This window comes from Blennius ocellaris (assembly GCF_963422515.1).
Source record: "Blennius ocellaris genome assembly, chromosome: 20".
NCBI lineage: Eukaryota > Metazoa > Chordata > Actinopteri > Blenniiformes > Blenniidae > Blennius > Blennius ocellaris.
In genome coordinates this window covers 17197167-17266159 of record NC_137669.1, presented here as the reverse complement: position 1 = coordinate 17266159, position 68993 = coordinate 17197167, and the positions used below count along the sequence as shown (strand labels likewise).

At 43.5% G+C, this 68993-nt stretch overlaps 8 protein-coding genes across 10 annotated transcripts in view; 2 read left to right on the top strand and 6 right to left on the bottom strand.

Annotated features, from left to right (window-relative positions):
- The window catches only part of ppt2b (palmitoyl-protein thioesterase 2b), a 7963-nt gene extending 6271 nt beyond the window's left edge, over window positions 1–1692 (bottom strand). Inside the window, exons 1-2 of the mRNA XM_080516473.1 lie at window positions 1219–1692; window positions 1–75 (exon numbers count right to left, since the gene is read on the bottom strand). The exon at window positions 1–75 is cut by the window's left edge and continues 79 nt beyond it. Of these exons, the coding sequence (XP_080372599.1) occupies window positions 1–75; window positions 1219–1395 (252 nt within the window). The 5' untranslated portion in view covers window positions 1396–1692. The remainder of the gene's footprint in view (window positions 76–1218) is intronic.
- Window positions 1693–2456: 764 nt separating this feature from the next.
- Window positions 2457–12173, bottom strand: cratb (carnitine O-acetyltransferase b). Its single transcript, XM_080516410.1, has 15 exons — window positions 11848–12173; window positions 11259–11483; window positions 10493–10611; window positions 10098–10151; window positions 8498–8663; window positions 7215–7389; window positions 6886–6976; window positions 6547–6634; window positions 6364–6464; window positions 6165–6284; window positions 4986–5108; window positions 4552–4687; window positions 4357–4419; window positions 4134–4271; window positions 2457–3097 (listed from the first exon to the last, which is right to left on the bottom strand). Exons 1-15 carry the CDS (start codon window positions 11884–11886, stop codon window positions 2894–2896), a joined length of 1842 nt encoding a protein of 613 aa, XP_080372536.1. The 5' UTR covers window positions 11887–12173; the 3' UTR covers window positions 2457–2893.
- Window positions 12174–23129: 10956 nt separating this feature from the next.
- Window positions 23130–28337, bottom strand: LOC308145105 (nurim-like). Of its 2 annotated transcripts, XM_080516444.1 has the most exons (8): window positions 28241–28337; window positions 27992–28093; window positions 27604–27671; window positions 27325–27387; window positions 27111–27241; window positions 26923–26974; window positions 26750–26847; window positions 24744–24870 (listed from the first exon to the last, which is right to left on the bottom strand). In XM_080516444.1, the coding sequence occupies exons 1-7, from the start codon at window positions 28263–28265 to the stop codon at window positions 26764–26766; spliced, it is 525 nt and encodes a 174-aa protein (XP_080372570.1). In that variant the 5' UTR covers window positions 28266–28337; the 3' UTR covers window positions 24744–24870; window positions 26750–26763. The 2 variants fall into 2 exon arrangements, with proteins under 2 accessions (XP_080372569.1, XP_080372570.1); XM_080516443.1 differs by lacking the exons at window positions 26750–26847; window positions 26923–26974; window positions 27111–27241; ... (2 more) ...; window positions 27992–28093; window positions 28241–28337 and adding exons at window positions 23130–24085; window positions 24424–24600; window positions 25904–26097 and having other exon boundaries at window positions 24677–24870.
- Window positions 28338–30598: 2261 nt separating this feature from the next.
- cdcp1b (CUB domain containing protein 1b) lies at window positions 30599–42247 on the top strand. The gene is made up of 13 exons (XM_080515625.1): window positions 30599–30722; window positions 33089–33310; window positions 34758–35099; window positions 35903–36121; window positions 36276–36626; window positions 36914–37129; window positions 37668–38027; window positions 38217–38579; window positions 38848–39045; window positions 39182–39538; window positions 39728–40081; window positions 40404–40485; window positions 41041–42247. Exons 1-13 carry the CDS (start codon window positions 30659–30661, stop codon window positions 41540–41542), a joined length of 3630 nt encoding a protein of 1209 aa, XP_080371751.1. The 5' UTR covers window positions 30599–30658; the 3' UTR covers window positions 41543–42247.
- A 983-nt stretch (window positions 42248–43230) lies between these two features.
- On the bottom strand, window positions 43231–45399 carry LOC308144557 (tetranectin-like). The gene is made up of 3 exons (XM_080515692.1): window positions 45256–45399; window positions 45050–45148; window positions 43231–44247 (listed from the first exon to the last, which is right to left on the bottom strand). Exons 1-3 carry the CDS (start codon window positions 45350–45352, stop codon window positions 43847–43849), a joined length of 597 nt encoding a protein of 198 aa, XP_080371818.1. The 5' UTR covers window positions 45353–45399; the 3' UTR covers window positions 43231–43846.
- Window positions 45400–46543: 1144 nt separating this feature from the next.
- exosc7 (exosome component 7) lies at window positions 46544–49641 on the bottom strand (the record flags this gene model as incomplete). Of its 2 annotated transcripts, none has more annotated exons than XM_080515585.1 (8): window positions 49502–49641; window positions 49252–49353; window positions 49034–49128; window positions 48107–48272; window positions 47382–47452; window positions 47162–47285; window positions 46904–47059; window positions 46544–46648 (listed from the first exon to the last, which is right to left on the bottom strand). In XM_080515585.1, the coding sequence occupies exons 1-8, from the start codon at window positions 49556–49558 to the stop codon at window positions 46544–46546; spliced, it is 876 nt and encodes a 291-aa protein (XP_080371711.1). In that variant the 5' UTR covers window positions 49559–49641. The 2 variants fall into 2 exon arrangements, with proteins under 2 accessions (XP_080371711.1, XP_080371712.1); XM_080515586.1 differs by having other exon boundaries at window positions 46548–46648; window positions 47167–47285.
- Window positions 49642–50171: 530 nt separating this feature from the next.
- zdhhc3b (zDHHC palmitoyltransferase 3b) lies at window positions 50172–60967 on the top strand. Its single transcript, XM_080516185.1, has 7 exons — window positions 50172–50523; window positions 54540–54871; window positions 55802–55926; window positions 56815–56911; window positions 57630–57711; window positions 57907–58037; window positions 58896–60967. The coding sequence occupies exons 2-7, from the start codon at window positions 54569–54571 to the stop codon at window positions 59052–59054; spliced, it is 897 nt and encodes a 298-aa protein (XP_080372311.1). The 5' UTR covers window positions 50172–50523; window positions 54540–54568; the 3' UTR covers window positions 59055–60967.
- Window positions 60968–65492: 4525 nt separating this feature from the next.
- Window positions 65493–67353, bottom strand: tmem42b (transmembrane protein 42b; the record flags this gene model as incomplete). Its single annotated transcript, XM_080515624.1, has 3 exons — window positions 65493–65639; window positions 65796–65942; window positions 67177–67353. The coding sequence occupies 3 exons, from the start codon at window positions 67351–67353 to the stop codon at window positions 65493–65495; spliced, it is 471 nt and encodes a 156-aa protein (XP_080371750.1).
- Window positions 67354–68993: the final 1640 nt, after the last annotated feature.

Genomic DNA, 68993 nt, shown 5'->3' with positions numbered 1-68993 from the left:
TTGCTTCCACATGGGCTCCAGGCTGGCACTGCGGTCAAACAAGTCGATGACCGTCACATTGGTTCCCGGGTGCGACTGAGGGAATAAAAGAGTCGCGACAGAAATCAGAGATCGGAGGATGTCTGACTTTCACTTGATTGTACCGGGCCTTAAAATATTGACGCTTCACCGCATCACAAGAAGCAACAAGTTCGCTGAAGCAGAAACGACGCGGTCTGAGCTTCCGCTTTCGTTTATCTTCTCTGCACAGGTCTCTCGTTTCGTCTGAAGTTTTTAGATCTTGTTGGAATACGGCGGTGTGAAAAAGAGGAACTTGAAGTTGCTTTGACCACATCAATGTCGTCTCAGTCCCCCACAAAGAACCTCCATTGTGTACACATCACCACATGTTCAGCTCAGGCAGTTGTTAACCATCCGCTGTTTCTGGTCTTTAAGGACGTGTGATTTAGTGGAAGACGAGCAGAAGAAGAGGCCTTTAATTTTCATTCATTGCAATGTGAGCCCTGTGATGTCGCAGCCGGCTTTAGGGGTCAAGATTTCCCGCAAGACGCCCGTTTCTTACAAAGTGAATGCACCAAACTGCATCCCCGTTTTCTCAGAGATGACAAGAAATCCACCGCTTGTAAACTGCACATCTATTCATACAAAAGTCTATAATAATAATAATAATAATAATAATATAATAAAGTATTTGATGCTTGAGAAATGTGTGATATATGGCTTATTTTCGGATCAAAATGAGACAATTTAAAAAGCACAATACAGGTTAAATACAACCAGAATTGCATTCGTATTACTTTACAATGAGAACTTTAATGAAGCAAGCCAACCTGAATATATCTTTTGTTTGTCCTATTTCATTTATTGAAATTTCACAGGTGAAATTGTATGTACAGTATTACTGGTCATCTTTAATGGTCTGTGGTAATTTCTTCTTTTTTTTAGATGATAAAAATATGAATAGATCTGTGCAAATGATGTAATAAGAACTTTAACTTCATGATAATCTATCTCTCAAAGCCCACGTGAAGTCAAACCTCTTTTAGCACCGTAGTAGTGTTTTGTAATCTAAATTAAACCTGCAGGAATAACAGAGGTTATAACAACGATCAGTCATTACTGATCGTTGTATAAGCGGAGCGGCTCTGTACACGTTGTCCTCGTCACGTTACGGTGATAAACATTGGAGATGACGGGACGTTGAGACTTTCTGCTCACCTGGTTGATGAACTGCTGGAGGTGTTTGAAATCTCCGGAGCTGTCGAACAAGCCGTGGACGATCACCACCGGCTTGTAGGCGACCGCCGCAGCCCAGAGACACGCACCGAGGAGCGGACACAGCAGCCCGGCCGCCCCGCCGCAGCGGCTCCGGCGGCCGGTGCGGAGGCTCTTCATCGGGACTCCCGTTCGGATCACGAAAACAGACACCGGGGGACACTCGAAGACATTAAGACGGAGGAGTTCGGTTAGTGTCGAGCTCCCATCTTCAGCTCAGCTGTTGTGCAGATGAGTTGATCTATATTAACTGTTAAACACACGGCGCGCGCTAAGAGTGTTTACTCGGTAAAAACGGATTTTAAAAAAATATACCGCGTCTCTATTTTGAATTTGTTAGACATACACACAGAGACTGCGCTCTGAGGCTGTTTACTGAGTGAAAATTGATAAAAACACCGGACAGCAGCTGAAGTCTCTCTCTTTTGTTTGTTCCGGTTTGAAATTAAAGCCGAAGTGACCGCTGTGACTCAACTTCCTCCGGAGGCTCGTCCAATCAGAGCGAAGCTGCAGGATGACGTCACAGCTATTTAAACGTGGATAAACATGAAGCTGCGGGTTTACAAACCCGATTATAAGAGTTTTAGGAGCAATGAAGCCAACCATGTAATGTAACAGATCATATCCATATAATTGATAAAGCTACATAGAACAGATCTTCAAATAAATTACTATTCCATCCAGTTAATGTTTTTGATAAGTTTTAATTCAGGGTCTGCACACCCTTTTTGCTTAAGGTGAGGCTTAAAATCTTACAATAAAATAAAGGTTGTCATAACTCTTTTAAACCAGTAGTTTCTATTGTAGAACTGTCTGAAAGTTCACCACTTGAGTAAAGGACAGCTTTTCACTCTATATATGATCATTTTGTTCAATCTTCTTAAACATTGGCAAGTGAAGAAGCCAATACTTAAACTGGATGTAGCTTAGGCTCTTTCCAAATATGAAAATTACACAAGATTGAGTTCGAACAAGAAAAAGGAAAGTACAAGCGCTATGGAAATTCCTGCCACGTTCCCTCTGACTGTTGCAGAAATCACCCTAAACATGCAGTCTCATCGTTTACTGCAGATTCCTGCAACTGAAACCATCAATGAAAATCTCATCTTTACAACACAAATGCTACCGTCTTTCTTTTCTCTCAGTTGCATAAATGAGGAATCGTGTCATTACAGGCTTTATTCAACAGAATCAAAACCCCCTCAGTCGCATTGCATTCTGGGATGGAGCCCAGAAACTCATTGGTCGAATTCACTCAACTCGTAACCAAGAAAAGTCAAAGGCATCCCTGTGTATGTGAAAATACGAAGCATTTATTCTCTGAGGAAGGTTACAAGAAGGCTCCCGGTCACCAGGATGTGTAAAAGGAGTGCAGTCAATGCTGGAGTGTTGACTTTTAACTCTGCTTTTACTCTGATTCACTGAAGCAAATATAATACAACTCCATTTTGCAGAACAGAGATGTATGACTTCTAAGTGTTATAAAGCACATCAGTCTTCAGCCTCCTCAGAAAATCTGCTCAGGTGAGGCGTGAAAAAAAGAGCCCCTTCGAGTCTGGTACAAAACATTTACAAATAATAAAGAGTGGGTGCGTCCGGTTGGACGCCGTGGGCAGCTCTACACGGCAGGCTGCAGCAGCTCCTGCAACTCGCACAGAGCGTCCTTCAGGGTGTTGGCCAACGTTTCCGCGTGCGTCTCCTCGCAGCAGTTGAAGGCGGTGATGGAGAAGTGGACGTGGTCGGCCTGGGGGTTGTAGCACACGGCGTAGCCGTCGGGGACGAGGGGCCCGAAACACATCACGCTGTCCGTGTTCGTCGGCATCTGAAGAGACGAAAGAGAAGGACATGAAGGTCAAAACGGTCGAATACAACTACCGGTAAATGATCGACTCAGGTGAGCGTCGCTTTTAGTTCAGTTCTAAATCTTTATTCTCACGAGGACACAAAACAGTTGCTAGTTTTTAAACAAATTAACGAAAGTCTGCACATCCTTTGACTGACGCCGACTCAACACTGTGTTCGCAGTTGAGCAATCATGTTACGAGTTAAAATAAAAGCCAATATAAGAGTAACGAGGACAAAATGTGTTCTAAGAGCCTGTAAGAGGATTGTTGTCAAACATTGAAGTGTGTCGTTGTTAAAGAGCTTAAACTCGTCTATTCGCCGAACAGTTCGCTTTTTCCTAATTACTTGTATGAAATGTAAAATAAAAAAAAATAAATTGTTAATCATAAGAATTCAAGCATTTTGTTTATATGAAACACAGATGAAGATTAATGTTTCTCCCACACCTCTGAACTGTCAGAAGCTTTTTGACCGAGTTATTTCATCATAAAGGAAAAACAACCTGTCAAAGCCTGTTGAAGCAGGTTCAACAGGGTCATTTTAAACTAGATAACTTATTGGCGCCGGACTCCTTCCTCCACAAAATAGGTCATCACCTTGTGATTGTATCGATTACACTGTGGGGTAATCTTCAAAGTTTGATGTGTGTGATGACTGAGGAAGTGAAACCGAAACTTTATCAGCAGACAAAACTTTGTTCACTCGTCAATTACATTGTAAAAGTGTTTGGAAACGGTATGTGGGCTGTAAAGAAGTGACAGCAGGTGGTATAAACCACGTGCTGTCAGGAGGTGAAGGGAAATCTTCATGCGTCATGTGGCAGCACTTAAACACCGAGTGGCGAGAAATCCCCTGAATGGAGAAGGTGGGGAAGGTGGCACAGTGCCAAACACATCTGATCATTAATCCTGTTCATGTGTCCACTTTACCTAGAAGAGAAAAGTCTACTTGGTATCTTTCTCCATCAGTCTGCACCATGAAGTCAGTGTGGTGTAAAACATCATGCACATCACCTGTCCTGTGCGCAGCTTCCAATGTGTTGCCAGGCCGTACGCCGTGTCCATGAAGACTTTGGGGATACTCAGTCCCTCGTTGATGGCCTGCATCTTGAGCCCCAGCATGTGACGGTCGATCCCATGTCCCTTGAGCACCTGAAAAGGAAAGGCAAGAGAAAATGTGTTTATTGCATTGACAACCGTCAATAAAGGCAGTTTTTTTTTTTCCCTTTCTTTTTACCGCGTTAGTCAGAGATGAGTAGGCTTCAACAGCTTCCCTGAACAGCTCGAGCTTCGCTTCCCTCTGAAAATAAAAACACAGACTCAAAGATACTGAACATAGTCAATCACCTGAACACATAATGTATCCTCATTACTTCGGGGGGGGGGGGGGGGGGGGGACAACAATCTAACGACGTGGTCCCGAGTTTCTCACAGAGACAGACGGATCATCGAAGGCGAGGATGAACCTGAGCGACTGATTGGTGGGCGAGCGGATGACGTCCGTCCTCCCGCCTTTAAACATCCTCTGCGAGACGATGTCACAGGTTGGACAGAGCTCATTATGAACTCTGGAAAGATTAAGAAAAGAAAAAGAAATTGTGCAAATAAGTTCAATTGAATCTTAATTATGGGTCAACGATTGAGAACAAACAGCATCTTCAATAAAAGCAGCTTCAGCATTTCCAGAAAGAATTTGTATAAGATCTAGCAGATGTACGAAACAGTTAACGTGAAGACACAAGACAAGTTTCATGTCCCTTCAGCCTGAACAAAGGCCGACTATAGTACATTAAAAAAAGCTGATGGAGGATTTCTGTCACAAAGTGTGTCGCTTGATTTTGTGATTCTGCCGAGTCAGGCACTGACCTGTAGTAAGCGAGCTGCAGGGCGACCTGGATGAAGGAGTTCGGGCTCAGCTTGTGCGCCTTCAGAAGGTCTTTGCCAAACCTCTTGAAGTTGAACACGTTGACGTCGAGGTCGTTGATCAATCTGTAGGGACGTTTCAAACAAACGCACGGGATTTGCTTTGGGCCCGACATTGACAAATGTGAAAAGCACTTGAAACGTTAAAGGTCACGGACGACCAAACAGGCACTGCATGGAAGTGCTGCCCTTATTCTCAGTCACAGGTTAGAGGCTGGATTGAGCTCGGGAGGCATTTCTGTGTGCAGTTTGAATATTCTTCCTGTGTGACATTTGTCTCTGAAAAATCTGCGACCTGTTCATGGTGCATCAGGGCTCCAATCTGATTGAACCAATTACGTTAATAAATACCACTGCTGAGAATTTATGGCTGTGAATAAGTTACATAGTAATCCATTTGTAACTTGCTGAAGGCAAAACACTGCTGCTCATTGAGTGAATGTCTTGACTAGAGTACATGCGCTCCCTCTGCAGGGTTATTCTTGCTATTGGCAAAATGTACCCATAGAGAATAGTGCTGCTTCCTCACCAGACCAACAAAAAAAATAAAAAATGGCTTTTTGCTTTCCACTCACTGAACCTCAGAAATGAGGCCACTTGATTTCTTAAATAAAACAATGCCCAAAAGTCTATTTTAACTGACTACAGCGAGTTAACCAAATATTTTTTCTAAATGTAGCTCATCTGCTAGTCTGTGAAATACTCGCTGCAAAATAAACACGGTACAACTTCCCCACCCTGCATCAGCCAAATCATATAAATTATGTGAAAATGTGCCTTTTAATTCGACAGTGCACATGAGAAAATGGTTTATTCTGTACTTTAACATTAGTCTGTTGAGTGCCTTAAGAATAAATCACCCAGCATGTGAGGGTTTTGTGGTCATAAACAGAGCGAGTAAAGAAAAACATCAGACAGAGTCATAAAAACAGTTGAACCCAGGGCAGCATTGTTTCCCCTCAAGGTTACACAAACATAAAGATAAATGTGTTTACATTTCTGTGGCGTCTGGCCGGGCCGAGGTCTTTCCAGCTTTGATGGATTTTATAAAGCAAACACGGCGCCGAGGCGGTGCGGGCCGGCCAGAGCTCTGAGCGAGGATTCAAAGCTCCAGTCACTTACATGTCCAGGTTCTGCTTGGCCCGTTCGATGTCCCACTTGATTTCTCGGCCTATGTTGAAGTAGAGCTTCTTGGGAGTCGGCAGCGGGACGAGCGGCGCCCTCTTCGGCTCCGGTTTTTCACTGCAGATAAAAACCCAGCCACTCAACCAGTGATCCAACCAGACGTTTCCATGTTGGTGCATCTTTCTTCATCTCTCACCAGTACTCCAGGATATGATGCAGCAGTGATGCAATGGGCGGGCCCTCCGCCGTGGCTTGTTCATACAAGAGTCCCCAAGAGCCATCCTCTCCCACCACAAACTGCCCAACAGAACAAAAGACTCAAGTCCTGAAATCAGATCATTCATACTAACCGGCACTCATCACTTGAAGCCTCTCCCACCTGCAGCGTTTTGTCAAACCAGCGGTTTCCACTGTTGGAATACGTCCCGCCTCCGTGCAGCACCTGTGCTGCTTTACGGCTGGCGTACCTGTCAATCACACAGACACAACATAGAGGGGGGAAAAACAAAACAAAAACAACATACATGCAAGTGGTTAAAAAGTGATGCCTAAAGATGGAAATGTTTCAGTCTAATGACGCAAATATGCAGACAGGCTAAACAGAGGAAGTTCAAACTGCACATTGTTTCCCAACATCAACAATCGTATCGGCACAGAAATGATTACTCAACACATTTAGCAAACACAGAAATACCTGAGTGAGTGTGTTCATACGTACTTCTCATCCGATATCCTCATGACCGGAGAATCCAGACATAAGTTGAACAGTCCAGTTTCTATCGCCCGCACCGAATCCTGGTTTAGTTTATCTGAGTCCCACGGAAAGATGACAGGAATGAGATCAAATTGAACTTAATCAGTAATTTATGTTCCACTGCACAAGGACACAACCTCCATTAAAACATACCAATGCCTTTTGAAATAAAGACTTCATATGTTAAAGCTGCGATTCATTTGTTTGGATTTGCAGTCACAAACAAAAACGGAGCAACTTTGGTATTTTATTGTTCCTTCCACATTTTTTAGGTTCAGAAGACGCAGATGTACCTTTCAGCAGGCGGTTGTACGCCTCCCCCCAGGTGTGGCGGTGCTCGCTGGTCAAGATGCCCATCGGCTCCTTGTCCGTCTTCCAGGACTGAGATCGGATCCTGAGCAGCTGCGAGTGGATCTGACCCTCCGTCATCCGCGAGCCGTCGCTGTTGTAAACCTCCAGCTGGAAGAACTGGCAGCAGGAGACACACGGACGGAGTTAAAGCGAAGAGGAAGCTGCCCAACAGCCTCAATGAGTACCCATGGTTTAGGTGACGGGACAAATCCCAACATTCCCAGTGGAGATCATCAAGCGAATATAACACAATTTGCTTATTCACCAACAAGATGATGAATGTTGGCACATGAAACATTTAAACTTTGCAAAGATCTTTGGATTGATAAAAATCTACTGTTGCATTTCTCTTGTTATCATTTGATATCTTTCCAACACATCAGTATTATTTAAGTGGTTATAATCAAACAGAACTTGGAGGGTCAGGATCCGTTGAAGGTCAAAGAAGCTGGATGCTGTGGTCATAATCTCACCTTGGAGGACTGCAAACAACTCAAAGAAAGGAAGCACAAGGCAAAAATCCTCATTTGTGAAGGAAAAAGGGGGTTTGCTCTGCATGTCTGAACTTTGGTCACATGAGCCGTGACTGCAAAAGGCGCTTGACAAGCAGGGTTTGTGGCCAAACTCCACCCATTGAAAGGCAACCACCAGCTACAGAGCATTGAGCCAGAGGGACATCCGTACGCCAACCGTCTTCACCCCAGACATGATCTCAATGAAACGGCTGTGACGAAAAAGGAAAATGCCGCAGCATAGCAAACGAACACAAAGAGCAGAAACTGGTGAGGAACCAGAAAAGACTGCAGACGCTGCAGAGCGGAAGGCTGGGATTCATGGCTGGTCCTGGGCCAGTTTGGTGAATGAGGAGGTCGAGAGCTGAGCTCCAAACATGAAAAGGGTCATGAAAACATACCCAAAACCAAGAATGCGTGCTTGTTTGGGTTATGAGCTGTAAATACTTGAACTGATGAGTTTCTTTTTGGCGCCTTTATTTGTCGTTTTTAATCATTTTGTCTACACGACATCAACACCGGAAACAAGTCTAAATGGCTTCTAGTAGGCGTTACCGTGCTGAATCTAATTGGCTTCGCTCTGGGAAGAAAAACCACCAAACGAGAGCCAAGTTTAACAACAAACCAACGCCTCCGGTGCGACGGGACCCGACATGCCCGCCGAGTTTCACAACAGGAGAGTTCTTGTACCGGTAAGTAAAACAATGAGTAACCTGGTAGTTTCTGACGACCGTGATGTGTGTCGGCGAGCGCCGGAAGCGGCCGTAGTGGGCGATGTAGTCGTGTTTGGGTCCAGGGATCCTGCAGGACGAGAAGAGGAGCGGGTACAGCTCCTTGCACAGAGGCTTCCCTCGCATGAACTCCACCGGCAGCTGCCCACTGACAAAGATTAAACACAATGAGGTGAATCTATTGCATGCCAGTGAACGAGTTGTGTTAAAGCCTTTTGAAATGGAGCGCTTTTTTTTTTCTTCTTTCTTTTAAACTGAATGTACATTAATGTGAATAAAGATTAAAATGCTTCAAAGTCAACAGCCAAGTCTGCTCTATCACAGTGACGGGGGGGAAAATGGATTGGTCCCAAGATCAATCCCTGAGGGACACCTTTATCAAATGTCAAGTTGCTGCCAATGGTAATATTTACAATCTAAACTTATCAGAAAGATTCGACTTGAGTCAGCTATAAAAGACCATAAATGAGGGCAGCTTCACTCAAAGACAATGAGATCAACAGTATTAATGTCATTTGAAGGCTCAATGGAAAAATGCAGTCTGCAGCCTTTTACAGAAAGTTAATAAGTGTTTACCAGCAGCTTGAGGTCACTGAAGAGACGAGTGAGACAACTTCTACTCAGAGCAGCTTTTATTTTCAACTTGGGAAAAAAAGCCAACAATCTTTTAACGGAAAGTTTGTCATTTGTTTGACTGAGAAAGAAAATCTTGACGCACCGAAATCATTAAAACATTCACCGATCAGCCATGTCATTAAAGCTGAATGTATATGAATACATAGACATTTTGTCTGTATATATGTGATAAATATGTATATGCGTGAGTATTGTACATTTGTATACATGTATTTATGTCTTTAATGTTGGATAACTTTCTTACCTTTCTATTTACATATTTAATACGTAAAGATAATTATAATATGTAACTATTAAATTTTGAAGGGGTAGGAATTGATCAATTTAGTTCCTCCTTTTCAGGCATGTCAATTAGATATGAGATATGTATGCGTGTATGTGTGGGTCTAATTAAACATAGATCATCTATTTTTTGAATGGTTCTATATTTAAACAAGGTAAATTAATTAACATCAAATGGTGTACATATTTTTGGATGTGTGTGTGTATGAATATTGAACTGTATTAAATGTCACATGCCTGAAACTTAATAAACAAAAAACTTCCTGTGTCAAAGAAGTGGGAACATGTTAAAAGGATCCGGAACAAAAACAAAAGTGAGATTAAAAAGTATCTGGAGGATTAGTGACAAACGGTTAAAAAAAAAAAGAATGTGATACTTTACAGTTGACAACCAGCTCTTATTGTGTCAGACAATCATTACAAGCTGGTTCAGCTCAAGTGCAAAATAACTTGTGAAAGTATTTATTCAAACAAGATGGGATCTCTTTAGTTTATATACAACATTTTTTATTTAGTCATTTCAGTATTTTTCCTGTAAAAGGCAATTAAAAAGAACTTGTGCAGTTAGTTAGTTTAGTTTCAGACCAAAATTACTTCAGTTTTTTTTTTAACAACAACAATAATGAAAAGCAATGAAAATACAGTTTGTTATAAATGGACTTACGAGTTGACGATGGCCTTGAAGTCCAGCACTGCTGCAATCAGTTTCGATGCAAACCTGCGAAGGAATACAAATTTATATTATGGCAGAAGTCAGATTCCATTGATTAACGATCCAGAACTCAGATATAACGTGTTTTTATGTGGCAACGTTGAAGAATGTGTTTGTTTTTTTTTAAGTTGTCACAGGGTTAATGGCTACAGAGGGGGGGGTCATGAGTTTCACGTGAACATTTACAGAATAAACAATGATTTTCTCTACATACAAGTAGTGTCAAAAGTCCATACCTGAAATAAGTTATCTTTTGTTTTCATTGCTTAAAACATATGGAAATGTGTTTTTGTGCAGCTTTAGTTCAAAACATATTTAATCTCTCTTAGAGGTATGCGTGGACTCACAGCAGCTGGCTCCTCCAGTCATTATAATCCCTCCGGGGCAGAGAGATGGCCGGGTTCCAGTGCACGGGCAGCGGCTGTCGGCTCTCCAGGTACGCCCACTGCACCCACCAGTCCGCGATCTGCACCGGGAGAGTTAAAAAGGTCTGAACTTCAACGTTTAACAAAAGGTGAGCAAGAGAACTTCATTTTTCCCAGGCTGAGGTCAGATTGGAGTTTCTCACTTTCAACGAGCAAATTCGACTGAAACTCAAGAGGCAGCTGGAGGAAATCGGAGCCTCAGAGATGAATAGCCAGGATTTATTTTTAGTCAACCAGGAAGATGGAATTCTTCTTTATTAAAACTTTGTTCCAGTCTGGGTTTACATTATCATCTGTATCTTAAGATTTTTCAATGCAACTTTTGTTCCATTTTTAAATATCAGATGACCTTTCCTTTGACAAATTACTAATCAGGTCCAACAACAAATATGCAGGAATTTGGTCCTTCACTGTCAGAATGACACATGTATTCTTTTTTTTTTGAAGATATATGTTCTTTTTGCAGCACAAACCAAAGATTATGGGTTGTGTGCAAAAACACTGAACTACTATATTTCATCAGATTATAAAGGTATCGGTTTGCACGTTGTTGAGGAGGAACTCAATGCTGCTACGACTAGTAAATCTTTGTTATGTCCACTCATAGTGGCTCCAAACCTGTTTACTACACATCCATATCTTCCTCCAACATCTGCCTTGTTCCCACCCAGACAGCACAAACACACACCCAGTTTTTGGTGTGTCTGGCCCTCTTCTCCAGCCCCTCCTGCAGCTTTGGCCCCAGACCACCTCGCCGGCCGAACTCCTGCACCATCTTCCGGGTGTGGTTGATCTCTTCGGGGGGCAACAGGGGCTCCAGGGCCTTCAGATACCCCTGCAGGGTGTGGGCCAGAGGGGGCACCGGCTGGGAGGGCACAGTGGAGAAGAAGCACAGCTCCTGCCTCCAAGAAGCCTGCAGGAAGGAGTGACAAACGACAGAGTTCTGCAGAATTGAGCGAGATATAGCTGTATTACAGGCATGCAAATATTCAATAAGGTGTTTGAGTAGGTTGAGGTGCAGCTACAGTCAATCTGCATGGACTTGCATCAGAGCTGAACCAATGCCAATGCTTTTTTTTTGTTTTTTTTTCCCTAAACAGGGCGTACGAAATAGGAAGTGAGTGGGAAACGACGGTGGAAACAAGCGCTGCAGCTTCTTACTCGTCCTGCAACAATAAACAACAGTATGTGCACTTTGTGTGTACAAAGGCCAGCGTGTCAACAGTGGAGCTCTCAATCATGGCTGCAACTACAAACTACAAAACCGAACCACTCACCCGAGGCAGCCATGCTCTGTGGGGAAGTTTCCTCCACATCGCCGTAGTTTGCAGGGACAGACCCGATTAGAGGGGGAGGAGGAAAAAAAAAAAAAAAACGTTTTGTTTTTTTTAAGATCCGAGAAGTTTAGTGAGAGTCCGCTGCACAGCTCGGGTCAGTCAAGCCAGGTCCGGACCTCCTCCGACGGCTCCGTGATGGAGGCGCGGCTGCGTCCTCATCGCTGGACGGAGACGCACGTTGACGTTTCCAAAAGAAATCCAAATAAATAAAAGAAGAGGAAAGTCCCCTTTCCGACGCTGCGGAGACGCGCCCCTTCACACCTGCAAATACTCACGTACTTAAGCCACGAGCCGCGAGCCTCGAACAACACGCGCTGACGTGAACGCGTTTCCGTCAACAGCTACGTGACCGCGTGCAGTACCGGGGACGATCGCGGAGTGTCGCTGTTTCAACCTAATCCAGAGTTCAGGAAAGTGGTTTATAATACAGCAAATGAGGTATTTCAATAAAAAAAAACTCTTGTCCCACTCACTTGTTCTTATGCTAGTGAACTTCCTATGTCATTTGGATCCAGAAACGCCTCAAATTAACAGCATATGGCGACTGCATGCCTCTTTAAGAAGAAAATATAGTATATAAAGCATGGCAAGCAGGAGGAAAAAGAGGAACCGTTCTGAAATTGAGGTACTTGTCAGTTTACTGCAGACCAGAAAATATTGTTTTGGAACATTGATTGTTGAGACAAGCAACCAGCACTTTGAGATTATTCAAAATAAAAGTGTTTTTAAAGATAGAATGTATCATCAATGAAGCAATGCTGCATGGGATCAGATAACTACCGCATTTAATACTGTGTCTGGGACAAAAAAAAGAAGGTGATTTTACTTGAAACTCAGACCCATCATAGCCCATAAAAGAAATGCAAGTGAAGTACAAAAGTGAGACTCATGGATCTGCGAATTGCCAGCAGCACCGGTGATGTAGAACCATTGACCTCTTACCTCCAGGTCACAGAAACCAACTGCAGCAGTGGTGGCTACATTTTTTTTTTTTTTGAGGCAGGATAATTAATGGAAATTAATATAAATGTGTTTCTCATTTAACCCAGAAAGTCCAGCGCAGAATGTCCAGCATGAGGCCCCATCTCAGTAATACTGAGGCGGCGCTGCGGAATCAAGAAGGCAAAGCCATCAGTGAAATGAAGGATGAGCAGAAAACCATTGTCAGCACACAGGAAATCAACGAATAATGGATTGCTGCATGCGTGTCTAGGTTAATAAACCTGAAATGTTACCGGATATAACTTTTCTTCTCCCACATGTTGCAAAACAATTATTAGATTAAATGAATGCAACACATTTCAAAGCTCACATTAGCTAAAACTCCTTTATGATTCTCTCTCGTCTTTGAAGATCACCTCCAGCACCTCACAACCCTGTACTGGATGGATCAAGACTTGCATTACATGGGGTTGTTACTAACTGAAAAGTTTACATGTAGAAGTTGACCTTGATTGACAAATGATGTTAAAGGTGAAGGAGATGAGGAAGACTTCAGAAGATTCATGGATGTCATCAAGAGGAACATGACCAAAGACATAAAAACTTAAGACATAAGAAAGACATAAAAAACAAAAGACATAAAATATATAATAATGAGGCAATTTTGCTTTCACAAAAATTTATTTGATCTTTGTTCTTTTGAAGCCAGCTTCTTCAACTGTCATAGAAAAAAAAAAAGGTTGTTACAGGGTTTGTATTTCATTTAGTTATCAATTCAAGTGCTCATTCATAAACAAGAAATGTTCTGCTCAGGTAACACGAAGAATGTAGCACAGCCAAATGTGTAAATGAACTTTACATTCTTTTGGGGATTTCCACTCACTCTCCACATTCAACATGTCAAACATTACAAAATAAAACCTTTATTCAAGTCCATCCCCATCAGCTGAACCAGAGTTTGCCCCACACTCTGCACCAAACCCGAAACCTGCGACACAACGTCTGCTGGCAGGAGGGTTTTTTTTCCCCCCTGAAAAGGCTTCAGATAAGAGAAACAAACATCCCACTTAGACTTTATCATCTATATGAGCAAATCCAGCAGGCACATGAGTCCAGATGATATAAACATCACCAAGTCTTTCTTTGTGCTGATTTTACTTTACAATAGAAGAAACTACCAAATATATTAACTAGAAAATAAAATCTTATCCCTTTGATCATATTGCATAGACAAGTGATCCTTCATTTCCCTGCAGTGCACAGCTGAGGGTTAATTCTGACCGTACGTACCGTCCCTATACATTCACATCTGCCTTCCTGGGTCTCCTGATGTTAAACGGGGAGTTGATTTACCTCCAACCCCCTAGTCTTTTTTAATTAACTGCATGAACCAAAGTTAACTGTACATTGTGTGGAGCTCCATGAAACCAAAATGTTTCAATAAAAAAAAAAAAACACACACACAATAAAAGTCACATTAGTACAATGCTGGTGACCTCATCACATGGGCAATTTTGGTGAAGGCGACTGGCTCCTATCGAGGACAAGACTCATCTGTAAGACAGAGAGATGGAGGTGGGACGTCAATATGATGGATTTAGCCCATTTATACTCTTTTACTTTGGCTTTTGCCATCTTCTCATTGACCAGCAGCCCCAGTTTTAGATCTGTGATTGTAATTGTCTGTAATTGTATAAAAAGGGAGCTATTATTATGTTGTTGTATTTTGATTTTCAAGACCGAATAGGTTTTAGTTCTATCAACAATTAAATTCAGGATTTTTAAGTCATTTTTGTATCATTGATTTTTGAAGAAAGATAATTTCCGACATAAAGTATGTCATGTAAAGGGGTATATCTGACTTCGTTGTTTGGGGGGCGTATTGAGAGATATTTTTATTCAATTGAATTTCATAACCACGCAGATTATATATATTATGAATTGACGATGATTGCTATGCTGGAAGCAATTTCAAAAGTTCTAATAACTTATTGGAGAAAAAGAGCTCAAATCCTGACAATACAAGAATAGGGTAGAATAACTACTATTAAGAAGGTATTCAGTTTTCAATTCTTTCTACATGTCTGTTGCCAACCATAAATGTCACCAGGTTTCATAGATTTTAATTTAAAGATTTATTTTTTGAACGTCTGTATTATTGTCGTTTTGCCAATGTTTCCAGAAATGATATGTGAAGTTGATGTGTGTATAAGTGGCATTGAAAACTACAATGTGTGACCCTCTTAATAAGGAAACATGTCTTCTGGTGGCTCAGGTGTGTTCCTGTGTGGTTTTTAGTACAGCAGTAACGATACGTCTGTGTTATAGTCATTGCCTCCGTTCTTTGTCGTAAGGATCAATTCATTATTGCAAAAATAAGGAAAAAAGAATGATGTCACCAGCTTCCTCCAGAGAAACTTTCAGACATTCAGCCCTCTATAGAGTGACAGAATGCAAAAAGACAAAACAAAACCTTGATACCCTGAGTGAGATCCAAAGCTACCGAACGGCACGCTACACTTTATGTCTTTTGAGAAGGGGGTGACACTGACCCACTCGTAGACGCGGCGCCGTTGCGATACTATTCGGGCTCTTGAACACAACTGTTCCTCCCTCCGCTTCAGCCTCGTCCTCCGGCGCCGCGTCGCTCCCCTGCAGCCGCTCCATCCTCAGCAACTCGTGAGGGTGGGGGCCGAACGCCAGCATGAAGGTCTCGGACGGGTACTCGCACACCTGCTCCAGCTGGTCCTCGTCGAAACACACTTTTCCCTAGAAAGTTTAATAAGTAATGTCAATTGGACAAAAACAAAAAAAAAGGCCATGTCAGATGGAGTGGATGATAAAGGCTGTGGAATATTTATTTCATTTATATGGGGAAAATGTAAAATGGCGGGATTACATGGTCAGCAGGTAAACACATGTCTCCGTCTCCGTGAGGTGTTTGCACCCCGTCAGTATAATGTTAACTGACAGCATGAAGCTTAAGACATCTCAAATGCCCCCTCTGGATTGTTTTTCACTGACTGAGCACTTCATGTACACTGATTGGTGGTTGTAAAGCATTTCCGGCAGCAGAAGCAGAAACAAAACACAAGCTCTGGTTTTCCAACTTCTCCTTAAACACACACACACACACACACACAAAAAGGAGAATGAGACCATCTGGTGTTTTCAGTTTGTCTTCTCCTCGGCTGACGGGTGCTTGAGCACGTTTGCTCTCTATTCAGTATGGTGTAAACAGATACCCTCAATCTGACAGGAAACAGCGGCACACGTAGAGCACGTCTTATAAAAACAGCACCCAGACCTCAGACAAGTTGTAAACACACCCGGAGGTGCAGTCACTCTGCAGCGAGCTGCTTCGCCCTGAACGTGGCCGTCTGCAGGAGGAGCGCAGATAAATAGCTCTGCATTAGAGAGACTGGGCCGAATCGCTGTGAGGCACAGAAGGCTAATCCTCCCTCGCTGAACCTGATTAACCCAGCAGGACGGCAGAAGCATCGAACAGGAAGAGAAACATGGGGGGGGGGGGCAACTTCACCAGCCAACATATGACCCCGTGTCTTCAAAATGGCCATGCTGCGTTTTCCCACGCTGGGAGGAAAAGTCGAGGGGAATTTTAAGGTCTGATCTAACATCAACAATCTCGTACTGTTGACATAAATGTCCAACAGAACCATAAATTTCACGAGAAAGAAGAAAAAAAATGACACAGAATTTGGTTTCAAGAGTCTGAAATGAGCCTATATCAAACATAAATGTCTTATATATGAAGAAAATTAAAGAGAGGGCGAGGAGGGCGAAGAGGAGGAGGCACAAGGAGGTCACCCCCCTCTGAGAACCGATGGCGTGGTTCAGAGGGGGGAGGGAAGGAGGCCTGACGTCAAGCGTCTGAAGGGCATCAACGTGAGAGCAGCAGGTGGTCAGAGAATCACTCAGTGGTCACTTAGTGCGCTTACAGACGGAGCAAAAAACACAGTTGCAGCACTGTAATCCCAGACGGGAGAAAAGGGATTACTCAAGAGATACGCATTTAAAGATATTATGGTTGTTTCAACTTAAAATTGGAGTAAATCAGTTTCTATTTCACTCTGTCAGTGCAGCCGGGCTCCGTGGACCAGGTGACTCTGTCACAGAGCGTCTGAGTCGCATTCAGCAACTTAAAAATGGGAGACGTGTCACTTCCCCCGAGCTGATCGCCGCTTCTTGTTTGGAGGAAGTGCACATGATTGAAAGGAGAAGTGAGCAGGGACACGGAGTGACAGAGGCGCATAGAACCAGCGACAATGCGTGTCAAAAACTGCCATGTTTTCTTTCTTCCCTTCTGTCTGTCTTTCTCTTTTTTTTTTTATTGTCACCCACATTAGGACAAAGAGCCAGGGTATCCTGGCATTACTCATACAGTGGGAGGTCAAAAACTATCTGCCAAGACTTGGATCGAACAGCCCAAAGCCTCCAGAAAGATACAAAGGGAGATTTGTCTGAGAAGGCTGACTCGACAGAAACAGGAAAATTGGTGTGATGGAACAAGGAAGCAGTCTGTAGCTGACTAAGATACAATGCCGAGAGGAAATCACCAGCAGTTTGACGTCTCTTCAACAACAAAACAACAATCTGTTTCTTCTGGTAGATATTAAAAACTCATTAAGACACTTTTTTTTTCCTTATAGAACTTTGTAAAGTTTATTTTTCTTCTGGAGATAAACTCACTTTGTTCCAGAAAAGTTCTTTTCAAATTGATTATAAAACATGTCTAAAAAAAGTTCTTCATATACCAGAAACAGGAAGTCAAGCATGGAATGTGACCCCAGTGAGACTCGAATGTGGTGCAAATCGACCGTGAGTTACTGTAAATAGCAGCTGCGCCCTCTTTAATTCCTCCATATAATAGTGAGTATAATAGTATAATAGTGCCGACATCGAAGCCTGAAACCCTTGCAAAGATCAAACCAGGCTGAGACCTGCCAAGTTTGTCATTCTATGATTTGATTTTGTGGGTTTTTTAATAATACATTTTTTTTTTTACAGTTTATCTTTACTAAAGGATGTCTAGGTCATTGTCTCAGTCAAAAGTGAAGTCTGCACAGAAATAGACCGCGGCGGCGAACTGCAAAGGAGCTCACTCCTGGATTTTATGGCTAAGAATCAAGATGTCGTGCTTGATAAGGCTTTAACTGGCTTAACTCGGTCTCTGTTATCGCACTCCTCAATCAAAAGGGATGTTCTTGCAGTGAAAGGGGATTCTGCTTCAGGACGGAGGCCCGTCAGGCAGGTGACACCAGGCGCTGAATCTGGCTTCATCACTGTGTCTGAGACGTTTTGGTTCAAACTATTTGTACAAAGCAAGTTTTTGATGTCACAGTGTGTGAATAAAATTAAAAAAACAAAAACAGTTCCCACTCACCCTTTTGTGTGTCCCTCCTTTCTTGACCAGACAGGACTTTTCCAGATTCTGATATCCACCGATCACCTCGATTTCCTCTGCTGTCGGGTACTTCTTTTTCCCTGGCTCGACTGCAGGTTGGGTCGTCTGAGTCTGTTGCGTCGACGTCTTTGCAGGGTTCGGCCCGGCTGCCACTGAACGCGCTGCAGACCCCGTCACCCCTCCTGCTGCTGCCGCAGGTTTTTTCGGGCTGATGGTGATTGTGGCGCCTCTCTTCACCGGACCCCCTGACGCGCTCTTGATGGAGAAGAGCGTGGGCGACGGGGTAGATGATCGAGAGATGCTGGGCGAGTGGGCGGGGGATGGTGAACTCGGGGACGGGGCCGGCGTTGGGGCGCAATCTGTCGCTTTCGGGGTGTCATTTGGGGACTGGCTCCTGAGGAAGGACTGGGTGGCGGTCGTCGTTTGTTTGAGATGAGGTGTTGGAGAGCAAACACGCTGAGGAGACTCTCTGGAGTTCAGTTCAGGAGTCTCGAGGTCTTCCTCGTGCGTTTTTGCTTCATCTTTCACCTGTTGCTTTGATAGTCCTCTTGAGCTCTGCTGTCCTTTAGCCTCTTTGTTTGGTGACACACATGACTTCAGTGCTTCCTGCTCCTTCAACTGAAACTGCTCTATCTGCCGCTGTATTGTCTGAACCCCACAGACATCGTCACTGATGAATGCTCGGCTGTCACCCTGTTGCGAGTTGGAGACAAGTGGCTTCACTTTCACAAGTCGCACGGAGGACGAGACGTCCACCGCCCTCTCCCTCAGACATAGGCCCGACCTGGAACCCACCATCTCCAAGTTGTAGATTCGGCTCATGGCTGCGAGGGAGTTTGGATGCGGCGGTGAAGGGGAGACAGTCTGCGTAGGGTTGAGAGGGGGTGTGTACTCCTCTACCTCTTCGTCCTCAAAGAGCCCCTTCCCTTCCTCCTCCGCTTCTTCTTTGCTGGTCCTGTGTCGGCCCCTGTGGCGCCTCAACTGCTCCTCTACATGTTTCAGAGGGTCATCTTCGTCGTTGGACACATGGAAACCGACAGAGATAACTTCAGAGGCGGCAGTGTTGCTTGCCGCTTCCTCTCCTTTAACTGCTTGTGTGTGTGGGACAGAAACAGGAAGCAGAGGGCAGGTTCTGAACACGCCGACTTCCTGAGTGACGTCAAATGTAGCCGCGGATGTCTGCGACGTTGAGTCTTCCTCTGTTTCAGCCGACCCGCATGAAGCCTCCCACTCACCCTCTTTCTCAGTCCCCCTCTCGTCGCACCTGTCCACATCCATCCGAGCGCTGTTGCTGTCTGCAGCAGCCCTGCTCCCTTCACCACCCTCAGCATCCCTCTGTCGTAACTTTTCGAGCTCCCTCTGACGGATTTTCTCTCGCAGGGACTCGACGCGGCTCAAAGGTTTTCCAATCCTCCAGCTGTCCCGTCTTTCCACCGCTTGTCCTCCTTCCCAGTCTTGTCCCTCGCTTGGTTTTTTTCTGTCCAACATTTCCTCGGCGACATAAAACACAGTCCTGGGGATCTGAATCTCCAGAGGGCCAGTAAGTGCCATTTTTTTAGGCGAACGAGGGGTCACATCATGTACGACGTTCTCAGAACTGCTTTGTCCCTCCGGTGTGGTCATTTCCTGAGCAGGCCTACAAACTCTTTCACTGTTATAAACAGTTGTGTCACCTATTCTTTCTATTTTACTTATCAGCTCATCTGTGTGCTGGGACAAAACACAGTGCGCCAGGTAAGCCCCACGTGATCCCGTAATGCCCCAGTCTGGCTTTTTTTGTTGGGCTCTATCTGTCACTGTGCAGAGTAAACTAGAGCACTCTGCGAAGGTTGAATCGTGACTGCAGTGACTTTCTGCAGAGGAGCACGCATTGACCGCCTCTGTTGATGTAGTAGCGACATAACTGCGTTCAGTTAGAACGCTGCTGTCAGGTCCACATTCAGTTGTATTACAAAGTTGAGACTCAGCTATCTCTGCGTTCTGCCCCCTCTCTATGCTGCGCTTGTTTTCTCTCTCTGCTCTCGCTCGACCGTCCTGCCGGATCGGCACTCTTCTTGCAAACGATATTCCCTCTGTGTTTTTAACAGATGCCACTGTAAACCCCTTGTCTCCATCTGCGTCCACCACCTTCTCGGCCGCCCTCTTATCAGCAGGATCAACTTTTTTGGCTTCATTTCTATGCTTGAAACATGTTTCTGCCTCACTTCTCCTCTTCTCATTCTCGCTTTTTACGTCTCTATGCTTTCCCAAGTGGTCTTTGTCCAAAAGCCGAGCACATCCAAGTTTAATATTTGCCGTGGTTTCTTTCTTTAAGGATGCCACGTCAACCCACGGTGTGACGCTCCTGTCTGAATGTGTCCTCTCACGCATTTTCCTCTCGTACGACCCCTCGTCGTCTACGCCGTTCTCCTTGGTGCTGACGACTCGGTCAGAAAAGCTAAATGACCGTTTGGGAACACCTTTCAAGAGTGTGTTTTTCCCATCTGCCTTCATCTCCTCATGTTCTTGTTCATCTTGATCACCTAAGTATTTACAGCTCCCTGGCTGCATGAAGTTATCAGAGCTCTTGGATCGAGACGGGGGCTTGGGGTGCTCTCCAAATCTACTCAGCAGCTGGCTCACTCTCCCTCCTCTTTCGATGAAGACGTTATCTTCCAAACTGTCCTTCCTGTCATCTTTATTAATAACTGTAGCCTGGCCCCACGGCCTTTCTTTCTCTTTTTCTTTCAGCCAGGACATGTCAGTCCTCACCTCCCTGCCAGCACTCTCCCGCCTAACTTCTCCACTGCACTTCATCTCTCCCTCCTCTCTTCCTTTCCCTCCTGCACCCATGTCTTCTGGGCTAGCCGAGGGCTTTATGATCAAAACCTCAGAGGCTCGGATCTCAGTGACGCTTCCTCCACCAGCTAGGATCTCCCTCAGGTCCATCTTCATTCCTCTCTTCCCCTGATGGTCCTCCTCAGTCCTTTCCCTTTCCCTCTCAGCCTCCCTCCATCTAGTTCTCCTCTCATCACTGCCTGTCCTGTCTTGCTCAATAATGATGATGTTGTCAGCTCGGATGGTCCTGAGACAAGGTCCGAGGGGGGAATACAAAGCCAGCTGTTGTTGAATATCTTTTTCTTCTGTGTCTTTTCTTATTTTGGGGAATTCCTGATCCTTTGCTGAATCCTTAACAGATTCTTTGCACTGGCCTTTGGCTTTTTCACATCTCTCTCTGCTGTGTTCTCTTCCCTGACTCCTGTCCCTGCTCCTGTCTTTTTCCCGTCCCTCGCTCAAATCCCTAAACCTTTCTATTTTCAGCTCTATATCACGTCCTCTTGCTGGTTCTTCATCTTGACCTCTGGGGCTCAGTGTGTCTTGCTCCTTATCCTTCACTTCTGGCTCACTCCCAACTTCCACATCCCTGCCTTTCCTCCACACACTCTGTGTGCGAATGAATGGGTTTTCATGCACTGGGACAATCGTTTCTACAGACACCTGACTCACTAGTTTGGACTCTGCGTCGAGCCAAAGCCCAGGATCTGGACTAAGCGAAGGCTCACTTCCAAGATTAACAGTTACAGAGCTGTCAGTGTCACTCAGGCCATCAGAGGGAGATCTGACATCAACTTGCAGCAGACAGATATCCCTCTCCCTCTCCCTGTCACCTAAACTGTCCTGCTTGGCCTTCCTCCGCTGGATGATCCCACGCTTCCAAGCAGGCATGTTAGCAAACTTTTGCTCCTCTTCTTTTTCCCTCCTGTCTCGCTCCTCCTCCTCTCTCCTCTTTCTCTCCAGAAGGAGTTGCTTCCATTCTGGCAGAGAGGAGACAGACATAACAGAAAAGGTGCTCGTTTTCGTTGTTTTTTTTAAAGTCACCGGTCCTCTTCAGAGCTTCTGGCAAATTTCTGCAACAAAAGAGGTGATAAAAATCAGTTTTCTGTTGTAATGAATAAAAATGTAAATCACACAAATTCCACAAAGTTTGCAGTTCTTATAATAGCAAACAAATCACCCACTTATATCGTTTATTTATCTATTTATAGCCTGCAGTCGAGGGCTTATGATACATCTTTTACGCACAATTACGCACGATAATTATGCAACTTCACTTGTATCACGTTATAACATTCTCTCTTCTATTCTGTATTAATAATGTACAAAACCTTTCAGTTGCACCTACCAAAGTACCAGTCTTTCCAAAAAATATGCCAGTGTCCACCTCGACTTTACATCTCCATTCGTGCGTAAAGCGCTCCGATGCGCGACGGGGAAATCTCCTTCGCCGGTAACGAGCAGATTAATCTATGCTGTCAAAAAAGAAAGCTTTTAAAACGCTGTCAAATCACATCCAGACACCCGACTATCCATCGGAGGACAAAAACAACTCCGTCCGTCGGTATGGTAGTAAATATTTCCAGCTTCAGAGCCGCAGTCTCTAATCCGATAATTACGTCCAATTCCCTCAGGAGAGTTTAGTGGCACACACCATATTGTCGGACCTAAGAAAAGGCGTTTAAAGTACGTGGCCGTCTGCCCGGCCAAACAACCTCCCCTTCCTCCCTCCTCCTCCTCCTCCTCCTCCTCCCTATTCCACCTCCGTCTCATCCCTGCGTCCCGCAGACATAATTGGAACGGAGGTGCACAGTTTACCTGACACAGAAAGCTCAGCTCTCTTGGATATTGCAGTATGATAACAAACATCAGGCTTCTTGGATCGCAGGATCCAATTGCTGACAATTTGCGCAAAAGACTTTGACTTCAGGGAATAGAAAAACTGGTCAGGGACCACCAGTTAAACAAAAACCTGCAATAATACCATTTCTGTTAAATAGATAAATAACCTTAATTGAGACGATGCAAAACTTTTCTCGTTATGCACAATGATCTTTATTGTGAAAAGTGCTTATAAATAAAATATATCAATATTATAACTGTGGGGACAAATCATTAGTAGAACAGTAAAAAAACAAACGCACTACAGTGAATTTCAAATGTTCTTCTCTTAATCTTTGAAAGAAAAATAGATTTTGCTTTACACACACGCGCGCGCGCACACACACACACACACACCATAAAATATACTTCTACACAACTAATGACTCCTGTTGCCATGCTGACTCACGCTCAAAAAAATAATGTAGCAAAAGACTCAAAAACTATCTTTGAAAATAAAAAACACAACAGATACAACAAATCATATTTTCCCTGGCAGTCCTAATAAGCTTCTCGATATAATGGGTTATTTGAATAATTGAGCAAGATAAATCCTAGTTTGTTGATGTTATTGCTCTCAACAAAGTGTAGAAAATCCATATTCATATTATCAAACATTCCATAATGCAGCGAGACTTTAAAATAGGTCAAATACAGTGTTAATGTGGAAAGTAGCAGCCTGTTTTTCACATAACAATTAAAATCAAATACATGATATTTTAATAGACATGGGCTGCAGACATCAGGCTCATTAGAAAATCCTCCTTGAGATCAATTTTCAGACATAAATTCAGCAGGACGCGGTCGCCCTCCCTTGTCCTCTTGGCTCTCCGCGGAGTCTGTGCTGCCTCGTCGCGTCTCTCTGAAGAGCTGCACCTTGCTGTGAAACTGCACACACAGATACGCTAAATCCTGTTTGTCCAGAGAGTGTGCCAGGGCCAGGTAGGTGGACAGCGTGGCCGCCAGCAGCAGCCTGTCCAGGGATAAAGCCGGGAGCAGCCACAGCACCACGCCCAGCTCCAGGCACACCGGGTGGCGCAGGTGAGCCAGGAGTCGCTGGGCCCCCGGAGGCTTGTGGGACAGTGGATCCCCCAAACCCAGACACTCGTAATACAACTAGGGGTGGGGACACAGTGGAGGGAAGTCCAAGAGTCAGTCAAATCATGCTAGAAGTGAACTCATTTGCTTATTGAAATATTGAAAAATTTATCATTTTAAATTGTGTTTAATAATGTGAGATTCTCTCTATAAGGCTCGTTGGATGTTTATATCTCACCTGCACATCTGTTCTGTTGGATTATTTGTGCAAAATATTTGAAATAAACGAGTTACATTTAACCATTTGTATATTTCTAATTTTCTACTTAAATTACATGCATGAACAAGAAATGTTGAAAATGAGTCAACTTAATCTGAAATTCAGTTCACTTCTGGAAACCAAAGCACATCCTTACCTGCTTGATTCCCAGCAGTTCTGGGTAATCAAAGATCATTAGGATGCTGCAGATGATGGCCCAGCAGAGGAAATGCAGTGTGAAACAGAGCAGGGGGAACCAGACGCTCCACGGTGCCTGATCCACTGACCACAGACAGGGGGCGCCAGTCACTGGCTGCCAATAATGCATCAAGATCTGCCACAGGAAGGAGGATAACAACAATGCATGGTGAACCTTTCACAACATACTCAGGAATGGTGTGCAGCTCTACCTGGAGGGCCAGTGCGGTAGTGAAGCAGTATGCTGTCCTGTTCAGGGCCCCCAGCACTGACTGCAGAGCTTGTTTGACAGGAGACCAAGCCAACAGGCTGTGCTGGGCTATGAAGAGAGCCAGTAGCCCCACGTCCACCAGCAGAGACCCGAGGACCGAGCTGTCCCGCAGGGCCTCTGACCATGGGATGGAGTCTGCAACAGAGCAGAAAGGTCACTCTAAAACTTGTGGTAACGGTGTCAGGACACAAGTCAAACCAACATTTAAAAAATACTGGCAATGGAAAAACAATCTACAAAGCCATGAACTTAATATATTTTTTCATTTATTCTTGCATGCCTAAGTCATTTAGTTCAGTTTATTGTTAATAACAAGCATAGAAATAAGATTTTCATATATTTGTCACTTCCTATGCAGTATCAAATGCTGTTTGCTGCAGTCTGTTCATGCTCATGAAGAGTTTGCAGTCCTTAAATGTCTTGCTCAGGTCAGATTATAAAAATAACTAATCAAGTCAATGAGACCAGAATAACTTATGTGCACCAACAGTTGACTCCAAAATAACTGATGCAACTTCAGCTGACCTGCTAATGTGTAACCTACCTACACATTACTTTCTATTCAGAATTATTATTAAATAAATCAGACGGGTTGTTTTTTTTTTTTTTTTATAAAAGTGGTAACGCTAAGTGAACTGTAACCAATGGGCAGGCACTGGAAGATAATGAGAACAGACGAGTACTGTTAACAGGCACTGTAGCGTTACAAGTGTGATGAATGTGTCTTTCGGCTTAATGAAAGTGCAAAACAAAACTGTGTTGAAGTTGAAAAAATCTGATTTAATGCGCATATTTTCTGGACTATATTAATATTGCACAATTGACAACCTAAAACGTTCAAACAAAAAAAAAGAAATGAAAAAAAGTTGTGCGCCCAACGTGGGGCTCGAACCCACGACCTCTGAGGTTAAGAGCCTCATGTTCTACCGACTGAGCTAGCCGGGCAGATGGGCGCCCGGAGAAAGTTTGTGATATGAAGAACGTCACAATAGTTGTGCGAGTGATGCTTTTTCCGCGATATGTTAGTCTCCTAAACATTACAAGTTTACAAATTATATTGAAGAAAACATTTATTTGTTTGACGGCAGCATCAATCTGCTGCATAGACAGCTCTCGTGAACTGATCAAACCTCTGCTTGCCGCATGCACGCTCCGGTTCGGCTCCTACCTTGACACAGCGTCGTCTCTCCGGTAATGTTATGATAAATGGCTCGAAACGACAAAAAGCGAATGAAATCCGCCCCGGATATGAAAACAAACGCAAAGTTGAGCAGGGAAACGGCGCAGAGAGCCCAGCCACGGACCGTGATTGACGCCATTTCAATCAGCTTTTATCTTCTTCATTTGACTTGTTGCAACAGTTCCGGGAGGAAACTTTTTTTTTTTTTTTTTTTTTCCTATTTTTTTCGCGGTCGTACCAGGTGTGGACGCACGGTGGCACTGCAACGTACCAAAACTGACCCTGTTGCAGGATTCAGGTCATCCTTTTTGACTCAAAACAGTGTGACCTTGGAAAATAAGGTTAATGCAGAGAATATTAGGATTGACGCTAATCCACACATTAATTTAAAAACTATAGTAAATTCACCACATAAAAGATCAAAAGATATGAGTGCGCAGGTTCAAATCCTGCATACAGTGGGATATATTCAGCATGAGACTATACAAGTTTATTCAGAAAGTTGCAATGACTTGTAATGCCAACTTTGGTACAAGAGTGACCGAGTTGTCATTGTTGCTTACAACTTCAGACCTCCATTTACTATGAACAGTGAAGAATGAAGTGAAGGTTGTGTGCATATCCTGTGAAACACATTATTAGACTGATTGTTCTTATTATAATAAATTAAAAGAAACATTTATTTTTAGGTTGATCATGGCTTTGAGGTACAAACTCATCCTCTGTCACCATCATTTGAATTAAATGAAAAACAACATGCTGGATTGTCAGATGTGAATTTATATAGGATACAAAATAAAATGTGCAAAGCTCAACAAAGTCATGAACACTGACTTGTTGTCTTGTGTTTAAATGAGCTCCACTTCACCCTTGTAGCACTCTACGTGATAATTTCTGTTCAGTGTTGCCACTCGAATTGACTCCGTTGACCCCTGAAATGTAGAAAAGTCGTTACAAAGATCAGCCAGAACGACTAAACAATTTGCAGTGACGACTGCGAAGGTGACCTCAGTTGGCATTATGGGCATCCCGCAGGCGGCACAGCGAGGAGCCTGGACCCTGAAACCACAGAAACTTGAAAGGTCACGCGGGTGTGACGCGTCTCCTGCGTAGGCCTGCCCCCGCTGGGTTTTCTTCTTTCTTCTCTCTCACCGTGCACCAAAGGGCGTGGCGTTCACAGATCCCACACACTCACCTGTGGTAGTCGCTGACACAGTAAACTCTGCAGTGCGAGTCCACGGCGAATGGCTGACCCTCCAGATTCTGTCCGCAGACGACGCAGCGAAAACAGGACGGGTGGTAAGACTTTCCACGGGCCTGCAGGACCTGAGGACGTAAAACGAGCTCCCGTCTCACAACGACGTTAAACAACATGCGCGTGTGTGGAAACAAACAGAAACTGCACCAACCAGGTCTGTGACTACGTCACCACAGACGCCACACGCTTCTTTGGAAAGATGAGCTGCCGAGAACTGCAATGGAAAAAAAATTGAATCAACAAATAGCTTGATTTCTATCACGTTTTTTTTTCCATCCGTGAAAAGAGGAAATGGAGAACGGGTTTGAGTACCGTACATGTTTTATGGACTGTTGGAGGAAAGTGGAGCATCCAAACTCCACACAGAAATGAGAGTGCTGACCGTGCCACTACCCCACTGTGCCGTGTAAGCAAAGTGTAAGACGCTCACCAAGAAGTCGTCCTCACAATAGATTTGCCCCGACGCAGTGAAAAATGGTTTGCCACTCAGAATCTTACCTGTGATCAAACAAAATATAGACAAAAGGACTATTAAAGGAACTCATTTCAAATACATCTTCGATTTTAGTTCTAAAAACCTTTGCTGAGTGTGATGCATTGGATCGTATTCCGTGTCATATATTGTTAAATATCTAAAAAGAGTTAGTCAATGTAAATCCCCACATGTATTTTCCATCATTTCTCTCTTATCAGCAGTGAAACGGCTTTATTTTGTCAGAGTTCAATGAGAATCAATTGCCTTACAGTAATATTTAGGACGTATAAATACACGTGCAATGTGTACGACGACGATATTGCAGACACGCGGCAGAACTCACTGCAAACGCTGCAGGTGAAGCACGTGCTGTGGAACAAATGTCCCATCGCCCGGCAGGCTGTCCCCTCACCGTACACAGCTTTACTGCACCGCGTACAACTCCCTGAATACGGAGAAGACACAAAAGAGACGTGAAGCCCGATCTCCTCTCCATTCAATGAAAAGCGACTGCAGTGGCAGGGACAGGGTGAATAATAGTGCTCAGGTCTATTGTGTAGAACAATTCATATTTTGAGTCTTCCACTCTTACCAAAGTACAGACCGGCACCGTCCATCTCCTCCAGCACTTTCCCCCCGGTCGCCTGGAGCCTCCAGTACGACTGTCTGCGGGTCTAATTTTATGTGCGCTTCAGACAGCTGTAAGGGGAGCCGCTCTCTGGGTTTATGGGTGTAGCACACGATGCTTTTGGTCTCACCGGGCAGGGAGTCTCCAGACCCCCTGACTCCTCGAAGGTGGCTGCTGAGGAGTGGGCGGCAACAGGCAAGGAGATTAAAATCACCATCAGGCATTTTTTACACACTCATTTGGGCGGCTCGTCCAATTTTCACGTGAGGGGGAACTCAATAGAAAAAAAAACTTGATGACAAATAAGGGGTGCCTAAATTCAGAATGTTGCTTTATTAAAATCACTTTATTTCACATAGAGCATAATATGATCTCTGTTGGGCCAGACCATTAATATTAAGCCTATAAATACTAAGAAATCTCTTTACCATCTATCTATCTATCTATCTATCTATCTATCTATCTATCTATCTATCTATCTATCTATCTATCTATCTATCTATCTATCTATCGAATATGCATTTGTAGGATGAGCAGCAAAGCTGAGTATGTGGCTCTAATTCTACAATTACTGTAAAAGCTTGTTTCTACTTTGTGTTGTTGGATGAGTTTGAAGAAACACAATCGGACAAAGCAGGAAGCGGTTTAAGCATTTACTCATTATTGACCTGGAGCTTCCTCTTATCGTTTATCGTCTGTTCCTGCCTCCTTGTGGTCTCATCAGTGTTTTCCAATATATGAATCATTCCAACCAGACCAGACCCGCCCAAATAGCATTCAGAAGCAAAGTGGTAGTTATGTATGCAGACACTGTTGCCAAACACACGTGTTATTTACTCAAAATTCTATATATTCACCTTTTACTTTCCCCCATTTCATCTCTTTGAATCCCTGACTGAGCATGTTCCTGTATTTGGACCCTCATTGTCCACAAATGTCAAACAAAACACAAACAGTTCAGAGTTCCAGTTTGTCATCTGCTGCCGTGACACATTGGCCGTGTATCAGTTGAGGAACTTCTGCCGTGACGCTCTTGTGCAGCACATGTTTTGGCTGTCCCTGATCTACAGTTACACTTGCAGGGGAGGGGAAGTCTGACAGCTGCTGATTCTTCACTGAGGTCCCTTGTTGAGACGCTGCTGCCTGACTTCGCCACACCGCCCACTCTGCATGCTGTCAGACTGGTTTCAGCTAAAAACCTGAGAGTCGCCTTTTATATCCACATCTGGGTTTCCGGTTTGTGTTTTGGGGACGAGTGACCTTCCTGGGTGAAAACCACATGAGGCAGTTTTGTTTAAGTGCATTCACGACAGTGGACTTGATTTGGATGAACTAGTTTGACTTCAGAATATATTTTTAGACGCTTATAATTGTGTTAATTCTAATAGAGGGGGGAAAAAAACTAATAAAAGCTTGATCAAATATAGTTGATGAAGAAAAGTAAAAAAAAAAAATGCAGCACAGTTGCGTATTTGACACTGATCGAGCCCTCAGGTATGTTTCTGTACAGGAATGTCAGCCTTATGAGACATGTGGAGGCAGGAGGGAGCCTCCGCAACACTACGAGTGTTTTTAGTTTTTTTTTACAGACCTGCCAGAAACACAATCAGCCACATTTTCATCATCATTTTACCACGAGAAACAAATACGCAGATGGATTACTGGCACAATCTGATATTTCAACGTTTGCATTTTTAATTGCTTTCCATTTATTGCTTATGGGAACTTTTAATTAGCTTTGCACTAAATTACATTTTGTACCTGTTGCTTATTGCTGCAACGTAATATGATTCATAGAGTAATCAGGATGCATTGGTGCACAGTGCTATAGTTATTTGATCGTGTTGAGATCTCCTCCGTGAGCTGTTTCCACACCCTTTGCTTCATTTTGTGGGGACACACAGCGCGGTGCCAACAATCTTTGGCATGTTTGGCTGCTTATAAATAGGGCGCCCATTGTGCTGCAGCAAAAAAGGGGAGTCACATGAGGACGTCTCCATCAAAAGAGGGGGAAAAAAGGGTCCACACTGTCTGTGGCCATGGAGCGGCGGTTGAAGCCTCTCGACTCAAAGGTACGAGGGCTCCTCTCCTGAATCCTGGCCGTCAAGTTGGAACAGGTAACCGTGACCTACCTGCGGTCCACGCCCTCCTCCTCCTCCTGCCGCGCAGCGCTTTGCGCGCAACGCGGCGCGCAGCAGCAGCGCAGGTAACAAGCGGAGCAGGAAGTGCCTGCTGAGCTGACAGGAACGTTGCTGTTGTTTGGAACGTGAGTTGAAAAAATGCGGCCGTGTGTCTAAGGAAAAGTGGGACCTCAACGTTTTCTTTCTTTCTTTTTTTTTTTTTGTTTGCCAGTTTTTGTTTTTAATCAGTCATTTGGTGACCATGCGGATCCGCGCAGCCCGCGCGCTCTGGGGACTTTTGCTCCTGACATCTTTGGATATATCAGGTGAGACAACAACGTCTTTCAACAGGAAACAGGTCCATCTATGGTGTGATCATCTCAAAAGCTTCCTACTATTTTAATAAAATAGTTGGCTTGATTTCACTTCTGTGCCAGTTTGATTTCAATAAATACACGTTGAACTGGAACCCGAGCACCGTGTAAATAAATAACCAAGATAAGGGAGGACATCTCGGCAAGCTTCAGCACATTTTCAGTGTCAATGAAACAACTACTGTCCTCACATCCAGACCTCCATTTTCAAAAGGTTTATGAGGCATTTATGGAGCTTCCTGGAGGCATGAATTCATCACGACCTCATTAATGATTGACCAACAATCTGCTGCTCAACCATGAATCTGCTGGGCTTTTTTTTTTTTTTTTTAATTAGATCGTATTTTATACCAAACTCTATGATTTCTTCTCCACTTGCTTTCTTGGGGAGGAATAAGCAGCATTAGGATTTAAAACGGCTTAGCGTGATCTTTGGGGAAATTAAACAGTTCTGCTTCTCTTAACGTTTTGAACCGTGTGACATCCTCCACACACCCTTTTATTTACTGTCACAAGAAGCCCCCCCCCCCCCCCCTCATCTGCAATTCAACCCAAAATGCTGCTTTCAAGTTCTTGTAAGTTCAGGCTGCATATTCCAGGTTACTTTTTTTTTTAAAGGTTTTAAGGCTTGAAGCTTCCTACACAAACGGTTAAAAGCAATTACATCGAGTGTTTTCATTCAAAAGAAGAGGGAGTTTGTTTCATAATGACTGCTTTGGGAGTGGCCTTTAGCTCAGATTTATTAGAGGAGCACTCCATAAACGTACTTTATGGTTTTACTCTTCATTTAAGATTGTGTGTCTTCCACAGTATTTCTGGGTCATTTGCAGGACTTCTGGTGGACATAAACAAAGCTGGATGGCAGGAGCTCTGTGGTTCATTCAGGGATTAATTGGGAGATTGTAGATCAAATGAGGTGGTGTTTTGTATTTTGGCACTGCTAATCCTATATCCTATAATAAACATGTATTGAATACTAAACTGGCACCACTGCTAACAACATTTCTCTGATTTGCTTCGTGATGAAGTTTACTCTCAGACTTTCTCCACTGGGGAGATCAATAAGGAGTACAATACTGAACTTTACAGCAACTTTTTTTTCTTTTCAATAGCCTATTACATGGCTGCAGTGCTGTGCTCATCAGGAGCTGAGGCCAACTTTCGCATCTAAAATGAAGATAAAATAACATGACGTATCCCACGTCGGCTGATTGTTCTCAGATTTGCTGATTAATTTCTCCTCAGTGAAAATAAAAACAGCAATTGAGCTGTTGAGAGGCTAGTTTAGGCTCCAACCGTCTCCTTTCACAATTATATGCAGATAAGAAAAGCTCCTCGTTTGAGATGAATGAGCTGCTTTCACATTGGGCTCCACGTCTCTCAACCAAGAATAGATTTTGAAGCTGCGGAGGCCGCGAGATCGCCAACACTGGTCAGAAAAGTGTGGTCTGGTCGGATGAATCTCGTGGTTTGTTGAGGCACACAGATGGAACGGTCAGAATTTGACCCCAGCTTCTTAATCCCAGCTGGTGGTGTAACTGTGTGGAAGGTCCGTTAAATATGAACTCATTCTCTTCTGAATTCAGACGCTCATCTGAGTAATGTTGCAGGCCATCTGCAGCAGTTAATGGTCACAGTTCCAATCTTCCAGCAGCTGCTTCCAATGTAACGAGGCTCGTTATCTTTTTTAGGCTTTATTCCATCACACAAACAAATCTAATCTTAGAGACACAATCTAAGCGAATGTTATACTGAATCAAACAACAAAAGAGTTTGTGTGAGACTGTTAGAAGTAAGGGGACATCTCTCGATACCGTTCCTGCCCTCAGGTGTTGTACAAACATCAATTTAGGAGCTGCTCCTTTTCCTCAGTGAAAGTTAACATTGCATCTGCGAGTTACCAAACAGGAATGAAATTATGTCAACTTTGAGGTAAAAGTCACGAAATCAGTTATAATCCACTGATTGAAAGCAAAAAAAAATTATAATGAAGCCTTTTTGAGTTGGATGAATGTAGATAAACACATCATAGTTTATCATTAATAGTGCTCAAATATCATTACAACAATAGTTTTATCTGAGAGAAAAACATATTCATGTAGAGCAAAAAAAATCACCTGGGGGAAGAAAGGAAAAAAAAAATGAAATCATGAAAGCAGGTGCTTGTGTTTTTTAAAAAACTGGTTCTGCGTCTTTCAACCACAAAATGACTCCCAGTCATGAGAATGAACTGTCTTTGGTCTGTACACACTGACTGGGCTGTAGGAGGAACACCGGTACTGAGGTGAGCGCTGTGATCCATCAATCTCTCTCCTCAGGGTGCCTGCAGGTGACGGTGCGACCAGACAAAGGTTCAACAGTGTCGGTGTCCTCCACGCTGCCGGGTCAGTGTGCGGTGTGCACGGTCGGTGGAGTGAACGACACGGACGTCTCCTGCCAAACCTTCCTCCCTCTGCTCCCCGAAGTGGAGGTCAAGCTGCTGCTCAACTGCTCGCAGCCGATCGAGTCCTCGTACACCGTGAACCTCGTTCGTATTCTCGGTGAGTCTGCAGATCAGGATTTAGTTGGAACACTCCGCGCTGTCGAGACTCAAGTTCCTCGTGGGTCTGTTTAAGTGCCCGGATCCAGTGTTGGATGAGGGTTCACCCTGAAAAAGGAGGAATTATGAGTGTCAAGCTGCTTGCACTGAACAGCCACTTTTAGAGCGCAGGCCATTTATTAGCACAGAGTGGCTTTATTCTGAAAAATAACGTTCTACTGAAGCCAGCTTGATTTATATTCCCACTGTGATAATATATAAAAGGGTAACAGCCACTGCTCGGAGTAATGAACTGACTGGCACTTAAGAGTTGAAAATAAATGGGAAACGGGCTCGAGTTAATATACTGCGAAGTTTATTATCCGTTTGACTAAATCCTCCAATTGAGAGGTCGCATTGCCTCCTGCAATCCGGTCCAATCAGATTGACCCAAGCACATCCAAAAGAAGTGTTTACATGACATGATTTCAGCCATTTCTACACTTAATCTGATCGTATTTAATTTATGTAAATAGTGCAACTATTAGACACATTAAACATGCAACCTTCATGAGAAGCAGGCTGGAATCTGTATTTGCTGAAAGAATCCAGCAGAAAAAAATATTAATATTATTATTATTATTTTTATTATTATCTTGTTTTGATTGTAAACAATCTCTAGCTAACTTTAAGAATTGTATTTCGGTACTCTAAAGCCAAGATTAACCGAATCTAGGGAATGTAAATCACTTTTTATTGATGGAAATTCAAATGTGCCGTTCATTTTGCACTTTGTTTGCATTCCCGCTTCAAGATCAGCTGTTAAATCCTCATATGGATCACAAGTAATCTAATTGGACAAATTCAAATTATGTCATGAAAACACTTATTTATTTGCATTGGTATTGTTTGATTGACATTATGCTCAGAGGAGGCAGTGTTATCCTGTTTAAGATCCGATCTGAGTCCATTTAAATTACAGCTGAGATTACTTCCCACTGTTTGGAGCCTTTGTGCGTCTCTGTTATGTATCATCATCACCATGTGACTCTTCACGCATCTTCACGTGTTTTGAGAAAAAAAAAAAAAAGGCAGTGGAAAAACCCAAATGCTTCTAAACATCCTGATCACAGGATGAGATGACAATATTTTTCAATGGAAACTCAAAACGAAACATAAGATTGATTTGTTTGCTCGCCCAGGTAAAGCTGTATGGGATTGATCCAGCGACTGAATCTTTGAATCCGCAAAACGAATCGCCTCATTTGGGGTTCACGTAAATGTGAAAATCTGACCTCTTAATCATAAAAAAAAAATCTAATAAATCCAGTCGTTCAAGCTGGAGATGAAACAAATAATCCTCCAGCTCTCGTTGTTTTAGCTTTTTGTTCCTATAGAGCGGAATATTACATCAACAATGCCTCAAACTGTGCTCCTTTTCCCCATCTTTAATTAATTCTGTAATCCAGAGTGCACTAAAGACACTTGCAGCCCCGGGACAGTCGAAGCTCAAACGTCCATCCTGCCCGAGCTGAGCCGGGTCTTCTACTGGGAGCTGACGGCACCCGAGAAGACGGCCGTGAGTCTGGACGTCCTCGGGGAGGGACTGGTGCAGACGTCGCAGCCCTGCCCTGATGGGATTCAGTACTTGGTGACCGCGTCCGGAACCAGCGTCCAGGACCCGACCGTGTACTGTCGAGGAGGTTCTGTGACTCGTCTGGAGCTGTACGATCAAGGCGTCGTGTCTATGAAAGCCGCTCCGAAAGCTCAGCTGGACGCCGTGTTGTTTCAGGCCTCGGCTGGACCACTGAGTAAGAACAAATACTTCTCTAAGAAAGTCCGTAAAACAAGTATATGTGAAGCTGTCCCAGCTGTCAAACCTTTGAAGTCCACTTCAATATTAGAATTATACCCTCACAAGTCTGCATTCATTCATAAAAATGCACAAAACAATAATTTTGGAGAAAAATAAACTAGCAAATTCCCATAATAAAGATTTGCAGTTGTTTTTTATTGTACGCTACTGCCTCTAAAGGAGCTGTTTCGCTCACATTGAGTTGCACTATCAATATTTACCATATTTATAATTGTGTTGCTTGTTCATAACCTTGTTTTTTTTAATTTAAAGAAATCTTTGATTTGCTTTCTCTTTCTTTTTCCCTTCTCTTGATTGGATGGAAGGTTTTTAGGCAGACCTTCAGTACGGGTGTTAGTTTGGAGGGACGACTGTGTAAAGTATAAATTGAAAAGGGAATTTTGATTTATTTTTATGTATTCACTTAAATACTTTATTTACTTAATGCCATTTCGCAAGCGTTCAATGAGAAAGTTGATACAATGAGTGTTTGACTGTTAACTGTATGACGTTTTTATATATGTTGTTTGTATCGAGTAAACTCATGAAATCTGGATATACGGTAAATCAAATGTTATGGGACTGAGAGAAAAGCACTTTTCCTCATTAAATCTTTAATCCTCACGCTGGGCTAACAAGCTGCTGATCTTTTGCATCAGATGGACGAACACAAGAACCACATTGTTTTCACCAGCTTTCAGTCAGCGGAGTACATCGACACATTTCCATTGATTCTTTCTCTCTCTCTCTCTATTTCAGAGGGCCGAACCATCGTTGTGACCATCGACTCGGGCACCACAGTGGTCCTGAGCCGGGACCTGCAGGGTCCACAGTGTGACGTCTGCACCAACACCGGCTCCACTCCTGACTGCAGCTCGAAAGAAAAGACGCTGACCAACGTTGAGCAGCTCTCCGTGGAGTTCAGCTGCAAAACACCCGAAGAAGTGTTCAGTGTGAAGATGAATAAGAAGAAAATCGGTGAGTGAGCCGAGGTGGGGTGACAAAGCAAACTAAAAATAAACCAATTACTTCAGCCTTTCTTGAGTGTCACATTATTATTATTATTATTTTTTTTTTTTTACTTTGCTCTTTCTAAGTGAAATTGAAATAAGGATGACTTCCCCTCTCTCAGAATGCACTCAGAGCTCGTGCACGCCCGCCGCAGCTGAAGTCGACCCCGACCTCTTCAAAGACTTCAAACGAACCATGACGTGGGTCGTCGGTGTGCCGGACAGGACCGAATTAAATCTGCACTTTCCCGGTGACGGACTGAGGGACGTTTCCGCAGAAGAAAACTGCCAAGACGGGTATCGGTACACCCTGAGCACCACTACAAACGACGGGAGCGTCAAAACCAACAGCTACTGCAAAGGAGGGACGGTGTCCCACCTGGACCTGCTCAGAGCCACGACTGTGACTGTGGACGCTCCCAAAGGAGGAGAGGTGGAGAAGACGGTGTTCAGCATTAGAGCGGCACGGAGAGGTGAGCGTCTGAAAAATCCAGTGTGATGGATGAACTGCTACGGCAAACTCCCTTGCTTCTGTGTTCATTTCTATTTTAATCGTTTATTTGAGTATCACAATTTGCTCTTCTATTGTTTTATTTCATAAAAAGCCACAAGACATCACAAATACAACATAAAGATGGCACCTCATACTAAATTATTATCCACTGGCATTTAATTTGATAATGAAATCGTGGCTATAGTTCAGCTCTTATCTCCAGCACTCTGCGAGCCCGAGTTAGATAAAGCTTTGTTCCCGTTTTAGCCAGCAGGATGATGTCTGTGACCCCTGACCCCGACACCATCATCACCATCAGCCGGATGAGCGAGGAGCCGGACTGCAGCGTGTGCGTCGACCAGCCGCCCAATCAGAAGTGCAACCCTCGGTATCTGCAACTGAGGGACCCCCGCAACACGTCGGTGGAATTCACCTGCCCACAGCCTCAGGACGTCTTCACCGTGGAGATCAACAGAGAAATCGGTACGAAGAGCGACGGGATGGGACGAGACGATAACGTGACTTAAATAGCCTGTTAAATTTTTTATGAAAAATCTGATGGCGCCCAAAGTCGTTTTCTAATTTATGATTGAGCAAGTCGGGATTGCAACCGCTTCAGCTCCTGTTGATGCATTATATTTATTAAAAAAAAACACGAAACAAATATATCTAACGATCTCAGTGAAGATCAGAGTGTTTTATATATAGCGTTTTGTCAGTTGCGTGTTGGTGCAGTTTGTTGCTCCTTCACCAGAATATCGGCAAGCTTGAAGCCTTTATGAATGGAGTTTGCACTTTCTCCCTTTAATTCAGTCTCCTCCCACAGTCTAAAAACATTAATCTGAGATAAATTCACTCTATGTCTGTCCTTTTGACCACAGTCAGCTGGTTAACCCGGTAAAAAGTTAAATTTTATAGTGTTAAAAAGGATCAACACGCAACTTTCGCAAACCTTTTGAGCATTTTGCTTGAACTTTTTTTTGAATGACATCTCATATTTGTTGTGTTTCTCCGTCTCCAGACTGCACAGACGCCTCCTCCTGCTCCAGTGACGTCGTTCAAGCGGAGACTTCTCTGTTCCCGGACTTTAACCGGACCTTCAGCTGGGACCTGAAGGTCGTCTCCACCCGCGCGTTCCAGCTGGACTTCCCCGAATCGGGAATGCGTCAGATTTCCAACGAGGAGACGTGTCCGGACGAGCACACGTACTCTCTCATCGTCTATGTGCGCACCGGTCCGGTGAACGTCGGCACTTTTTGCAAAGGCGGCGTCGTGAGCTCCATCTTGGCTCTCTACAAGGGCCGCGTCAACCTGCAGGTTCCTGGTTACGCCAAGCTGAACCCGGTCAACTTTAAACTTAAAGTTGGACCCGAGACGAACAGTGAGTCAAACATTTGCTGTATCTTCTAGTGGAATGGACCACAACGTAATAAACGGCATGAAAATGTGCATCTAAAACAAGTTTGTGGTCTTTTTATGTCAAACATTGGCAGAAATAACTTAATTTTGATTATTAGATGCCATGTTTGCGTGTTTTTAACCCCAGTTTTCTCCGATCCTTTGTCCTCAGAATTGGCCATGGTGAAAGTCAACCTGCCGCGCGGCGTGTCACACACTGAACTCATCACACCCAACTACCCGGGAGATTTCCCCGACATCCAGCAGATGAGTTGGGACTTTGCGGTTCCCGGCATGCACAACTACAGCGTGCAGTTTGTGGATCACACGGAGCCGGAGTGCCTGACCGGCGACGTGTCGGTGGAGTACGAGAGGGAGGACAAGAAGACGACGGCCAAGCTGACGCTGACCGACGGCCAGCCGGAGCATCAGCAGGGCAACTTCAAGATGCTGCTGAGCAACTGTGAGACCAACACGACGCTGCCGGGACTCGCGCTCAAGTACAGAGTGTCTCTGATGAGGAGCGGCCATCCAGGTGCGGCACTATCGCACATCATATTATTGTTTTTAATCGGACTGCATGAGATTTCTCTGTGCTTCCCTGCAGTCTTTTATCATCCTATTGTTTTGTTATCTGTTGTCAGATTTTTACATCCTATTGTTATATTAATCGATCTTTAATTGTAAGATAAATCAAATTGTGTTCATCAATCGTATTCACTCCTTACTGATAAAAGTAGAGGAGATGCAGTAACGTGTTTATTCACGGATGGTGAAATGATGAAATATTCTGTGTTTTACAGTTCTGTGCGCGGTGGATCTGACGAAGCAAAAAGGAGTGTCTGTGCAGCTGCAGAAGGTCGGCTCTGACCCGTACTGTGAAATGAGCGTTAACTCCGAAGTTAAAAATGAGATCTTTATAGCTGCTGGCTCGACAGCCAAGCTCTCCTTCCTCGACTGTCCAGCTGAGGACGTCCGTCTCACTGCCAGTGAAGTTATCGGTAACGTGTATTGTTGTTGCTCTCTGAAATCCATATTTTCTTAGTTAAATTGTGAGTTCACAAAATTGAACTTTGTTGTACTCGAGCCACACCTGACGCGGATACACATGTCGACTTGACATTTCGTGTCTTCCAGAGTGCCAGAATGTGGCGTCGTGTCCTTCGTCGGTCCTCACCATCCCCACGCTGGTTTCCTGTTTACGGATGCCCCTGCACAGCTTCACCTGGCGCATCAACATCCCTCAAAGTGGCACGGTGGACCTGGCCTCCCCCGCCGGGACTCTCAAACAGTCCGTTCCAGGCCAGGAGTGTGACCCGGCTTTCTCACTGCACGTGGCCGAGGGCGACGGGTTCCCTGTTGGAGATTTCTGCGCCAATGGCACCGTTCAGAAAGTTCAAGTGCACGCCAACGTCTCCGTCACTGTTGCAGCGCGCGACTTCAGCAAAGTCAAGGGGCCGTTCCTCAATGTCACCGTCAGTCAGGAGATCCCAGGTGGGAAATCGCTTCCTGTCTGTCTCGATCTCCATGTTTTCTTAATGAAAGCTTATCAATGAATAGGACCGTGCTGCAGGCTGCAAGTCCACACAGGGGCACTGTTGCACCGTGCATGTATTTGTTAAAATTCACACACAGCAGTCAGTTTTAAAGATCACATTTTTTTATTTCCCTTTCCCATTTAAGAGGCCATTATTTACAGAGTGAACCCAAACCCGACGTCCCCGACCCTCCTGGCGACGCCCAACTGGCCGCAAGGCATGAAGCCCTTCTCCACCGTCTCCTGGATCGTCGCCGTGCCGAGCCAGCACAAGGCGCGGCTGCATTTCGTCAACGTCAGCCAGCCCAAGTGTGAGGACAGACACACCGCCATCAGCGTCAAGCTGCTGGAGAGCGAGGAGGAGATGATGAGCCGCAGGGAGGACCAGGAGGTGGAGGACCTGCTGGTGCCCGGCAGTTTCTACCTCAACATGTCCAACTGCGTCATCGAGGACGGCCACTTCGGTGCAGTCGCCAAAATCACCATGGAGAAGAGCTCCAGTAAGGAACCATCAGTTAGAAGTTGTGATTCTTCTGGGAAAATGTTATGTTTAAGGTTTCGCCGTGACACATGGACGACAGTATCTCGGCCATGATTCATCAACAACATGCTTCTCAACCACTGACATGATGTTAATGCGCCTGCATGGAGCTTTTCTACATTTGAATCAAAATCCACACACTTCATATTTCCCACTTTCTAATGCAGTCAGCTTTACAGTATCTCAGGGAATATTTACAGTTAATGTCCAGTTAAACTGTGTCCAATGGAAGATGGATACACAAAAAAACATAACTGGGTTTTGACTTGTCCTGCTCACAGATCTCATCGCCATCGCTCTCGGGATCGCAGGAGCAGTTCTGCTTGCTCTGATTGTGTTGGGTCTCGTTTGTTTCTTCATAAAGTGAGTACAGATTCCAGCCCTGTCGATGATAAAATCGTAGTGTATGAGCTATTAAAACATACCATATAGCACTTGTGAAAAAGGTGAAAATGTGACTTAAGACTGAAAAGCTTTGTTTGTAGCTGCGGTTGAAAGGCTTTCTAAATTATTTGAGCAGCATTAGTGTGACTTAGAAATTGACGAAAGTTGTAGATGTGGAGCCCCTTGAGGGCTTTACTTCAAATTTGACCCATTTTATTCTCGATATTCACTCTCCCTCAAAGATAAACTGAAATGTTCAATTTAACATGCAACAATGGTCAAATTCATCCACTGTGACCTCAAGTTGGATCCATTTTTGTGAATTATTACTGGTTAATATGATTAGTTACAACACCCAGTCTGGTCTGTGAGTGAATATAACTGACAGTTGGTGATTCTGGTGAACACATGATAGTTTTTATTGCATTTTGTTAGAAATAACAGCTAAACACTAAACTCATTAATTATAACAATTTCCTCCATCTAAGATAGATTTGCTGCTTATTTATGGCCGGTTGTCATCTCTTTCCATAGGAAAAAGCAAAAAGAGAAAAAGAACAAACAGCCATCCATTTACATCGGCCAAGGCAGCTTCCGCCCGGGTGACAGGTACTTCTCCAAAACCCGATCCGACAACGAATCCCACGTCTACGACTCCATCGACGACACGATGGTGTACGGTCACCTGCTGCCCGACTCCAGCTACGCCGACAGCCTGTCGGACCACTACAAGGGCAATCAGCCGGACAGCTATCACACCTTCACGGGCACCGCCAACAAGACCATGCCCATAATCAAAGAGCCGGACCCGGAGCCCGAGGTGGACGGCTTCAGCTCCTTCCTGTCCCCCTCGGACAGCTTCATGCCGCCGCGTCCGCGCACCCCCATCAGCCGGCAGGACAGTCTGGGCTTCCAGGACAGCCGGATGGTGGACAACGAACTCTACACGTTCAAGAGCACGGGGGACATGAACACCATCCGCCTCTCCGCTGCCGACCTGGAGCCACAGCCGCCAGTAACGGAGGATTCCTTGTAGTGAGTTTGGACCCGATCCGAGTGACGGACTGCTGTTACCGCCCTGTCGTCACGGCGCCGAACCTCCGCTGGCGGTCCCGACGCGAGCGTCTGCGCCTCAGTAGCACTTGGAGAACCCGAGTTTTGATGATTTCAAGACGTGATCGTCTTGTCGGATGTCGGACGGGCTTCAGGAGAGGAAGCTGTGAAATGTGTGTTTTTTTTGTTGTTGTTTTTTTTAAAGGAATACTTTTAGATGATATTTTTTGCTGAGAGTCAGATGAGAAGGACGGCAGATAGATGGTTGATTTCGGCACGGCCACATAAGACTTACCAAATAGCATGTTATTGATATTTAATCCTGACGTTGTCTCAGTCAACACTCTGATGTTGATTAAATAGCACATAACATGCTAATTAGTGAGCGTTAAATACACTCGTAGGAAGATTCACAAACTTTCTGTTCGTGTTTTTGCTGAACTGATATCAGTATCTTCTGTTGTTGATCTTTTCATGCAACTCTGAGCAGGAAAGCTTAAAAAAAAAAAACCCAACTTGTTTAACCATCTCTTCAATGTTTAATTAGTTTTGTGTAACTGCCCGTGTGGCATCGTTTTACAAGCAGGGACCACAAACGAATGGACAAATGCATCTGTTCAGAGTTTTTAAAGTGTTTTTATATTGTTGACTTTTTCAGTTGTAAATAGAATTTAGGATTTTCTTTTCTTTTTGCAATAAATTGGAGGAAATTGTTTGGTGGTGATATTTAATTTCTCTGTAAGGCTTCAACGCTGACCACTTTTTTTTTTTTTTTTTTGCATCATGGATGGTTAAAAATGATTCAACCGCAGGAACTCCAGCCATGAAAAACAGTGCAAAGGAGGAGTGGAAGGACTGCAGACTTTCCATGTTTACCATGGAAAAGTGTGTTGTGCTGGAAACAACAAATCCACAAGCCAGGATTACAGGGTCACATTTCAAAAGCTGCAGGCTTCGGATTTTTAAACAAAGTCGACAGTTTCTTGGGCTTTTCGGGAACAATGTGGATTAAATTGGTGTGGGATTTTTTTTGAGAGTGTGATGACAAGTATGATAGCTTTGATAAGTACCTTGAGAAAACACACACACACGTGGAGAGGAAAACATAAACAGCTTAGAAAAGGCCCACGAACACTGATTCCACCCTTTCGACGTTTTTGCTGTGAGTGCTAAACACTGCATCACAGAAATGTAGATTGAACTTTTGAACGTTGAAGTCTATAAATATATCCCTTTGCATGCAAACTATGCAAATAAACCTTGCAAATGAATGGCAATTTGACCAATGAATACTTACCTCTACATCATAATGTGTTATTTCCATAAGAGGACACTTGATATGACTGTTTAATAACAGGGTAATGTGGAATATATTATTCATTACATTCTTTCAGTATGTATGCTTCAGCCAGATGCACTAAGTTGGAGAAAGAGATCCTTCACAAAGGCCTAAATAAGGTTGTTCATGGTATTTTATTGAATACCACAAAATGGCTTTACGCCACCCAATTAGCCACTGTGGCTTGTGTATCACAGATTTTTGCTTGATATCAAAACAAAAGCTTCTACAGTCATCTTTTTACGCTCACTTGCTGAAAATGTACATTTAAATTTCAGCTGGTCAGCGCAATTCATAAACCACATCTTTTTCTCAAAGAAATGACAGCAGAGGAATATTGATTCGTAGTTTATTGATTTTACAGAATACATCAGGCTAGACGTTATAGGTAACTACAAGACTGGCATACTGCAGTAAATGAAGACTTGAGCAACTTTGAATATAATGTCATGTTTGGGACTCCATGTGGGTCTCAATAGAGTATTTAGGATGTTTAAACCAGTGGTTCTCAACCAGCGTGACAAGGAGCTGCAGTAGTAGAGGTGTAGATAAAAACAAATTTCACTTTGGTGAACGGTGCCGGCACCCGCGCACATTTATCGTGACAGTATCGGTAATCTGATCCGCGAGAATCCAAGACGTCAGGTTTTTTTGTGTTCAGTTTTAAAAGAAAAAAAAAATATACAAGAAGATTCTGTTTGCTTTTCTCTAAACTGGACTCTGTTCTTCTCGACTTTTCTGTGACCACAAAGAACCATGCAAATGACACACCACTACATCATTTTTGTCAAAAAAAATAAAAATACAACTTTATGTGAGTCAATCAGACTTTGGTCCAGTTGGGAACCACTGGCTCAAACTCCAAGCAGGCAAAGTGGCGATGCAGAAAGAACACACACACGCGCACACGTAAAGCAGCGTTGACCAAGCGCAGTCTGAAGTTTGTGATCAAACGATGTTGAACTGGCAGACGGAGGGCCGACTCTCACGACAGTTCTCGTCCAACCACTTCCCGGAAACGGACAGGGCGGCGCAGTTCTGGGACTGGCCGCCGTCCGGCTGGGGGGACCCGGAGTTGGACGTGTCCCAGTTTCTGTACGTGACGGCGAGGCCGGTCTGGTCCACCCAGGTGCCCTCGGTCATCATGTCGTTGATGCCCAGCCACACCTGCTCGCCTGAACCGATGCTCTGGAGAACGTAGTCCCGGAGCCGGTCGTTCTCCTCTTTGGTCATGGGGGCGCTCAGGACGCCGCCCAGGGCGTTGCAGTCCTCGCTGGCGGCGTGGTAACGTTTGCTCACTGGGTCGGCCAGGAAACACTTGCCATTGATCTTTACACCTTTCAAACAAACTGAAGAAGAGAATTAATGCGGCAGATGATTAGACGCTGGAACCAAAACATGTTTTCTTTCTGCAAATGTTTAGTTCTTAATCGAGCGGCAGGTCCCGTCTGTGGCGCAGGTTTTCATTTGAGGGAACGACAGAATGTAATTTTTCTGACCAGCAGGTCAGACAAGGGTTTCCCATGTGTTCTCCAGCTTAGGAAACACATGCATTTTCAAAGACTACACATGTATGCCATCTGTTCTTATTTTAAAGAGGAGCATAGTTGAACAATATTGCTTCCAACTTGAGCACATGTTTCTCGCCCCAAACAATAATTCACATCAGACAAAAATTTTATATATATATATATATATATATATATATATATATATATATATATATATATATATATATATATATATATATATATATATATATATATATATATATATATATATATATATATATATATTCACAGTTTTAGATTAAGGTTAAAGTCCTACGAAAAGTTTCAGATTGTTCTGAGGCAATGACACTGAGATAACTCTTTGAGAAGATATTCATCTTCTTTACTGCCTTGTCCAACCAACCGAGGGTCACATGATGTTTTCTGGCACTGTGGAAGAAAACAAGAGTAGAAAAGCCACACATGCACAAAGGGAACATGCAAACCCCCACAGACACTCCTTCCAAGCCTGACCTGGACTCAAAATGCTTCAATCTCACTATTTTAGGGAAATCAGTTCGTTTTGGTTTTATCCAGAAAGTAAAATCCCATTTTAACTGTTTTTTTTTTCTTTCTCCATCTTAGTAGATATGAGATTTACCTGTCTGCAGGGCCTGCTGCTCCTTCAGGAGGTTGAGCTCCTGGATGATACCGTCAACCTGTCTCTGCAGTGCCTCAATCGCAGGATCCCTAGTTGCATCTTATCGCAGAGACGTGAGAAAATTCAGTTAAAAGAAAGAAAATGCATTCAGTTAATCCCATTCTTCGTTGATGTGGTGATGTTTTGGGGGTGCGTTCTTCATTTACCTTTTTTCGCGGGCTTCTTCCTGGGTGAGGTCTGCGAAAACGACAAGCTTGCGAGCAGAAGTACTCCCAGCAGCGCACACACTCCTCTGAACTCCATGGCTTAGACCTGCTGAAAACGAGGCTGGTCCAACGTGGACGCTTGCAATTTATCCTTCTCCCTCACCCTCCCTCCCTCTCTCTGTTTACCCCTCTCACACCCTCCCTCTCATCCATTTCAAAAGGGAAAAATACTGCAGAGGCCGTCCTCAGGAAGTCTCTCATCTGGCTGAGAGCTGACCAGAGCCAAGCAGGTGTTAGACCAGCAGACAGGGCGAGACTGTGTGAAGCACTCATGACATAACGCTACTGGAGCTTTCATCCAGGTGTGTTTAAAAGAAATAAATAAACACTTTCTTTCACTGCCCCCCAAATAATGGGCTTTCTTTCCCAGAATTTGGCCGACAGGTGTCTGGAAAAATCCAACTTCCAGGCGTTTGTGCGACACAAAAAATGGAAAACTCTGCACTGCTATCACTCGATAGACGAGGTTTAAAAAGGGTTTTCATGACTGAATAGGGTGAAAAGGGTGTTTGTTTTGGACCTGTGTTTTTACCCGCCTGCACACACACACACACCCATCCACTTTCTGAGGGAAGAGTGGAAAACATCCAGAGTCACATCTGTTCTCTCTGCAAGACTCTTCCACTTTACTCAGACCTCAGCTTGACACGTGGCAAAGCCACAGACACCGAGTGACCAAACTAATCCAGAGCAGCGCTGGTTTAAAGGATCCGTCGTCAGCACACTTTTAAAGAGTTTTGTACTAATAAGAAATATATATAAAAAAAAAAAAAGCACATTAGAATCAGTGTGCACTAAAAAAAACCCACATCTGGATGCAGCCAGAGTGAATGGATCTTACTTATGTAACGGTACCATGTGGATTTCTACCACTTCTGCACAAACAATCACGTTACGAATGTCACACAAAGTGGTTGTAAATAGTTGGGCTCTATTCAGCTGCTCTCTTGTACAGGAATCATCACAAACTGTTTATCGATTAATCAGATGGAAAAAAAAAAAGTTTTCTGCTTGTCAGGAAAATGCAACACCTGGACTGAGCTGAAGTAAACACCGCCATCTTGGATGGGTCCCTGCTTCGACAACAGATTTGAGGTAAAGCTGCCGCAAAAATGGATCTGAATTACAAAGTACAAACATGAGCACAGTAAACAAATGGAATTTTTTTTTATTTTTTATTATTAGAAATTGATACATGTTAATAAAAACAAATTATACAAAAAGCTTTTTAACCAAGGAAGCCGACTTTGGATATCTTCTTTCCCAGACTTTCTTCGTGCTGCAGCAGCTTCATGAGCGGAGCGTGAAGGGATTTCCCCACTCGTTTACCAACCTGCACACAAAGAGAAGCACTGTCGAGTCACACATATGAGAAAAGACTTCTTAAAAAAATACACCTTGGATAATGGGTATGAAACAATCTTATATAGGTTTTTCTCTTCACAGCATATTGATAATAATTCAGGGGCTGAAACGGAGCAATAAGGGAGAATAAATCATAGCAGTATTTGGGCAAATTGGCATAAACCCAGTATATGTTGATCCCACAGTGCTGTGCCAGATGGCGGAGGTCGAGGGAGACGCTCACCTCTGTCATCTCGAAGATGCTCTCCGGGTCCAGGCTGCCTCCGCCCACCTTCCTCGTGCAGGTGACAGTGCCCTTGTGCGTCACGGAGATGATGAGGCTCGCCACAGAGCAGGCTTTCTCCTGCAGAGTGGCGTCCACTACGTGCCTGTGACCCACCTACGCAAAAAAAAAAAAAAAAAAAAATCAAAACACTCAGTTCTTAACGTAGTTGCTTGCACATTGGCTGGTTTTAGTTCTGAGCTGAGTGAGTGAACGTACCTTACACAAAGTCACTATGCAGGGAACGTTTTCTACAAGAATCCTCATGCAGTCGTACGGGTCGTCGGACAGCTCGATCTCTTTCCCTCCTTCGTCGTCGGTTGATATGTGAACTTTGGGAATTCTGCGGGACAATGAGACGTCGGTCAGCGTCTGAACTGAAGACGCGCAACGACAGGATTTAGTGATCCGACCACAAAGACCAAAAACAAACACTCACTTTGTGTTGAAGAGAGCAGCTTTAATAGCTACCGAGGTCGCGTCGTACAAGTTTCCATCACATTGCAGGAGCTGTGGAGGCGAAACAAAAACATTTGCATTTTCTCATCCGCAAGAGCAAGCTTTTATTTCTCATAACACACAAAATGACAACGATCCCATGATTCAGTGTGTCCACTGTGACCTCAGTTACTAAATGATTAACAAATAGAAATCACATTAGGAAGCCCTCACACCTGTGTGGCTTCACATTAGTCGAGTCTGGGTGCTAAAACTATCCGCCTGCTGCAAAGATGTTTCTTGAATATTGTTTTTTTTTAGTTTTGCTTTTAGAGACAAAATTTCAGCAGGTTACAGTGTCAATCTTTATCAAGTTTCAGAAAGCTTATGAAGATGGCCGCTGTTAAAACTGTTGCGAGTGTGCTGCCATGAAATTAAAAATGAGCTGATATTTTTCATCCAAATATATAAAAATTTGAAGATCTAATGTGCTGTAGTGAACAATGTAAAGGATTTGTACAGCGTTAAAAAAAATATTTCCCTTATAATGTGACAACGTCTTGGTAAAATTGTAGATGTTGATTATTTTCTCGTCTCATAAATTGATGGTTTATCATGTTTTTTTGGGTGGGGAGGTAAGCTATCACATTCACTGAGGGATTTATGAGAAGAATGAAAACCCGAGTAGGATTATGGGTTCAGACATCAAAAGTCACCAAAGCTCACCAGCACGTCGACGTAAAGCACCCAGCAGTGCTCTCCTGGACTTATACAGAGGCTCTTCAGATCCACGCTGTGTTTGTTGTTGAAGACTTTGTAGAGGGTGTTACTGATCTCCGTCCCCAGCTCCTCACCTCCTCTGCCCTCAAACTCGGGAGTGGCATTAGCCGAGCTGGAGGCAGAAGGAGAAGCAGACATGAGGTAACACCACCTCACTCTGAGAGAGTTACTCCTCCATCCTTAGTGAGGTACAAAGATTATTTTTCACCATAAGTTCGGGTTGTATAAGTCTGCAATGTGAGCACTACGTCAATCACTCAGACTGGTACTGATGAAACAACAGCACCTCCTAGTGGTGGGGTGTCTATTAAAACACCACAGCCAAACAGCCATTAAAAATGTTTTATTTTATATATTTTTTCAAATAGTTTGTAATATATGAAAATGTATTCTTGATATATGTTGATATGTGTGATAAACGCAGAACAATTTAGTATAAATCCTCTCTAATTATCTTAAAGCAATCTGTTTCACGAAAAGCTGTACACAAAATTAACCATATCATGATAAATCCCGGGACTATTTCACATTGTTTCATGTAGAGTTCAATGAATAGATTTTCTAAATGTGTGTAGACACTAAATTAATGTTATGACTCATTATAATGCATGTAAGAATTAATTGAGACAACTGTAATTCTTTCAGTGGACAACGTTGGTTGATGTTATCTACAACGAAATAATTTTTGTTGTACATAAGGGACCTGACTGAATTAAAAAGCCACTTAAGATGCACCAAAGGTTGACAAATTCAAAAATCAAAAGTCAATCAAGACATCAAATGTTCTCGATCACTGCTCAGTGTCTAGATTGTGCCGATAACTTTGTAACTGTACCAATTTTATAAATGCATCAGAGCAAATATCAAACTCACCAATCAACAAAGAATTCCAGGTAACCTTCATTTGGTATCATCGGCCTTGGTTTTCCAATCTCGGCCTTGATCCCAACAAGAACAGCCGTGTGCCCCTGGAACAGGAAACAACTATCAGACAATCCTGCAACACATATTAACCCGTTTTCACTGCACGCGCAGCTTGTCAGCAGGACGAGAACACGTCAACAGGAGCAGACACTGTGATCTGTCGTTACCAACGTGACTTTAGCTGATCCATCAGTGTTGGACACCACATCAGTCTCAATCTCCATGTGTCTGTAATCCTCACAGCCTCTTCCATCCACTCTCAAGTCATCCTGCAGTGAAGAAGAAGGCACCATGTCAACAGAAGCAGGCACAACGAACGCAGACAGCCTTTTAATGGTAAAGTTCCGGGAAAACACCTCCCCGGACTCTTAATGCAGTTATTCCGTGAACAAAAGATGAAATATTTACGATACTCACTCTGATACCGTGTAAGATGTAGACTTTTTCTGCCTCGCTGACTTGAACTGTTGCCATGTTTTTTGTCGCATGTGTGGAAGGCGCTTGACTTCTACGTCATCAAGAATGAAACGAAATGCATGCTGGTTATTGTAGTTTTCTCACGAGTATGAGTCCCACAACAGAAAAATATCACAAATCTCAGTAAAAAAAAAAAGTCTTATGTGCTTGATTTTTTTTTGTTTTGTTTCAACAAGCGTAGTCCTCTTCTGGCCATTTCAAATATAAGTTCTTCTTTTGATTTGTTCTCCAAATAATAAACCCAAAAGACTTTCATAAAATGTCATATTTCCGTAGGCCCCAAAGTCTGGAACTCTATGGAAAAATTATTTAAATAGCTTTCTCCTTTGACTCTTTTAAAGGCTAAATAATAATAATATATTATTATTATTATTATTATTATTATTATTATTATTATTATAATCATCACCACATTGTGACTCATGTATTGAAGTACATATCGTATTGTGACCCATATATCGAGGAAGGTATTGTGTCCTGACTCCCCTGGCGATACCCAGCCCTATGCAGCCTGAGTGAAAGTGCTGCCTGGCAGACCAAACCCAGGGTAAAACTCGCCCTTTGCAGGCACGACGCCGCCTCTGACTTCCTGCTTTGGCTCTGCGTTGCGTCTCGTTGTCCCGCAGCCTGCAGCCCGCACGGTTCTCCGGATCCGGCTCAGGAGGAAGCTCCCCGGCGCTCTTCAGGGGCCTGGTACGGCGCTCGGACCCTCCGCGTTTGGAGCGACAATAACCGGACTCGGCGAGCTAACACCTCGGCGGCGGGAGCTGGAGCCGAGCCGCGGAGCTTCGGAGCGCTGCTGTCCCGGAGAGCTGCCAGGTTAGCCGGGATCGAGCTAACGGACGCAGCGGCTGGGCGGACGGGCGCCCTCGGTTCGGCGTGTCCCCATCGGCTCGGTGTGTCCACTCTGGGTCCGGAGCTCCAAACTACCCGGAGACTTGGAGAAAGTTTGACCCTCTAAGGTAGGAGAGAGTGTCGGGCAGCAGCTGTTGTGCTTTTGTTGAGCCTCTGGAGGTCCAGACGTCCACCTCTGATTCAGCCTCCTGACCAACTTCCTGCTGCTTTTACTGCAACGACACTCAGCAACTTCACTGATTCCATCCACTTAAACCCAGATCACTTCATTTAACCAGGCTGTTCATCACCGTGGGACTCGGACTCCACTAAACACCTTTATAAAGAGTCAAATCAAGCTGGAAGCCAGACTGATCCACCAACGTTTATCCCTATACAAGTATTTCCATATATTTTATTTTACGTTTTCCACTGCATGAAATCCACCAAAGCTGCTGTCTAATGATTCTGATAATTAGTCATGAGTAATGTTTTTAAACTAGAGCTGCATGCAGCTCAGACTTATAATTATCACGTTGAATGGCAAATAATTAGTTCCTGAGTCAAATGTCAACATCAAACACTTGATATTTCAACAATGTTAGTGGATTACCTTCACAGTACTTTCCTAGATTGATCAATAACAGTATTTGGTGTATTTGAACAAAAAAAAAGAGGCAGATTTTGACAATATATTCAAAATGTAAGAAGATATCAAGCTACGTGCCACCACGATATATGAATTATAGATTTCCCAGCAAGTCAGACTGTGTTTTCACTGTACGGCTGTTTTCTGGGCAGAAACTAAAATCCGTGTAGAGGCCAGGCCAGTGCTTTAAGCCAGCGGGCACTGATTGTTGGTGTGTTGGCTGACTAAACATTATTTATTATTAAACACCTTGCTCCTTTAGTGAGATCCTCGACTCACAGTTCAGTTTATTCACACTCTTCTTTCCCAAACATCCAGACGTCAACATCAGTGGTCAAAAAGCATTTCCCCTTCTGGGTTGAACACCTGACCCAACAAATGTCCCCCACCCATGTATAGTTCTATTACCCTGTGACGCCCAAGACACTGTACCACGGATAAATAAATACATTTATTTTCAACTCCTCTCATGATTGTCTTAAGTTTTGAACTTCAAAAACATAAAAATGTTGAGACACTTAAAACAAAACACAGAATATATATTGTAGCTACCAATTCAACATAACAGACTAACGGAACGTCTTCAGATTGATTGAATGTGTTTTACGTAATCGTCCTTGAAATACGTCCAGTTTGACAACTTTTAAGGTATAATTGCATTGAATAGTCGGATAAAATTTGGTTGATGACCTTCCTCCTTGTGTCACCATTTGTGGAAATTATATCGCAAAGACAGGTCACATTTTTCCATCCATGCATCCACAATGAAGCTGATGCTTTCTGCAATTTCGCATTTCTACATTCTGATCATAATATTTAGACCACAAAGTTCTGCAGCTGTAACGCAAACCTTCCTGCCTATGTAAACATCTTTTTATTTGTGTGGTTTTCATTCATTTGGCTCCATTGTTTACTCACCTTTACAATGAAGAAATTCCAGTTTCAGATGATCAGTTTGCTAAAAAATCACTCAAGTATATAATATGCTCGAGCCCTGATTTAAAGTTATACATGTTTGGAGAATCTTGGAAGATCCTTGTTTATTCTCATATTTGCTTATTTGGCGTGGATCAATAGGTTTTTTTTTAGTTATCATCTATTAAAATCTATTTTAAATCTTTAACTGAGTGTCTCAAAAAGAGGTTGAAGCGATCTGCTTCCGACACTGTGTCTCTTTCTCGACTCTTTCTAATGTTTGCAGCGCTGCAGAGGGACGTCTGCACCGCGTTAACTCGTCCTGTAAAGTGTTGCTCTCACAATCAAGGCAGTGAGTTGAGTTCATTGTCCGAGGAGTCATTCGTAGAGACGAAAGTCTTCGCTCTCCAGGCTGCGACCAAGCGAAGCGCCGCCTGAGCCGATCGCTAATGAACTCCGGTGTTGTGTTCGTCTCACTCCAGGTCTTAAATGACTTCCTAATGTCATGCGAGTCTATTGTGTCTGATCATCTTGATTCTGTGTTTGATTGCTGTGTCTAATGAGATTAGATTTCTTACTGACGATGCCGCCCCCCCCACACACACTGAAACAAGGTGTGTGAGAAATACACGACTGCCACCCACTGAGTGGGTGACAGTAAATACCGTAGTCATGAGCAGCGTTCATATCCGGAACCTGTTCAGCAAGCCTTTCTCACTCGCTGGACTGTTGCCAAGCCGCTTCAAAAGATGGATTATTTAATTTGCTGTAAGATATTTGGAGGCAGGGCCCTTCGGAAGTAAGATCTGTAATGACCTTTTTGATAGTCGATCAGATTCATCTGTGCCATTTAGATGTAGAGTAAATATACCCAAAATAATAAATAAAACACACAATGTATATAGATCACTGGAGTGCAAACAGACAAGAAGGAAGTGTTTGTCGGTCTGTCTCCTGCTGGTCCTGCTGTTTTAGTGTCCCCGTGTATTTCACTTTGTTCATTTGATTATCTAGTTCTGTGTTTATGATGGAAACGAGGTAGAGAGTCCATGTTTTGGGTGTCCGTTACACGACAACGGCACTTGGAGCCACTGATAACGGCCACCAAATGTTGAGCTTTTAGAGAACGCTCTGACGAATATACAACCTTCCTGAAACGCTGCTACTGCACATGTGCACCACAGCCGAGGTAAATGGTTCTTTTGACTACATGGCATTCAGTGTTTCTGCCATTGCTGTGTAAAGTCAACTATTTTCTGAAGCAAAAAATACAAAGTGACACGTTTAGACTTAAACCGCCATATAAACAAGGCCTAACGCTCGTCGAGTGGCTTTCTTCCGTGTCTACTGATTAGGGGGAGAAAAAAAACTCCAAGGCATTCCAAATGCCTGCATACACAGAAATATTGATTGAAATAATGTAATTTCCCAGTGGTTCTCCATCAGCTCATCCCTGCTTTCATCCAATAAAGCCTGCCTGTGTTGTTGCTCTCCATCCATGGACTGGATGAAGAACTTCGTGTTACAAGCCGGTTGAACTAAGGATCATTTAAATGTGCCCTGATGTAGCCGGTTGTGTTTTATCGTAACTCGGAGATGGCTTTGATTAATTTTGTCTTGAATGATGCTGCAGGGAGCGATTTATCGGCCTGATTAACTTCCTGTCCTCACAGGGGCAAAGCATGTTTGAGAGACCGGATGAGCTCCAATTAATATGGACGTTGGAGTGAGATTAAACGAACGGATAAATCCGATCCTCAGGAATTTGATCGCGCCCACTCTTGGTCAAGGTTTCATCCAGCCATCCTCCCAGGGTTAGCCGCTTCATCCCAGTCTGTATAATCTACGTATAGAAGTGCGACCCGCGCCGGGTTCTCTGGCATTTTGGGCCCTTTTGAAGTCACGTCATGTGTTCGTGTTACGCTCTCAGACATGCTCGATCGCTTATTCATGAGTGGAGTCTCCAGACGGAGCTGGATGGGCCTCCTGGAGCCGCGGTTCAGTCTGCTCCAGATATGAGAAGGGCAACGTGTCGGGAGCATTGCTTCGTTTCACCTTCAGATCCAAACGCTGGATTACAGCGTCTAAATGCAGCATGGCAGCGTCTGGAAGATTATTCGGCCTTATGGGAGCAGAACAGTCGATGTTTTTGCTCCTCCTTTTCGTTAATGCCTCCTCCTGAGCATTCACCCCCAACCCCGTTTGCTGATTCATCCCGTCTTATTAGCTGCTGCCTATTGTTTAAACTCCTTGAGGATCAAGTAGTTGCTCCTGTTATTTTGCTGACACGGTCCCTTAATTGGTGCGGTCCATCTCTTGTACACTTTCATATCGCAGTAATCTGGACAGCGTTGCTATAAACAGCTCAAATCACTGTGTTTATAGAGTTAATATTGAAATGATCAGTTGTTTGCCAGGAAAAGAATCTGAAAATGTCAATCAATTGGGACAAGACTGGAAAAAATATAGTGTATTATTCATTTTCGGGGCATTCCCTTGCTATCCAATTAAAAAGATCAATGGCGAGTCTTTGTCGTCGCAAACACTCGGTCTCACATCATATCTTAAATCTCTCCTCAGCATGCGGTCGGAGCCTCAGCGGTTGTAGGATGATGAGCCCGGCGCACCGCACCAGGGACATCGAGCGGCAAGCCGGCTACCTGAGGCCCGAGCACTGCGCGCCCCCGCCGCCCCGCACGGGCTCCGACACCATGTGGTTCATCCGCGACAGCTGCGGCATCGTGTGCGGCGTCATCACCTGGTTCCTGGTCTTCTACGCCGAGTTCGTGGTGGTCTTCGTCATGCTGCTGCCCGCCAAGAACCTGCTGTACAGCCTCTTCAACGGGGTGATCTTCAACGGCCTCGCCTTCCTCGCCCTCGCCTCGCACGCCAGGGCCATGTGCACAGACCCGGTCAGTCCAGAGCTGAGTCGCTTCTTCCTTCTTTGCTCTCGAGTAGACGGCGGAGTAACGCGGAGGCTGGTGACGCATCTTGATCCAAACTCCAGTTATCCATGAATCTTTTCTATATTTGAGCAGCGTTAGTTTTTGTCACTTCTGTAGTCTCGGATTTCAATTTTTGATTACAAAATATGAATTCGCCACCTTTTATTAGTCATTAAAATATGCACAGCTTGTGCTCACATACCAGATATGTTTCTGTAAATGAAGTGCCGAGACACCGTTTGGGTTCGATCCCTCATGATCGTAGTACTTGTTGTGCCTTTTAAAGCTGAACGTGTTTCACCTCCTCCCACACGTCTTGCTGCAGGTCGCCGTACATTTAGCTGCTCGCGCTGTTTATTCCATTCAATGAAATGTTTTCACATCGCAGTTGCTTGCATTCTGCCTTACACTGTGCATATTTTGTAAACAATAATGGGCTAAAAACGTGTCTAATTAAATTTTTTTTTCCATTTTACAATAATTTGACTTATCTAGTGACTATTTGAAGGCGTCCTGACACATTAAACATTGATGCAGCAACAACAATCCGAACTGTAAGCTACTGTTATCTGCACCGTGTTTTAAGATTATGTCAATTCATTACCGACCCCCCCCCCCCCCGATTATGACCGTGTTATTGAAGCTGCTTCATCAGTAAAAGATAAAGCAGAAGAAAACAGATTAAACTGTAAATTGTTGCTTTTCTCCCTCAAAGTAACGAGAAAAGTAAACCCCAGGAGTTAATCCAAGTGTGACTGTGGCAGATTAATGTTTTCTTTTAGCTTCTACTCATTTTGATTGTAAAGAAAACGTTGGTGACATGATGTGCTGTTTCCCCCTCTTCTCTAACCCCCCCCCTCTCTCGCTCTCCCCCCTCCCTCCCTCTCTCTCTCACAGGGGGCCGTGCCTAAAGGGAACGCAACCAAAGAATTCATCGAGAGCCTGCAGCTCAAACCGGGCCAGGTGGTGTACAAATGTCCCAAATGCTGCAGCATCAAGCCCGACAGAGCTCACCACTGCAGGTATGGCTGCTTGGCGTTGCCGCCGCGAGGAGGAGGAGGAGGAGGAGGGAGGGAGGGAGGGGGGGAATCGGCTTCATTGCAGACTCTGCAGGTTTTAACTTGCTGAAGTGTGCAGCACACAGAGGAAAGTCCTGAAGTGCCTTCCTATATTCGCGCTCCCGCGTGAAGCCGTGTTGCGTTAACCTGCAGCCCGACGATCAGGATTTCCCTCTGCGGCTGCCCAGTGGTCGCCCCCCCCCCCACTGAGCAGCATGAAAAGTGCAAAAATACACAGCAGCGTAATTGTATTGTGAAAAGCCAGTGAGTGACTCTGTGTCAGTTTGAATGGAATGAGGATTTTTCACACGGAATATTTTGAGTCATTTTCGTGGGCGGTTCAGACGATGCGACACATTTTCTCTCTAATGACCCGTGCGAGCAAATACATTACGCCCAGAGCGTCAGCTTTTGAAAACACTGTTTATTTTTTATTTTTTCCAAAGGGGGGTAAACAAAGCACTCAGATAAATCAAGAGTGACTTTCTGCTTTTGTCTCATGCTGAATAAGGAGCCGTCAAGTGTTACTACAGCTGTCAACCGAAATGGTGTCAAAGTCTGGCTGATTAACTGTCACCAACACCAGTGACGAATACAAACTGGCTTTATTTGACTACTGTTAATCACTTTGCATATTCAGATGACCAGGAGGTCCACGGTGTGTTTTTTTTTTTTTTTTTCCCCAGATTGTTCTCAACATGGGCTTCATGTTCTTCTTTCGAATGCTAGCCATAATAAAAAAAATCATCTTCTGTGACGTAATAACAGACAGGACAGCCTTCACATATTTATGTCATTGTTAAAAAAAACCCAAAAAAACAATGTCTTCATGGTGTCTGTGGTCCTCCACAGCGTGTGCAAGCGCTGCATCAAGAAGATGGACCACCACTGCCCCTGGGTGAACAACTGTGTCGGCGAGAACAACCAGAAATACTTTGTGCTCTTTACAGTGAGTCTCTAACCTTGAAATGGGAATTCCCCCCCCCCCATCACACCAAATACACTTTACTGCAGACAACATGCGGAACCCTCATGCTCAGCTGTCTGACCTCCAAAAATGAATGAATAATTTATTTTCCCACATGTAATGGTGGAATAGTGGTCATTTCAAGCACATTTGAAGCCGTTATCTCTTGAAACAGACTCCAGATTTGGGCCTGTTATTGGGTTCATTTCAAACTCATACAATGTCAGCTAAAATTAGAAAACCTACAGCGAGTCACTTCTAATTAAATGAGTTGCTATAATCCTCATGACTTCTTGCATTGCTGAAGATTTTTCCCTCTGGTACCGAGGATGAATTTTTCCCGCCTTGCACTGATCAAAGTTGCCCGTCCCCGCAATCGGTGGAGCTTTTTCTTTTTTTCATCCGTCACACACAGAATCAGAAGGGAAGTAGCATGTGTGTGTGTGTATGGATTTGTACGTCTGCAGGGTGCAAACACTGATGGATGAATTATTTATCAGTCCTCACACGCGTAAGCAAAATACATTTATTGGGGATTGTCGGCAGACAGGAAATCACAATCTATAAAATGAATCAAGGCAGGGATTACTGTTGCTCACACTGCAAGGACATGGCACTTCTAGAATCTTCTGAGTGGTTGTCTTTTGGGTTCTAAATACAAATCATTTGTTGATGGTGTTTCGTCTTTGTCTTCTCTCAGATGTACATTGCACTAATATCCTTCCATGCACTGATCTTGGTGGCCTTCCATTTCGTTTTCTGCTTCGAAGAAGACTGGACAAGCAAGTATTTTTCTCTATTATTTCCGTCCATGAACATCCAGTGGAACGGTGGAATCTTGACATTTAATTTTCTGTCTCCAAACAATATTTATATGTAATCGTATATCATGTATTCGGGAAGCTTCAGATTAGGGCCACACGGTCCGCTTTAAGGTAACGACCCTCTTCTTCACATAACTCTTCTCCTCTGTCCAGAGTGCAGCAACTTCTCTCCACCAGCGACGGTCATCCTCCTCATCCTCCTCTGCTTCGAGGGTCTCCTCTTCCTCATCTTCACCGCAGTCATGTTTGGGACTCAGGTCCACTCCATCTGCACCGATGAGACGGTGAGTGAAGCTGCTTCGTCGGCACAACTGAGCCCCAGTGCTTTGCATCTGCCAGCCGTCAGGGCTCCGTGGCGGACGGCTGTTGAAGTACCACTCGGGTTTTTTTTTCTTTTTTTCTTTTTTCTTCACTGAAACAGCAGCCAGACTTTATAACCAGCAAGTCTTCTCTTTTAAAACTGTTTCCACACATTTTATTTACTATGTTCTATACAGGCGTGAGTAAATATTGCATAAATTATTGCTTCACGAGTGTGAACAAATGTGTGAAAACGGCAACAGTTGCCAGTAACAAATTGACAGGAATTATTAGAAGATGCACACTTTTTTGTGTAAAGCTACTGAAAACAAGTACAAACAATCTTAAGTCGAAGAAAGACATACGAACATACTTCGCTGTGGGAATGAGAGTCGGGCTGCAACAATGAGTCGATAAAATTCGATTATCAAAAGTGTTGGCAACTAATTTCATTATCAATTCGTTGTGTCGCGTGATTTATAAACAGTTTGAACGGCGTGTTTCCATCTGTGCATGTCGACTCTGAACAAAGGATGAAAACAAGACGTAGAAATACCAAGGATCAAAATAAATAAATATTAAGGTCAATCACAGTCGGTGAATCATTTTCCGCCACCATAAACCTTTAATCTCATCATTTGAGGTCTTCCAACTCTTCATCTGAAGTCCAAATAACACTGGTTGACTTCTCTCCAATTGACTTTTTGTCTGCGCTTCATTTTCCTCGTTACCGTCGCCCGACCTGCGAGAATCACCCGGATTAGAGACGTCGCAAATATGAATAAGAACACAAGGAATCAGCACAGGAAACGGAAGCCGGCTGTGTTTTTTGTCATCCGCAGGGCATCGAGCAGCTGAAGAAGGAGGAGAGGCGATGGGCCAAAAAGTCCAAGTGGATGAACCTGAAGGTGGTGTTCGGACACCCGTTCTCTATAGCCTGGCTCAGCCCCTTCGCCACCCCGGACCACGGCAAGGCCGACATCTACCAGTACATCGTGTGACGCACACAGACTGAACATACGGAGCACGAACTCCTCTTAACCACTTCCACTTTTTTTCTCTACTCTTCTGTTGCGTTATCGATACTTCAAGACGTTCTGTTGTGAGATCTCGTGTTGTTTTACTTTTTTTTTTATATATATGTTTTTACCCTTTTCTTCTCTGTCTCTGGGTGCTGGCTGAGTGACTGAGATCAGTGAGGTGTAGCTGGACTCTTACTGAAACCTGCAGTATGCCTGACCATTTCCACCAGAAAAGACTAAAACAATGTGAATGAAGTCCAGAAGGTTTTCAATCACACACACACACACACACACTCCTGCTTCGAATGCACGACTTTCTCTTCATTCACGTCGGATCTGCCTTTAAAGTGCTTCAGCGCCGGCTAGTTGTGAACAAATTCCTCTTTCTTTGCCTTAATGTGACGGTCAAGGTTAAAACAGCCGCGTCTTTCTTTGAGGCCAAAAAGAAACCGTGGAATTATTCAGTTATTTGCAGTAAACTTGAAGAAGGTGGGAACGAGCCGCACGTCAGGGCCGCTGGGTCGAAGCTTTTCTGTAACATGAGATTCCGTGTGACGTCGGAGAGCAGCAGTAACTCTGTGGCCTGTTAAAGTTGTGATCCTTTAGCGCTCCGTCCTTTCACATGCTGGAGTTACTTACAGTGCAGACAAGTCTGTAAAACAAAACGGAACAACCCAGGAAAAACTAACTTGATCAGCCTGATGACTTTCCTCCCTCCTCTGTTACGATTCCTTCACTTTTTAAAAACGTCAATATTACATGAACACAATAAAAGCAGTCACACAATTAAAACCACTGTTGTGTGTTTCAATTAGATGCACACACACCCCAAAAAAACCAAAAGACTGAAAAGGTTTTTTTTTAGGTTTTTGATTTAATGCACAGAAATGGAAATATTTCAAAATCATAAAGTATCTGAAAATATTAAAATGTTTTATAAGATTCAATGTTTTCCTTTCCAATGATATTTTTTACTGAAGGTCATTATCACAATAAAAATGCTAGAAACATCTTAGTTGTGGTTGTGTGTTAAAATAATCGACAAGACAATGAAATTATAGTTTCTTTTAGATCCGAACTGAAATAAAAGATAAAAGATGTACGTTTATGTTTAGGATTTGATTGAATTTATTCCCTTAAAAATATACGATTTGAAAATATGTGTAATCATGAAGCAGCTTTGATGAAAAAAAAACTCAGGCAAAAACTCTAAATCTATATATGCTTGTATGTATTTTTAATAAAGTGGCCATATATAAAGAATTGAAATGCAGTGAATGTTGACGCAGCATTTAATTCCTTCGTGTGCTGGAGATTTCTAAGCTGGATTATAACCTGGTTCCCTCTCGATCAGGTTGACGCTCCGCCGCCATCCTTCAATTTAAACCTGGAGTAACGGCGAGACGGGGATCTTGAGGATTTTAACTTTAAAAGGCCACGTTACTGTCGTCTGGATTCACACACTGACCACTCGGGGTGTGAGATAAAACGCTGACTCACTGTTTGACGAGAAAACCGCTGCAGGAGAATAGTGTTTGTCGAACTTGTGGAGATTGAAAGCATTTAACACTTTGAATGCCTTTTGTCCAGATGTGTTTAAAAGCCTTAAGAAAGGTGAAAAGTTTGTGGTGCCAATTCCAAAAACCTGGAACCGGAGGGTTGATGTGAGCATTTCAAAAGTAGAGTAAGATTTCCTTCTGTTTTGTAATGTTTTTCGTGTTCGGAGGATGCGAAGTGACGGGTTCCACACCAGCTCTCTTCTTCTCTTCTCTTGTTTCATATGTTCTGTAGACTCTCTGTGGGTCTCATCCTCCTTTTATTTTATTTTATTTTTTAAAGGATGATATTTGTTCAAAAGAGGAATGAAATAAAACTGAACCATGATGACATCACTTTACTTTTTGCATTAGATTTCATTGATTTTCTCAAATAAAGGTGTTAAAAAAAAAAAAAAAGTTCAGTCCTCGCTGTAAAAAAACCCAAAGACGTTAATTTTAAACATACTTTATATTTAATCTGTTTTGTCATTCATTCAGTCATCTTCCATTTATTTGAAGTTTTCAAACGTATGAATATTATTTAAATGAAAAATAGGTACAACATGCAAAATTAGATAATGTTTCCCAAACAAAGTTGCCCTAATAAGGTGATAAGTTAAATTCCCAGTTGAAATAAGATTAATAGAGGAAGTCTGGAGGCTCATTGAGCTGATCTTTTGGTAGTTAAACAGGTTGGTTTTGGATTTGAAGGCAGTGTAATGGTGCAGAAAGCAGTTTGTGGACAAGCTTCAGGCTCAGGATGTTTCATTCGACGTTCCTGCGTTTAACTGCAAAGAAAGAAAAAACACACAAAACCTAACCTTTTAATTATATCTCAGAAATGTCTTCCTCCACTTTAACGTCTTCCCTCGACAAAACAAAAAGAGCGAAGAGACGAGAATCTGCTTTGTCAGATGAGATGTTTATTCAGTAATTGAAGTTTTTCACTCCTTGTCATTGTTCCCTATTAACAGAACATATTTACACTTTTACAGATATTTGAGAGGGTCTGCAAGACATTTATTAAGTGAATCAGAAGAAAGTTCAATAGCTCTTTCATCAAAAAGTCGAACACGATCTCGTCAGTGCAGCAAATTAAAGTGACGACTGAATTAACTATTGTAAAATTAATTAATCCAAGTTTTATGTTGAAATTTCTACATGTGACTAAGATAAGATGTGTCCTCCTCTTGCAGCCGTTTGCAGCTCGAGTATCTCAACTTGTGGAAATCGGTGCAGTTCACACAGACATAAATACATCATCTCCATGCCATGCTGCCGTCGCGGAGCGAGAATCGTGGCTGTTGCAGAAGCACTGGCGGGTTATTTTACAGTGCAAGTGGCTTCACAGGAAGATGGTTTACTCTCTTTTCATGCTGTGAACTGGAGGAAAGCCAAACACTGACAAGCCTTTAGAACCAAAAGCAAGAACATGTCAGATTAAAGACAAACGCCAGCGTTTACTGAGACGGAGGTGAGCAGACGGAAACAACTTATGTCTTCCCGTTGTGCTTTTGCCAGCATATTTGCAGAAAACAGCTCGTCTGGCACAGGCACTATCAAAATAAAATGATTCTGTAGCCTGCAAGGTGGAATCTAAACAAATACTAATGAAGAATGCAATGCTGTGTTGTGGCTGTCATATTAGTTCCCTCCCAGGCAAATCAATTTGATATAGAATTAAACCCAATAGCTTAATTCAGAAGTTGCCATGGCAACTGAACTCTTCGGTAGTCTCCTCAATAGGAAATGCACAACATATTGTTGTTGGAAACCTCCGACTATGACCAAACCTCTTGCTAAAATTGCAATATACTTGCTTGTTTGGTGCTGAGTGAAAACTTGGTAGAGTTAATCTCGCTGTTGTCTCTTTGAGCGAAGCTACGTACTATTATCCTTCGTTACGTTTTCAAGTGAAAACAAACTTTCATAGCGTTTTAGGTCCATTTAAATGACTACAGTGCTTGGAGCCACTGAAAATACGTTACTGAAAATACGTAACTTTTCTAAAACGCCACTTCAGCAAACCGCAGTCTTTATAGTCAACATTCTCAACAGCACCCACTGGTGGCCCTAAATGGAAACTACATTGTTACCTTCGCCAATGAACATTGGGGCAAAGGTTATGTTTTCGTCCGCGTGTATTTATTCATTGATTTATTGGTGTGTATGTATTTTACCAACTTTTCTATATTGTGTAAAATCTTCAGGGATGATTTATCATCCAGGGACCGATCCATTACATCACTAGAAGCTGTACCGGCATGTGCTAATGGCTAACATGCTCGCAATGCTAACACGGTTCCACCAGCGGATGTAGCATCGGCGAAGGTATGCGCTCTACCAAGTGCTCCTTCTAGTTTTCATTGTATCTGCCATTTTCGTATAAATTAACATTGTGTTCAAAATGTTGCCACGTAAACTTTAAACTTTTCTGACATTTGCAAAAATTGTTTTTTTTACATGAAACGTTGGCGTGTGAACTGATCGTCCAATCTATGTGGCGTTAGCTCATCCAACGCAGTTTTTTGTTAGTTTCCACAAAGAACTGGAATGTTTTTGGGATTAAATATAAATACGGTGACTAATTATTTTGCCTTTAGCTTTAGCGCCAGCAGCGTTTATTTTCTGACCGAAACCAAACCAGCTGTTTCATGTATTTATGCTAACGCTAGCGAGTGTCCACCTCCTTCCTGTGAAAGCAACATTTCAATATCAATCTCACGAAAATTGACATTTTCCAGGATATGGTATTATTCCCAGCGCAGGCTTTTCCAGTCCTGATGCACAGCAGATTCCTACGATTGTAGGACGAATAATTTCATCTTGAACATTGTACTTTAGAAAGCACATTTGAATTTGTCTACATGATCAACTCAAGAAAACTACAATAGACTCAAGCAGATGTACAAATTTTGTATTTTAGCTTATACTTAACCTTGATTAACTCTACTGAAAGTGGGCGACGTCGGCATCAGGACTGGGGAGGAAAAAACCCCCACCAAACTAAAGAAACCCAAAACAAAAATACACAAACAACTGGTCTCATGTGGTTTTGTGTGCAGCCCTGCGAGGAAATGTTAATCAGCTGGCATTTAATAGAATAATCACATTATCACTTGCTGTCACATTAATAGGGATGCATGTAATTCACACCATAGAAAAAACAACCTGCGCAGCAACCGTTGGAAGGACATCGGATATATTTGTGCGTCGCTGCGGTGGGACAGTTCACATATTTCTAGCTACCATTCTGCATTTATATTGTGATATGTATCCAAACAACAGCAGTGTTTTTTTTTTTTTTTTTTTTCATGAAGCAGCCTCTGAAGTCATGCCGTGTGTTGGATCAGCCGCTGGTGGAAACGTCCTCCCAGCAACGCGTATTGACATTGTGAACGCCCCCTTACTGTTCCACACATCACAGTGTTATGAAGGAATATGTTATTGCCGGCTCGCTGGCAGATCGAAGCCTTCCACACACGACGGGCCATGAGATCGACGGAGCAGTGCACCGCTTTGGTGAGTTTTGTCCGGGTTGAGGCTTTTGGTAGAACCACGATCAGCCGCCTCCGATCGGAACAACTTGTTTTGTTGAAGTTAAAGCGTGGACTTTAAAAAAAAAAAAAAATAAAGGCAAATAAAAAAGGGTGCAGGAACGCTACATCGGTGCGATTATCACTTTGTGTTCATGAGTACACTTCATACAATGACTCAGTGCAGCGTGTTTGAAGTCATCACACACCAATCACAATTTTTTTTTTTTATGGTAATTTTAACAACTTCTGCTTTAAACATTGTAATTTGTGGTTTTGTGTGGCAAAGTGTTACTTAAAATATAGAAGAAATTTCCAGAATATCACAAAAAGGTCGTCTTCTTTCAAATACATCATGAAATTGATGTTTTTCTAGCAGGTTTCTGCTCTAAATTCTCAAATAAGTGTGCTTTTGGTGCACTTTACACTGGTTTTACTGTCTATCCTTCTATTGAAACTCGTGATCCCTGTAGAAAATCCAGTGCAATGAAATCGATTCATTCTCAGAAGTGTTTCCATAGAAAGTCGAGGAAACGTGAGACTCGGGAGAGATTAATGCACACACGGACTGAAAGTGGCATCATGCGCAAGGCCAGTGAGGGTGGTGCTGAGTCACTCGTCAACAAACCCAGAGAGCGACTGCAAACCAGTACACACACACACACACAGGGAATACACCCATTTGCTTTTTGTGAGGGATGAACAGATTGATTCCTTTCAGCCTGCAGAGTTAAAGACTGGAGACGAGTAGAATCAGCTTGGTGGCATCTACCTCGTGTTTGTCATTGACGCACTCAAGCTCGCAGTCGTGGTTCAACATGCGATTTCAGCTTCGTGGAATCGGACTCCCTCGCTGTAACTGATGAGAAAAACACCCAATGCATGCTTGTATTTGCTTATTTCCCTCACAAAGCCACACATCAGGCGGCATCATTCCCTCCACATAAAAGCAAAACGTGTATTTCCCAAACTATAAAGTGTCCATACTGCAAGTGTTTCGCTCGTGAGTTCTTGTGCCGATGCAGATTTGATTTCCCCCAAAACAATGTAAAGCGAGCATCTTTTTTTTTTAATTTTTTTTGCTTGTTGGTGAGCCGGTGGGCGAGGATGACATGAGAGGTTTCCTGGACGTAGGCTTCGGTCGTCCCGTCTCCACGAGCACAGGCTGGAGGAGCGACGACGTCTCCTCAGATTTTAGTGCAGGTGTCAGAAAGGTTTTGACTGCAGACGCCCTGGCCAATTTATCAATTTGGGACTAAACGGCGGATTTTCTCTCGTTTTCTTGTTTTTAAAATCGGAGGAGACGAAAAGCGCAGCCGGGCTGGTGGAGGCCGAGATGTCAATCAGTCATGCCGTTTGGCGACGGCGTTCTGCCGTGAGTCCTGCGGGGAAACTCGCTGCAGCACGAGCAGGCCGGAGAAGGTGAGAGAGATCCCGACCCACCACAGGGTGATCTGAGCCTCCCCGAAGATCAGCTGGCCCAGGAACGCCTGAAAAGGAAACCCAGCAGGACAAGACGGGACCTTCAAGCATCAGGCCGGGTGATTTCAGCCATCATACGCGTTTGGCGGCAGCTCATTGTTATTTAAATCATGGAAGACGTGGTGCAGGCGAAAGTTTGCAGGAGTAGTTTGCACACTACTTACGGAAGATATGAAGTTGGAGGCAGTGGTGGTCACAGTGGTCCTGGTGGAGGACGAGGAATACCTGAGTGCTTTGGCGAGGAAGGTCCACATCACAGCGTTGCAGGTGAAGAGCAGGCCGCCGCACAGCAGCCTCAGGGGGATGTGGAGCTGCGGGGGGGGGGTTATGAAAGAAAGTTCAGGATGGCAGGTGTTGTCATTTAGTGTGGATGTGGGGAAAAATGTGGACCCGCAGCGTTTTACATCCGGCTGCTGTACGAGCACCTGCCGGGGCCCATTCAGTTAAAACGCTGAGTCGTGATGCATGAATATATCATTGATATAGAGGAGGAACGCTCCTCCAGTCACACTTTCAATGGAGGGTTTTTCTCAATGGTTCATGTTTACTTTGCTCAGAATTGTAATAGAAGAAGTGTTACAGGAACAAATGTTGCTGAAATTAGAGTGAAAAAAGGCCCAAAAAGCAAACGATAGTCGAGAAAAAGGTTATGAACCAAAGTAGTTAAATAAGACTGTAAAGAACACACATTCAGAAAAAGAGACATTACACATGAAAGTACAAAATCTGAAGTCCAAAGGGATTTAAAAAAAGATCCAATGGTGAAAATAAGTGTGAAGAGTGTTTTGCTTTCTGCATTTTTATCTTTTTAAGACTGTATAGAGTTACTTTCAACATAGAGACAGTATGCAATCATCTATAATTAACATACCACGACCAATATTTAAAAAAGAAATGTGTGTGATGGGATAACTTGCCGAAAACCATGTCAATGTATTTATCATTTTCACTGAGGCGTCAGTGTGTGACCTGAAATTGAATGTGTCCAGCTGAAGCTGATTGTTAAACATTTTGTTCATAAAGATCAATTTATATTGTACAAAACGGCTACATTACAAGACTTCAACATATATGTAAGAGGTATTTTTAGAGTAATCAATCAGCATTGCCCCAAGATCACATGAATGCACTGCGTGATGATGGAGTCTTGTTTCCCTACAATCGGATAATAATAATAATAATAATAATAATAATAAACCGTCACTACCCTCTGCACCATCATGTTCTTTCTCGTTTCTCAATTGTTTGTGAGCAGACAGATGCCTGCAGATGTGTCTGACGTCACCGTGAAGGTCACGCCAGGAACAGGTAAAACACCGCGACGAACACGCGACAAGCACCGCGATACGCGCCGCAGTGTCCTTCAAGCACGCGGACGCGGCGGCTGCGCGTGCGACGCCGCAGATGGTGCTGATGCTGAGGGATGCGGGTGGGGGGGGGGACTTCCTTCCTTCCCGGAGAAATCACCCCCATCACACCCCCTTCCATCACCATTCTGCTGCATTATTCACAGCCCGCGTGTTAATAATGAATGGAGCGCCTCACCCGGTCGCACGCGGTGGTTTCGTCCGCCTGCCTGAACCGCCGCTGCTCGCCCCACGTCCGGAGTCCCGTTTCACACACTCCCTTCAGGTAGTCCGCTCCCAGCGACAGCTTGGCCGAGGACGACGCCACGGCCCCGAGGAAACCCGCCAGCAGTGCATAGAAAACTCCCGGAAACATGGTGAAGGTGAGGAGGAGGAGGACGGCAGCAGCATTATTCTCCGGTTGCTCTCCTACATGCCTGGTGCCGGTCCGGGATGAGCAGCAGCCTGCACGGTCGTGGCGGCGTGTCACTGAACGCTGCACGCGTTTCGCTGCACTTCCCACCCACAGCCGGCAGGTGGCGGTCACACTGCACATGCTGCAAGCCCCGCGGCATTCTGGGAAATGAAGTCCCATCCCTAAACTTATCTCAGGCTAATTTGATACTTTTAATAATAATAAAAAAAAACAAAAAACTTTTTGACAGCGCCAAATGCTTTTTGTGTAAATATGCATGAATACGATATATATATATATATATATATATATATATATATATATATATATATATATATATATATATATATATATATATATATATATATATATATATATATATATATATTTTTTTTTTTTTTTTTTTTTTTAATTATTATTATTTATTTAAAAAAAAAAAATTTTAATCAACGTCTCAGTTTCACATCTTTTTTGAAATGGATAAAAAAGACTTGATTCTGTATGTAGCGATATCTGTAATCTGGTTGCCTCCCTGTGAAATCTTTGTTGATGATGTTTTAGTTTTTTGCATATGTATTTTCATGTTGCTTCTTATGTACATCTAACCTCGTAGGCCTGTGAAACGGACACAAGCACACCATAGAAATTTCTGCTGCTGCTTTTTCTTTGGAACCGTATGAACACAACTCTTGGAGTTTACTGAGGGGATTTCTTGTTGTGCGGAAATGCAGATGCATCCCAGAAACCTCGGTTGGACCTCTCTATTTTCTTGGAACGTAGAAAATCCTCAGCATATGGCAGAACACCAAGACCTCCTAAAGCATCATGAATGCAGCCTTCGGCATGCATGTATTTTTAAATTCACCCTATGAGCTCCGTGTTGTCCTATGTCTGCTACTCTCAGTAAAATACTGCGGTACCCACTCAATAAATTAGAATCAGCAGATATTAATAAGAAAACATCATTGTGATACTAAATTTCTTTTTAATTCATACTCTCTTTGGTCCACAGGCTGTATGTTTGACAGCCCTGTCCTTGCCAAGCAGGGAAGAAGAGGACTGTCCAACCATGCTGGGTTCATAATAAACCACATTTATGATTTAATTTAGCAACTTCATACTGCTGTAGCAATAAATTTCTCTTAAAACTGAATGATTGAGAGGAGTTCCCCCTCATAATTTCCCTTGCTAACAGTGGGTGGAGTAGAGAACAATAAATACTAATGCAATGCCCTTGAGAGTGGGTGGAGACCAAAGTATGACTCCACTTGAACCAGACTGCATGAACTGTGGTTCCCCTCAGCATACTGATGAGCAGCACTATAAAGGCTCATTGCATCAAATCACACAGAGCAAGAAGTTAAATGGAGGGGATGGGCTGAGCGCTGGTCACATGTGATTCCCTCTGCAGTGAGATGATGAGCAAGACAGAGACGAGAATGCAAACGAGGCTAATGAGAGGCAGAACGAGGCGCCTCCAACGTAAGGTCGTGTAATGGCAGTATTAATCAATGTTGTAATAAAGAGACACAGTCAGAGACGACATGTCGAACTCATACCCAGACTCACAAACCTATGAAGTGATGCCTCTTCCTCGTCAG

Excerpts from the sequence above, each read along its gene's own strand:
- cratb (XM_080516410.1), bottom strand. The coding sequence starts at position 11,886 with ATGTGGAGGAAACTTCCCCACAGAGCATGGCTGCCTCGG. Across the intron at positions 11,484-11,847 it reads ACAGAGCATGGCTGCCTCGG|GCTTCTTGGAGGCAGGAGCT; the intron begins GTGAGTGGTTCG and ends TCCTTCCTGCAG. Across the intron at positions 10,612-11,258 it reads CCAGACACACCAAAAACTGG|ATCGCGGACTGGTGGGTGCA; the intron begins GTGTGTGTTTGT and ends CTCCCGGTGCAG.
- LOC308145105 (XM_080516443.1), bottom strand. The coding sequence starts at position 26,054 with ATGGCGTCAATCACGGTCCGTGGCTGGGCTCTCTGCGCCGTTTCCCTG. Across the intron at positions 24,601-24,676 it reads CTACCGCACTGGCCCTCCAG|ATCTTGATGCATTATTGGCA; the intron begins GTAGAGCTGCAC and ends TTCCTGTGGCAG. Across the intron at positions 24,086-24,423 it reads AACTGCTGGGAATCAAGCAG|TTGTATTACGAGTGTCTGGG; the intron begins GTAAGGATGTGC and ends CCCCACCCCTAG.
- cdcp1b (XM_080515625.1), top strand. The coding sequence starts at position 30,659 with ATGCGGATCCGCGCAGCCCGCGCGCTCTGGGGACTTTTGCTCCTGACA. Across the intron at positions 36,122-36,275 it reads GATGAATAAGAAGAAAATCG|AATGCACTCAGAGCTCGTGC; the intron begins GTGAGTGAGCCG and ends CCCCTCTCTCAG. Across the intron at positions 38,580-38,847 it reads GATGAGGAGCGGCCATCCAG|TTCTGTGCGCGGTGGATCTG; the intron begins GTGCGGCACTAT and ends TGTGTTTTACAG.
- LOC308144557 (XM_080515692.1), bottom strand. The coding sequence starts at position 45,352 with ATGGAGTTCAGAGGAGTGTGTGCGCTGCTGGGAGTACTTCTGCTCGCA. Across the intron at positions 45,149-45,255 it reads GAAGAAGCCCGCGAAAAAAG|ATGCAACTAGGGATCCTGCG; the intron begins GTAAATGAAGAA and ends CTCTGCGATAAG. Across the intron at positions 44,248-45,049 it reads GCAGCAGGCCCTGCAGACAG|TTTGTTTGAAAGGTGTAAAG; the intron begins GTAAATCTCATA and ends TCTCTTCTTCAG.
- zdhhc3b (XM_080516185.1), top strand. The coding sequence starts at position 54,569 with ATGATGAGCCCGGCGCACCGCACCAGGGACATCGAGCGGCAAGCCGGC. Across the intron at positions 55,927-56,814 it reads GACAGAGCTCACCACTGCAG|CGTGTGCAAGCGCTGCATCA; the intron begins GTATGGCTGCTT and ends GGTCCTCCACAG. Across the intron at positions 58,038-58,895 it reads CCATCTGCACCGATGAGACG|GGCATCGAGCAGCTGAAGAA; the intron begins GTGAGTGAAGCT and ends TGTCATCCGCAG.